General features: G+C 54.2%; 1 protein-coding gene across 1 annotated transcript; it reads right to left on the bottom strand.

The window, feature by feature from the left end:
- Positions 1-19885: 19885 nt before the first annotated feature.
- On the bottom strand, positions 19886-49360 carry PRKCD (protein kinase C delta). Its single transcript, XM_049640704.1, has 19 exons — positions 49137-49360; positions 45292-45405; positions 33108-33241; positions 31800-31999; positions 30423-30483; positions 30089-30251; positions 29967-29998; positions 28558-28643; positions 28137-28266; positions 27352-27452; positions 26596-26683; positions 26279-26376; positions 25934-26107; positions 25653-25744; positions 24985-25047; positions 23836-23974; positions 23484-23672; positions 22753-22881; positions 19886-20346 (listed from the first exon to the last, which is right to left on the bottom strand). Exons 3-19 carry the CDS (start codon positions 33220-33222, stop codon positions 20188-20190), a joined length of 2019 nt encoding a protein of 672 aa, XP_049496661.1. The 5' UTR covers positions 33223-33241; positions 45292-45405; positions 49137-49360; the 3' UTR covers positions 19886-20187.
- Between the last annotated feature and the right edge of the window lie 14427 nt (positions 49361-63787).

Below are 63787 nucleotides of genomic sequence, written 5' to 3'. Positions count from 1 at the left end.
GGAGCTTCTGTTTTCACGCTTAATGGGCTCCGCAGACCTGTGTGCCAGGCCTGCCCCACTGCTGGTTCTCTCATCCTGTGACCAGAGGATTAGTTCTCCCCCTACCAGCCTGAGCTCAGCTGGGGGGCGAGGGGGGAGCAGGCACTACAGAAGGCCCACATGTGGGGGCCGTGGGAAGCAGTCTAGACCTCTCTTACTGCATGGGAAAGGGAGGTGGGGGGAGGATAACTGTCAGCCACAGCACTGGGTCCTGACACAAGTGTGATTGCCCCTTTTTGTATAATCCAAGATAAAAACAGCAAAACCATAGAACAAAAACCAAGGTCTGCAGGCAGCAGCCCCAAGACTGAGAGCTGCGGTAGGTGTGCCACCTGGTGGCCATGCCTGGTACCGCGATGCCTTAGAAGCAAGAGGAAATCCAGACAGAGCTGGAGGTGGGTGTGCCATCTCGTGGCCATGCCTGGTACTACCTGGCCATGCCAGGACAGACTCCTGCCTGGTACCAATGAAAGGCCCTCCCGGCCCAGCTGGCAAAGAGGGGAAGCTGGAGATCACATTTCTTCACACCACACAGTCATGCACGTGACAAGGCTACGGGGGGTGTATGGGGTCATTTAGTCACCAAGCTGCTCAAAGGAGGCTGCAACTTGTGAGCCTGACAAAGGGGCAGGCAGGGAGGCGGCAGCCTCAGAAATCTCCGCAGACCAAAACCCTCTGGTGTAAGAGACCTGTATTCTGTTCCCACCTGCACCACTCTCCACTCTGCCACTGGGGGATCATCTCCCCAAGCCTCAGTTTCCTCATCTGTGAAATGGGAATAACGGCAGCACCTCCTAATAAGGCTGTTGTGAGGACGCAGTAAGGGATGCAGGAGTACCATTAGCACTGTGCCAGGGAGCTGAAGACAGCTGCAATTCAGAGCGAGTCCCAGGCAAGGGCACCAGCTCTACCGGTAGAGTGGGCACTGGGTTGTGTGTGACCACAGACGCGTATTCAGGACACACAGCGTTCCACCTGCTGCAGCCCAGGCTGGTTTCCAACACCTGTTAGTTTTTCGCGGCACTGTATGGATATACCATATTTTATGTATCCACTCATCAGTTAATGGATACTTGAGTTGTCTGTATATATTCAGGATACAAGTCCCTTATTAGATTTATGATCTGCAAATATTTTACCCTATTCTGTGGGTCTGTCATTTTAAAAATCCTTTTTCTTTTGAATTATAGATTCACAAGAAGTTACAAAGAAAAGCATAGCGGTCTCTTGACCCGTCGCCCAGCTTCCTCCCAATGATGGCATCTTACGTATTAGCACATTACCAAACCAGATAATGGACACTTTCACAATGTCTCAAGTGACCACAGACTTACTCGGATTTTACCAGTGTTCATGTCTTTCTCATTCATAGGACCTAAGGGTTTTCCCTTTTTTTTTTTTTTTCTGTGAGGAGGATGGGGAGGCAGGACTGTGAGATACGTCACCTGCAGTTAGGGGGTGGGGGGGGCCAAATGATCCTTCCCTCAGTGAAGTTCCTCTGCTTCCGAGGGGCTGAGAGCCACACAGATGCCTCTTGCTGCAGAGCTGGGGTCATAACTGTGCTGCCCAATCCCACCAAAGATTTCCTCCCAGATGGTGTGTTGGAGGTAGGGACCTGGGTCCCCCTCACAAGGAAAGCCACCACCTCAAACAGTCTATCCCTGCTTCCCGGGCTCCAGGATCCGGGGCTTGGGAGGATATTACTTTTACAACTAAAGCGTTTTGGAGGCACATTCCAGTCACCCTCCCCCCCCCCCCCCCCCCCCCCGCACCCCTGTTTCCCCCCCCCCCCCCCCCCCCCCCCCCCCCCCCCCCCGAATATGGCCCACCTGGGCCTTCCCTATGCTCTCTCTGTCCCCCTCTGGGAAGGGGAAGAGGTAACAAGACATCAAGGGGACACCAGGCAAATGCCCTGGGCAGGGTTCCAGAAATCACTGACCCTCGGGGATCTGGGTGTTAGGGATATGTGGATTTGAAGTATGGATCACAGACAGTACGTAAGTGCAGAAAGTGGGAAGAGGAGGGGACAACCATAGGGCTCCTTCCCCTGCCCCAAGTGGCAGCTCAGTGGGGCCCCCCAGCAGGGATACTGCTCCCACTGTCCACTCCAGAGAAAGGGGGTCACCCAGACATGGCCCCTAGTGCAAGAGGAAGAAAGTTTCCCCTGAAGTGGATGCCACAAAGAGGCCCAGGTTGGGAACACAGGGTCTGTGTTCCACCTGTTTGGTGCTGACGTACTTGAGGCCAGGTGCACCTGTGGGAAGAACGAGCCTTTGGTCCAGCTGGCAAGGCAGGAAAAGGCTGGGAACTTTCCAGGGCTGTCCTCAGGGTTGGGGGTCCTGCTGCTGCCCCTATGACCTGGGCCTGACACTGGGACTATCCTGCTCCCAGCCCCTTTGGGAACTGGGAAGGACAATGTGAGGGGCAGGGAGGGGCCCAGGAGCTGCGGAAGCCTCTATGTTAGTCGGCTCAAGCCACCATAATAAAATCCCACAGGCGAGGTGGCTTCAACAACAGAAACTAAGTTGTCACTGTTCTGGAGGCTGGGAGGTCCCAGATTGAGGTACCAGCCAGCTTCTGGTGAGAGCCCATGTCCTGGCTGGTAGATGTGGCCTGCCCTCCACAGACGTGTGGACACAGCGTGCGATCTGGGGTCTCTTCTCATAAGGGCACCAGTCCCACTGGGTCAGGGCCCCCCTGCTCATGACCTCATTTAACCTTTAGGTGCCTCCTTAGAGGCTCCATCCCCAGATGCAGTCACATTGGGGTTAGGGCTTCAACCTATGAAGTTAGGAGGGACATAGTTCAGTATGTAAGAGCCTCCAAATCCACCAAGTTCACAGCTTGCCTCCTGCTTCTGCCTGAGTCTCCATCACTCACCAAAGGGGAGTTTACTGGTACACAACTTACACACGGCCCGTCTTGATGCTCCTGTTGGTGACTTCAGATCTGAGCATTCAGTAAATAACGCTTGTCACATATGTTCTCGGAGGGGTGGGGTAGAGGGCAGCTGACCAGGGTTTTAACAGAAACTTCCTGTCCATGTGCCACACCCTGAATTCAGGGGGTTTCCACCTCTCCTCCTCCATGCTCAAAAGACAAGGAACCACTACCCAATTCAGAACCGGATGAGAAGCTTTCTCTCTACAAGAGAGTATTTGGAGCCAAGCCTGGGTCCACCAGGGTAGAAGTGGGGGGGAATCGCACGTTAGCTGATCTCAGGGACACGGTTTCAGCCGCTAGCCAGTCTGGCCGTCAGCAGAGGTCAGGGTTGCATATCCTGGAAAGAGGAGACTGGACCGCCACCATGAGGAACGGACTCATGGACCAGAGACCCCGGGCTGCCGCAGTGCCTCCTGGCAGTCAAACAGCACCGAAACTGCAAGATTCATGCTGGCACAAAGAGGAAGCTTTCAGGCAGCTCCCACGAGACTGCACAGGGCTCTTCCCCACTAACGCCCCAGGTCCTATTGATTTTACTGCCTACACGACCCCCAATGTGCCACTTCCTGCCCCATTCATCCTAGTCCAGACCTCCATCACCTCTCCCTGCTCAGGTGACAATCAATGGCCTCCAGCCACCTCTTGACCTCTTTCCATCCCCTCAGCTCATTCTCAGTGTGGCAGCCCAAGGAACCTTCTAGAACCTGGTACAAATACTCTCCTGTTCAACAGCCCCCTTCCCATGACTCCCACCAGATGAAGCCCAGACACTGGCCAAGGCCCTGAGTGGCCTTCTGCCCCCACTCGGCTTCCCCTCAAACTGTCTCCCCCTCACTGTCCAGGCCCCAGTGCAGGCCCAGTTCCAGCTTCTCTCGGTTCTCTCCCACTTCCTCTTCTGCCTCCTACCCCTCCCCAGTCTGGGCTGGTGCCTAAACACTTAGGGCTGGGGAAAACACAAGTCAGTCTGGCCCAGGAAGAGAACAGGGACCAAACAGGAAGAAGCGAGAGATTGGTGGGGGTGGAGGGTACAATCAAAAGAGGCTTCTGGGAGGAGGTGGCATCCAGGAAACAGACTGGATTCTGACAGAGTGGGCTGTGTGTGCATCGGGGGTGGGCGAGGGCCTTCCAGGAGGAAGGCACAGGCTATCTGGGCAACAGCAAACATCTAGCTTGACTGGAGGCCTCGCGGAAGGGGTGGAATGATATGGCCTTGAATACTTCTGATTTTACTTTTGCAGGAAGAGGAACTTCTTTCTTTCCTTCTCCAGTGTTTTACTGAATGCTTTCCATTGCCCAGGTTCTGTGCAAAGAGGAATCCAAAGGTGAGCCAGCCCCAGTCCACGGCCTCCAGGCCTGTGACTTCCCAAAGCTGGTTAATGAAGAGATAGGAGATTTCCTTCCGCAAGTACCAGGTCCTAGGCCCCAGGCAATGCCTTCCTGTGGCTTTCCTTAGCAAAGAATGCAGACTACAAGGCTCAAAAAGGGGTTTGCTAAACCAAGAGAAAATAAACGCAGAGAGTACTTGAAGTCTGAAATTAAATCAAATTCAAACTAGTCAGACTTTCCAGAGGTTCCTAAACTTCCCAAACCAAAATATCATCGGACTCTCTGTTCATATCGCCCACACGCTTGGGAAGTCTGTGCACAAGCCGGAAGTGCGGTGGTGATCTCCAAGGCCACTCACCCTCTCACCAGCCTCTGGAGATAGTTAATCTAGACATCGTGGGGGCAAAAACTATCTTCCCCACTCCACTGCCTCACTGTCTGTGCTCACGTCCATCCTCTCTCTCTCCTCCCAACTCAAACACAGTAGGATAACAGAAGGTGGGGGAGGGCAGGATGAAGCAGAAGGAGAAACTTTAATATTTTAACCCAAAATTTAATATTTAAAAATTTTTTTTAATATTTATTTTTGAGACTGACAGAGAGCCTGAGTGTGAACAGAGGAGGGGCAGAGAAAGAGGGAGACACAGAACCTGAAGCAGGCTCCAGGCTCTGTGCTGACAGCTCAACATGGGTCTCAAACTCACGAACCATGAGATCATGACCTGAGCCAAACCAAAAGTCAGATGCTTAACCAACTGAGCCACCAAGTACCCTTGATTTGCCTGGACTCTGTTTTGGTTTTGTTTTGTTTTGTTTTTGGCTTTAGCAAGGTCTGTATTTTCTTTCTTTCTTTTTTTTTTTTTAATATGAAATTATTGTCAAATTGGTTTCCGTGCCTGGACTCTTAAGTACAGTCAGAATCCACTTTCTTGTTTTTTTTTTTTAATATTTATTTTTGAGACAGAGAGAGAGAAACGGGGGAGAGGGGCAGAGAGAGAGAGACACAGAATCCGAAGCAGGCTCCAGGCTCTGAGCTGCCAGCACAGAGCCCAACGTGGGGCTCGAACTCACAAACCGTGAGATCATGACCTGAGCTGAAGTCGAATGTTTAACCGACTGAGCCACGCAGGTGCCCCAGAAATTTAATATTTTAGTAAGTTGTCAACCAATGACAAATAATAAGTTGCAGGCTTTCTGAACTAAATATTTCTAAATCCTCATGCTTTAGAGGGTAACCTAGAAAATGGCCTTCCTGAGATCTCTGGCTAGGAGAAATCTCTTCCTCTCTTCTCTGTATTTCTTCCTTTCATAAGGGAATTCGATTTATTACCTTCTATCAAGGCAATGTGTTCTGAGTTGTGAAATCCTTAAAACCTGGGTAATTTCTTGGTTCATCTTTATTTTCTCCACATAGCCAGGGACAATGCTTTTGCACAGGGCAGATGTCACATGAATGGCTGTCCAACAAAGTGGGTAATTAAGAGTAGCAAAATAGTGCATCAGCCTGAGAAAACTTTGTGATGGTGGTTGGAAGAGTTCCATGTGCAGACACATTGCCGAAGTTTTCCTGCATTTCGTCACCATAGAAACACAGGAGCGCGTCCACTCCTATAGCGGGAATGACTTTTACTTTTATAAAGGAATGTTAAATCATGTGACCTCTGGGATGGCTTTGCCTGCCTTTGCACCTCCAGATGACAGTTCGCCGAAGCTTCATTACTATGCCAGCCACCCACACAGTCACTGTCGCTGGTGTTCTTTGTTCCTCAGTGTGGATCTATATTTCCATCTGGAATACTTTTTCTTCTGCTTGAAAGTCTTCCTTTAACATTTTCTATACATGTTGGAGATTAATTACTTTGGCTTTGGCTATCTGAAAAACTTTTTTTTTTTTTTAAGTAAACTCTGCTCCCCAATGTGGGGCTTGAACTCACAACCCCCGGATCAAGAGTCACATGCTCTGAGTGAGCCGACCAGGTACCCCTGAAGACTCTTTATGACACCCTTGCAGGCCATAGAATTTCAGGTTGACACGGTTTCCCCCCCGCCTTTGATATTTTAAAGATTTGTCCTCATTGTCACCTCATTCACATGGTTTCCAAAGAGAATCCTTGTGTTTTTTGGTTCCTCTGTAACATGATGTTTTTCTCTGGCTACTTCAAAGATCTTTTTACCACTGGTTTTTATCAATTATTTATGTAATTCATTGTGACGTGTTTTGGTGTTGTTTTCCTTCTGCCTAGTGTGTTTGGGGTCCATTGAACTTCTTGGCTCTGTGGGTTTATAGTTTTCATCAAATTTGGAAATTTTCTGCCATCATTTCTTCCAGTATTTTTTTCTTTTGCACCATTATCCCCTCCTCCTCCTGAGATTTCCCTTATGTGTAGATTAGATTGCTTAAAATTGTACCACAATTCAGTGGTGCTCTGTTTTTGTTTTTTTTTTTTAATTATTTTTTTCCTCTGGGCTTCATTTTTGGATACTTTCTAGTCCTGTGTCTTCAAGTTTACTAACTGCTTTATCTGCAATGTCTAATCTGCTGTTAATCCCAACCAGCATGTTTTTCGTCTCTAGAAGTAGGATTTGGGTTTTTCTATCCTCCATATCTCTGAGGGTTTTTTTATTTTTGTTTTTGTTTAATGGGCTATAATCTTTTAGCAAACCTGAGTGGGAGGTGCAGAGATTTCCCATATACCCCCCCATCTCCACATATGCGCAGCCTCCCTCCCTATCAACATCCCCACCAGGGTGGTGCATTTGATACAGTTGATGAACTTACACTGACACATCATTATCACCCCAAATCCACAGTTTACATTAGGGTTCACTCTTCAGGTTATATTTTCTGTGGGTTTTGCACAAACATATAATGGCATGTGTCCACCGTGATAGTAACATACAGAATAATATCACTGTCCTAAAAACCCTATGTGCTCCTGCCTAGTCATCCTCTACATAACTTTTTAAATACATGGAATACAGTTATAATAACTTTAATGTCTTTGTCTGATTATTCTAACATTGTGTTGGTTCTGGGTCAGTTTTTTTTTTTAATGTTTATTTTTGAGAGATAGAGCGTGAGTGGGGAACAGGGAGAGAGGCAGACACAGAAATCCGAAGCAGGCTCTAGGCTCTGAGCTGTCAGTACAGAGCCCAATGTGGGGCTCAAACCCACAAATTGTGAGATCATGACCTGAGCTGAAGTCAGACACTTGACCAACTGACCTGCCCAGGCGCCCCTGGGTCCTTTAAGTTTATTTACTTAGTTTGAGAGAGATCGTGCAAGCAGGGATGGGGTGCAGAGAGAGGGAGAAAAAGAATCATAAATAAGGTCCACATCATCAGCGCAAAGCCCGACATGGGGCTCAAACTCACAAACTGTGAGATCATGACCTGAGCTGAAATCAGGAGTCAGACGCTTAACTAAGCCACTGAGGCACCCCGGCTTTGGGTCAGTTTTAATTGATTGATATTTCTACTATTTCTTTTCATGTCTGGTTATTTCTGATTGGGTATCAGACATTGTGAATTTTACCTTACTGAGAACTGGATATTTTCTGAATTCTCATAAAAATTATCAGGCTTTTTTCTAGGATGTACTTTCTTGGTATTTTATACAGTAACCCCTAAATCATGAGCTTCTGCAGTCTGGCTTCTGGGAACAGATCCTGTTCCCACCCCTATGTGGGTTCTGAGGATTGTTCCCTCTGATCCACACAGAGGGCTCTTTCCCCAGCCTTGGGTCTTTTCCTTGCACATACGTACCAATGGGCACTCAGCTGAGTGCTCAGAGAGGATCCTGGGCATCTCTCCAGCCTGCTTTCTCTCTCTCTCATCTCCAGTAGGCTACACTGAATTCTAGCCACCTTGGCTTCCCTGAACTTCTAGCTGCTTCTCCTCGACTTGAGGAGCCCACTGGGCACCACCTGTGTTTCCCTCCCTGTCCTCGGCCTGGAGACCGTCTCCAGGCAGTAAAGCCAAGGCAATCGGAGGGCTCACCTCCTTTGTCCCCATCTCTCAAGAAGCACTGCCCTTCATTGCCTGATGTCCAGCATCTTGAGAACTGTTGTTTCATTGATTTTTTTTTTTTTTAGTTTTTTTTGAGTCAGGAAGGTAAATACAGTCCCTTTTACTCCATCTTGGCTGAAAGCAGGATTCTACATCCTTTATTTAGATAAATAAATTGTGTGATGGAATATCCATGCATGGAAAGCAATGCTTTAACCAGTCACAGAAGACTACATATTGCATGATTCTATTTATATGAAATGTCCTGAAAGGCAAGTCTATAGTCAGAAAGTCAATTAGTGGTTGTCTAGGGTTGGATAGGGGAGAATTGGGGGGTGGCGGCTAAAGGGTGTGGGGTTCCTTTCTAGGTGATGAAGCTGTCCTCACATTGATGGTGGCCATAGTTCCACAACTCCACGAACACACTGAAAGCCACTGAACTTTGCGCTTTAAATGGGTGAATTGTATGGCATGAGAATTTCAAAGTTCTCACAAACAGAAAAGAATGGCACGTGAGCTGCAACACTTAGCAAAAATCAATTTTGAAAGCATGCCCGGGGGATATCCAGGGGCAGCAGGGTCCTCAGGACACAGATACTGTTTGTATGAAGCTTAAACACAGGCAAAACAACTCCCTAGACTATGTTCAGGGACGCCTATAGGCCTGTGGTGCAGAGAAATGCTCCACATACTAAAAGTGGCTTCTGGCCCCTCTGGAAGAATAGAGAAAATGACAGGGGTGTGTGCTGGGGAGGGAGGTACAAAGGGGGCAGTTTTACCTCCAATGTTTTATTTCTTAGTCTGGGGCAAAATCCTTCTCTATCCTTTCCTATATGCCTTAGAGTTAAAAAAAAGTAATAATAATGTTTATTTTTGAGAGACAGAGACAGAGAGACCGAGTACAAGCAGGGGAGGGACAGAGAGAGAGGGACACAGAATTTGAAGCAGGCTCCAGGCTCTGAGCTGTCAGCCCAGAGCCCGACACAGCTCAAACCCACGAACCATGAGATCATGACCTGAGCCGAAGTCAGAGTTGGAAGTTCAACCAATTGAGCACCCCTGAGAGTTTTCTTAATAGGATCACTTGTAGGACCAATCACTCTGCACTCCCACCCAAGTCAGGCACCCTGCTTCCTCGTGTAGTCCAAGCCCCTTGCCTGGGTCTGACTTCCCATCTCATGCAGGTGCAGAGAGAGCACCAGAGAGTTTAAGAACCCAACCTTTTCTACTTGAAGCTTATTTTCTCTCCCCCAGAGTAATGCAGCTTTGCCATCACCCTTGCACATGCCGTGTTTCCCAACCTTCTGAAAGCCCAGGAAAAAGCCTCCCAGCTCCTAAAGACAGCTGCCAGTGGAACCACGTGAGGTGCTCCTCTGTACCTCCCCCCAGGGCTCTGCCCTCTCCTGCCACCACCCCCCACCGCCTCCAAGAAATGCCAAGCTCCTAGTAACCCCCACCTTCAGGCCGCATGTCCAGCAGGTACTGGTTGAAAGACTTCACTGAAGCCCTCCTCTCACCTCCAGCTGGTGTCCCTCCCTGAGAGCTCCATTTCTAGCCAGCCTCATGCAGGCTCGGGGCTGAATCAGGCCTAGCCCCTAGGTGCCAGGTGGGGAGAGGGGAGCCCAACCACAGATAGGCAGGGCTGGGAGCAGGACTGCCACTCAGGGGACCACTTATCCCTGGGGGACCTGTATATAAAGGGCTCTGCCCAGCTCCCAGGCCTCTGCACTCACCCCTGCCTGAGGCTGCTTCTCTGCCCCCAGCCTCTCACCTGCTCATTCTTTAAAAAAAAATTTTTTTTAACGTTTATTTATTTTTGAGACAGAGAGAGACAGAGCATGAACGGGGGAGGGTCAGAGAGAGGGAGACACAGAATCCGAAACAGGCTCCAGGCTCTGAGCTGTCAGCACAGAGCCCAACGCGGGGCTCGAACTCACGGACCGTGAGATCGTGACCTCAGCCGAAGTCGGACGCTCAACCAACTGAGCCACCCAGGCGCCCCTGCTCATTCTTTTTAACTTAAAAAAAATTTTTTTTTATTGTTTATTACTTTTGAGAGAGAGAGAGACAGACAGACTGAGAGCAAGCAGGGAAGGGGCAGAGAGAGAGGGAGACACAGAATCCGAAGCAGGCTCCAGGCTCTGAGCTCTCAGGACAGAGCCTGACGCGGGGCTCGAATTCACAGACCGTGAGATCATGACCTAAGCTGTAGTCGGCTGCCCAACCGACTGAGTCACCCAGGCGCCCCTAACTTTTAAAAACTGAAATGTCACCTCCATAAAGAAAAGCACATAGAACAGATACACAGTGTAACAAATCGTTAAAAAAAAAAGAGATACCTGTGTAACCAGCAGTCAGGTCAAGAGACAGAATGCCTGGCAGTTCTTTAAAAAACACCTTTAAAACTCACGATACATTCTGAACGTAAAGATAGGCACAGAGATTAAAACAGCAGCTACAGACCCTCCATGGAGTTCCATGAGCCTCTAAAGGTTTTCCTTACATGCTTCAGATTTGTCTTAAGAGGCAAAACATTACAGATGGAGGTTGAGCCCTTCAGGTACCCTCCAGACCCCATGCATCTCCCTCACCCCCAAGAGATGGCCAGTGTCCTGGCCCCACATTCCCACCCCTGGTCTGTGAATTTGAACTTCACACTGAACTGCAGTCTGAGCTCCACGCAGTACTATTTCATCACTTTGCACTTACCCTTCCGCAATGTGATCTGCCCTCAACTGTGGATTTGAGATTTTATCAGCGTCGAAGCCCTGAAGCCGGCAGCTTTCTCCCACAGAGAAAGCAGAGGAACCAGGATTCTGCCGCAGGAATCCACCTGCAGTTCTGGATCTAGTCTCCTGTTGAGGACATTCAGTTGTTTCCAACTTTGTATTTTACAAACAACGAGGCAACGAACATTCCTGCACCTGTGGCTCTCAATGTCCCCACCAAGACTTTCTCCAGCAGTGCAAACTCTGGGTCCTCAGCCTCCCCAAAGAGTACCAATTGCCTTCCAGGAGAAGGGGGCCAATTTACAGCCCACCCTTGCTAACAGGGACCCACTGCTTCGAACGTCAGCAATTAGCAGATGGTAGGGGTTGCAAGGACCTACTCATTCTTTAGATCTCCAGATTAGATGTCTCCTCTTCCAGAAGGCTTTTCTCAGTCCCTGCTGCTCTCCCAGGAAAAGCCAGCACATCCTCTCCGTACCCACAGTCCACCAGGCGCCTCACCCCATCCTCCTGCAATTGTCTGCTCATACACCTGCCTCCCCCAGGAGACCATGAGGCCTGTTCCTTGTTTGCACCGGTTTCCTCCCATCCTGCAGAGGCCCTGACAAACAGTCAGTGCATATTAAATGCTCACAGAATGAATTGGCTTTCATCTGGGAGTCATGACCGGAAATGTACTAGAAAAGCCACCCGTGCAGGATCTGACCTTCATAGCTACTACTCAAGAAACATCAGTGCAACCTGCCTATCCCCGCAGCCCAGATGCTACCAGCAGGAGATGCATTTCGGGGCCTCGGTGTGGGGGGCAGGGGTGTTCTCCAGCTCTGCCTCTGCAACATGCTGGGGAGGCTCATGAGGCTTGAGGAGAGATTTCAGCGTGGGGTGTAAGACCCACACAGGAGGGGGCAGGGGTTCTTTCTGCCGCAGCCATAACTTTCAATAGAATTTCATGACAGTGGTAATTACTGCCTTTCATATCACTTGGTTTTAATTTGTGCCAAGAGTGGGGGTATTTGACATTCAATCTTTCTTTTTCATAACTTAAATCCACATGAGACCCACTCACTGTTCATATCAGCCTTAGTCCCTCATTTTCCTGCTGTCGTGCTGGCTCATGTCCCGAGCCCCCAGCGAGGGCAGCAGTGAAGGACGTTGCTGCCAGGTCTGGAATCCGCTCCCGACTCACAATCCACTGCTCTTCACTCCCGACCCAGGGAAACTACGTCCTTTCCCTTTCTACAGGTTTCCCGGATGCTACTAGTCTGGGCTTGTACTGACAGCCTTGTTATGAGGCAAGCATGCATGAAGTAAAACATTCACGGAGTTCATAAGAACAATAGTCTCAGATTCCCTGAGTGCTTACCGGGTGCCAAGCTGCAAGAAGGCTTCCATGCAGTAGCTTCACAACCTTATAAAGAAGGTGCTGTCGGGGTGCCTGCGTGGGTCCGTCGGTTAAGCGTCCGACTTCAGCCCAGGTCATGATCTCACCGTCTGTGGCTTCGAGCCCCACGTCGGGCTCTGTGCTGACAGCTCAGAGCCTGGAGCCTGCTTCGGATTCTGTGTCTCCGCCTCTCTCTGCTCCTCCACTGCTCATGCTCTCTGTCTCAAAAATAAATAAAAACATTTTAAAAAAGAAAAAAAAGAAGGTGCTGTTATCAACAAGCTACAGGTGAGGAAACTGAGGCTCAGAGAGGCCGAGTAACAGCTGGGGATGGGTCAGGCAGGTGTAGACCTCTATCTGGCTCCACACCTGCATCCTATGGGTTGGCCATAAGCACTGCCACCTTCTGGCACACATTAGGCTGAGTATGAATACGAGCCCGACAAAAACAGGGACGTTTGATATCCAGCTATTGACAAACCTGCATGAGGATTTAAAGACAATCTTATTTTCTTTTTTAAACATACATTGTTTTCAGGGCACCTGGGTGGCTCAGTCACTTAAGTGTCCGACTCTCAACTTTGGCTCAGGTCATGACCTCATGGTTTGTGAGATCAAGCCCTGCAGAGGGCTCTGTGCTGACAGGGCAGAGCCTGCTTGGGATTCTCTCTTCCTCCCTCTGCCCCTCCCCTGCTCAAAATAAACAAATAAACATTAAAGAAAAATAAAACCACTGGCACATTTAGAGGAATAGCTTTAAAAAATACATTGTTTTCAAACGGGGCACTCAAAAACATTTAAGCTTAACGAGATCCATTTTTAATTCAAAGCAAGCCTTTTATGAAATGCATTATTTTTAACTTATTTGATTCAAAGTATGCTTAATTGTTTCTGAACTCATGATTTAAAACCCAGAAAGTTGCTTCAGAGGACTTGCCAATATTATTGATGGCAGGTTTCTACTGGACTGTGACCAGCCGCAGTTGCCTTGCTCTTAAACGGGCTTTGGACCTCTGCCACCCACCAGATGGTGGACATCACCTTCTGAGGTCGCTGGGTTCTGGTCACCTGCCACTGCTAAGGCCACCAGGCAGGACTGGCAGCCTCCCCTGCTTGTCCCTACTTACCCTTGGCCCCTCCCCATCCCAGAGGAGGGGCAGGGGACAGAGAAGGAGGGGCAGGACAGTGCTGGGGGTATAGCAAGTGCTCAGTGGATGCTTCATGCTCACTCGTGTTCATTCATCAGCGTTTCCTGACTGCCCACTGTGTGCCAGGCTCGGTGTGAGCCTGCAGTGGACAGAAAGGAGGAGGCACGCTGCTGCCCTACGGGAAGGGGAAGGCTGGGGACACAAGTGGCTGTTCCCCCTGAGGGTCTGCCTTTGTCCCAGCTTCTGCCTCCCTGTGTGACCCAGCCCAGCCCCTTTCCTTTTTTTTTTTTTTTTGTTTTTTTTGTTTTTTTGTTTTTGAAATGTTTATTTTTGAGAGGCAGCGTGAGCAGGGGAGGGGCAGAGAGAGGGGGACAGAGGTTCTGCACTGGGCTCCATGCTGACAGTAGCGAGCCCCATGCAGGGCTCAAACTCACAAATCGCAAGATCATGACATGAGCCAAAGTCAGTGGCTCAACGGAACAAGCCACCCAGGTGCCCCGCCCCTTTCCTTCTTTAAGCTCAGTTTTCCATCGTGAATCCACAGAGATCCCCACTGAAGATTCACCCTCTCTGAGGGTCCTTTCAGCTCCATGGCAGCTTGCCCATGCCCCAACCTAGCTGCCCTCCATTGTCTCTGCCTGTCACCAGGCCCACCTTCCCTCTTCCTGGAGCCTTTGGGGACCAGGGCAAGGGACTCACGTGCTCTCCCTAATAGCTCCTGAGCAAGCCCTGGAGACTGTGGGAGATTTCTTGTCTCTGCAGAAAACATCACAACAGAGACCCCAGCCCAGAGCCCCAGGGCAAGTTGTCCTTGACCTCTCAGAGCCTCAGTTTGCTGATTTATAAAATGGGAAGACTACCAGTTTTCTTCTCATGGGACTGTTGTGAGGATTAATTGCCTTCGATGCTGTAGGGAAAGCATCAAGCACAGTGCTAGACCCTTCACTGGGACCCTTCACTCGTGTCCCCTTCACGAGGTTTTAAAAACACACACAGTAAGTGCTAGATCAGCCCTGTTGAGTGACAGCTCCAAAGGCTCCCTGTTGAGCTCCTGGCACAGAGCAGGCACCCATTCTGTGTCAGAATGCATGAATTTGGTAACAGAGCCCCAAACTGCCATGCCACCCACAGAAATCGTCCCTCCACCAACACAGGTGAAATCAGCAGAAAGCTAAACTCCCATCTCAGAAGAATAAAAAGGAAAAAAATCTTCCCCCAGAAGACTTGGAGCTTTGTATGGTGCTTAATGTGGGCTGAGCAGTAAATGGCAGGGCTTTCAGAGTATGTATTTCTCAGCAGGGAAAGAGAATAAATTGGGGGTCTTCTAAGGCCGCTGAAAAAGCCTGATCTGGGGACTGGTGTTAAAGTTTCAAAGGTTTATTTTTTATTTTTTTTTAATGTTTTTATTTATTTTTGAGACACAGAGAGAGCATGAGCAGGGGAGCGGCAGAGAGAGAGGGAGACACAGAATCTGAAGCAGGCTCCAAGCTCTGAGCTGTCAGCACAGAGCCCGACACGGGGCTTGAACTCATGGAGTGTGAGATCATGACATGAACTGAAGTCGGACGCTTAACCGACTGAGCCACCCAGGCTCAAAGTTTCAAAGTTTCAAAGGTTTAAATCACTGAGACTACAGAGGGTTGTATTCGAAGTTTCAAAGTTTCAAAGATTTAAATCACTGAGACTATAGAGGGTTGTATTCAATCACATGAAAGACCCAGGGAGTGCCCCAAACCTCACAGGTCTGGCCTCACCTGAGCCGTACTGACTTGGGCCTAGAATCCACCTTTGAGGGTCTTCCTTTGCCCCCCTTCCCCTTCTCTGCTACCAGGTTCCATTTTCCAGTTGCGTGCATCTCCCCTTCGCCAGAACCAAGGAGATAAGAAGGTGCCTGGGAAGGTAGTCAGGACTCAGAGGAACCAACAGGAGCTTTTCCAGCCTCTAACCACATACAGGGTAGTCTGAGGTCACCTGCTGGGCACAGTCAGGCCGCAAGAGGGAGCCAGAGGTCCCATCCAGCTTAGAGGGGCCAAAGAGAAGGCAGGTGCATGGTGGGCTCCAGAGTACAAACCCCCAGCCTGCTGGAATGAGGCCAAGAGCATCAGTGGGAGGTCCTGGACTCACTAGCCCCTCCCACCTTGGCAAACTCGACACACCTCTTTTCCTGCTATTAAAACTTGAGGAGAACAGGGAGCTCCCAGCTCATATCAGCTATGCACACTTTAATAAGGAATAAATTAAGGAAATGTGACTGTAATGTTGGGATGAATGCCAGAGAATGGGTTAGAGATATGGACTAGCCCCAGGATCCTCTTACAGGTCAGGACAGACGTCTAGATGTATAACCTTCGCATCCCTGAGTCTCTTAAAAATGGTCCTCCAGCATCTCCTTGCTGGAATATTTCCCCAGGGACTACTGACACGATGGGGATTAAGAACTCAACAGTATCTGGCACAAAGCGGGTCCTCCCTGGCCTGAGCCTGCAGCAAAGCCAGCCACCAGAGGGCGCTGTAGCACAGTCAGCTTCAGGCTTTCTGGCCACGGAGCTCCTGGACTCAGGGTCCCAGCGGTAAAGGCTGGTGACTTCACCTTCCAGGGTGTGGCCTGTTCAGAGCAGCGTTTCCTTTTTTTTTTTTTTTTTTTTTTTTTAATATATGAATTTTATTGTCAAATTGGTTTCCATACAACACCCAGTGCTCATCCCAAAAGGTGCCCTCCTCAATACCCATCACCCACCCTCCCCTCCCTCCCACCCCCCATCAGCCCTCAGTTTGTTCTCAGTTTTTAATAGTCTCTTATGCTTTGGTTCTCTCCCACTCTAACCTCTTTTTTTTTTTTTTCAGCGTTTCCTTTTTATTATTTTTTTTAATGTTTACTTATTTTTTGAGAGAGAGAGAGAGCCGGAGAGGGCAGAGAGGGGGGTGGGGGTGGGGAAACAGATGATCCGAAGTGGACTCTGAGCAGAAAGACTGGTGCAGGCCTGAACTCAAGAGCTGTGAGATCGAAGTCAGACTCTTAAACCAACTGAGCCACCCAGGTGCTCCAGAGCAGCGTTTCCTGACTTCCCTTGGATGACTGGGCAAAATGCAGATTCATGGCTCCCACCTAACTGGCTCCCAATCCTGATGCAGGTTGGACCCTCCAGGGACCTTTAAAAATGCTGATGCCTGGTCCTTCTCCAGAGATCACCATTTTTTATTAGACACAGGCACCCTGAGCATGGGGTTCCAACATGCTGTCAGCGCTGAGACCTGCTGCTTAGAACTTGGCATAGTGGCCATGTCTCATCAGTACATGCTGCACGCTGAATTTGAGAGCCTTAAAGGGACTTTGGTCTGGGCAGTCCATTCATTCATTCAGCCCTCTCTGTAGCCCCGCCCTGTGCTCCCAGAACCTATGGGTGCCTTCATAAGCTGGCACATAGAACTACTGGGTGGAGTCACTCTGAATCTTTCTAACTTGCTCATTTTGGTCTCCTGGCCTTGCACCACTTTTTATGTTAGGAAAGTATTCAACCAGCTCCCCAACTGCTGGGCTTTCTGCTTCCTTCCCAATTAATCCATGAGATGGCAGGCATCCTGGGCCAGCCTCCTGGGGCCTGTGGGTGAGGTTCCTCTGAGCAGCTCTGCCTGAGAAGGGGGATGGCTGGGACATGGGGCGGGGGCGTCTGAGGTTTTAATCGAAACTGCCAAGTTGCCCCCCACTGTCCAGTCAGAGGCCCAGGAATTCAAACTGCACGTGCAGCTGGTAGGTCCTCTGTCCTGATTGAGGGAATGGAATCACATGACTGCTGTTGACTAAGCCTATTTTTGTGTCCTGAGTCCGTGGGGAGCTCTTAGAGACCTCCTCCTCACCCACAAGCAGCAGCATGGTTGTCCCCACTTCACAGAAAAGGAGGTTGAAGCTCCAGGAGGTTGTCACTCCCTGAGGTCACCAACTAGGGACAAGCAGGAGTCGAACCCGGAGCCATCTGACAGCAGAGCCCATGCTCCTGCCCCCCAGGCCCTCCTGCATCCGTTACCATGCCTGCCCAGCACTGAGTTCGAGGCCTGGCACACATTTCGGGCAGGGCACAGCACTCCATCTGACCCCTGCAGGGGGTGAGGGGGCTGAGCTCACTGCTCCGTTTGCACACCTACTTGGTAGGTGGAGGGGAACAGCCTGCCTGCTTCTGGACCCCCAGGTTTCAGTGTAAATGTGGTTCTGGGCCCAGCCACAAGAGGCATTTCCTGAGGCTGCCGGGTCAGGCCTGGCACCTACCCAGCTCTGACAACAGGCCTGGAGCTGCACAGCCTCCCAGGGAGTTTGGCAGCACCCTGGCCATTGCTTCCCCTTCCCAGGCTGCTTGAGGTGGGCTCCACAGGCCCAGCCCCTGCCCTTTCCTGGGCTCTGCCTGGCCCCGTGGGGTACAAGCATCAGTCCTTAAGGGGCTCCCTAAAGCCAAGAGCTCCTCAAAGCGGCAAGATTGTCCCATTTTACAGATGAGGGAACTGAAGCTCAATGAAAAACCTCGTGGATGGCAGAGTGAAACTCAAACTCCAGGCTCCTGACTCTCAGCACCACGTTCTTCCCATCACCCTCTGCTGCCTCTGACTGATAAACCACTCATCCCCACTCCACACAGGAGGAAGCTGGGGCTCTCGGTGCAAGGCTCTGCCTTGGAGCTGCAGAACAATGGAGAGAGGCTTGGAGTTCAAACACCAACTGTACTTTCGTTCTAAACTCACTCTGCACAGCCCCACGGGGTCTCTCGGGGCCTTGTGTGTGTTGCAGCAGAGGTAGGGGTCAGGATCCCCCAGCACAGCCCATGCCACGCTGTCTCTTCCACCTGACCGTGAGTCCCACTTCAGGGCTTTTCACTGCTGTTCAGCAGAGGGGGGATTCAACAACTGCTTTCCAGAGAGTACGGCTGGTGGATGGAGAGGGGAGGGGGACTTTAGTCTCTCTGGGGAGAGTTTGCTGCCCCCATCCCCGCAGCCCCCTCCCCTGGCCAGCACCAGCCCCACCTCATCCCACCTCTCTCCAGCCTTGGAAACTTGTACCTCAGCCCAGAAAAATGAACTTGCTGGAAGTCAGCTGCCTGGCTGTCAGGGCCAACCAATCAGGCACTGGGGCATTTTGCCCACCTCCAGGGATGAAGGGCCAGGGGCTGGACCAGGGGGGCTGGAGGGCAGGCCCTGCCTCAGGCCTGTGGCCCAGAGAGGGGGGGTGGTAGAGAAGGGGGGAGGAGTAGGGGAAGAGGCTGAGAGGAAGAAATGGGAAGCCAGAGGGAGGGAAACACTGAGGTGGCGGTAAGGGAGATCTGCCCATGCTCAGGGGTCACTGGTCGCCACCTTTGTCTCTCGGAGCCAGTGTCCTCACTACACCGCAGGCACACTGGAGCATGGTGCTCAACCCCGATGCAGCTGCTCAGCATGTTCTCATCCTTCTTCTCCCATCCTGCTCCCCTCCCCTTCCCCAGGCAGGCAGGGACTCTTGAGAAGTAGATTCTAGAACTCTAACACAGACTTCTCTGTGGCAGGGACAGGGAAAAATAGCGATGAGATACAGAGTTCCATCTAGTTATCACCTCGCCTTGTCCCCATTTTACAGTTGAGGAAGCTGAGCTTTAAGATGATTAAGTGATAGGCCCATGTCTTTTGGCTACGCTGGGATTTGAATCTAGAGGGGCCTGAAGCCTCAGCCCTATTTCCTTCCTCTTCTCTGTCCTCTCCAGTCCGGGCCAGCCTCCAAGACTTTGCTCATGTCTCTCTGCTCTTCCAGACTGGCCCTCACTCTCCTAACACAGTCTGTGGTGGGTCCCACCTCCTCCCATCGCCCCACAGACACATTCAGGACTCCCTTTAGCCACCCAGAAAAAGGTTTCTGCTTTAGGCCCAGGGCCTTAGAGGCACAGGAAACCCATAAATACAAACACATTTGCATGAAAACCCAGGCGTCTGTGTTTGCAGCTAACAGCTCAGTTAGCTTCCGGGATAGAGCTTCCAGAAGTGGGAGCAGCAGCCACCAGCGTTCCTGGGACAAATGTGTCCCGACAGCCAGGTCAGTACCATTTGGTGTTTATTCAGACACACAGATAAAAGAACCTGGTGGTTCAAACAGCTTGTGCTCTTTTTTGTTTTTTGTGGTCACATATATGTATCTGTGTATATATGTGTATATATATACATATATATTTTAAAAAATCAATAGATCGCCAGTCCCTCATATGTTTCTTCTATACTGAGCAATATATACAGCCTATTATATATATATATGTGTGTGTGTGTGTGTGTATAATATATTTTTTCAATAGATAACTACATTCAAGTAATGAAACACAGGATTTACAATTTCCCTCTGATGGCAGAGGAAAAGCAAATTCACACATAGTTCACAGAAGTACCATAAGAGCCCAGCCAGACAGGAGCTGAGGCCCCTCCTGGAGGTAAGGGGGTGGCAGCAGCAGAAATCAGACAATCACACTGTTGCTCATTGTTGGGGGGGGGGGGTGCGGGCAGGTACCGATGAAGGGGGACGCCCAGTCTGCTCTGCCTCGGGCTGGATGGGCAGGCCGTGCTGGCTGACGCAGGCTCCCCAGCTGGGGAGGGTTGGGGGGCATGTCTGGAAGTCTCACTTTTCCAGGAGTCTCTCAAATTTGGGGTTCACGAAGGAGAAGCCAGCAAATGCAGTTTGATCCATGGAGTCGATGAGGTTCTTGTCGGTGTAGGAGAGGCGTGCCTTCTCGTTCAGGAACTCCTGGTCAAAGTTGCTGTAGTCTCCAGGGGACTTCTGTGGGCAGAATGCAGGGGCAAGTGAGTGGGACCCAAAGGGTGGCCCTCCAAAGGTTCCTGAGTTCCCAAGACTGCGTCCCAAACACCTCAGAATCCCCATAGTGCTGGGCCAGACCAGAGCTGGCCTTTTTTTTTCTTTAATGTTTATTTTACTTGTTTTTTTTTTTAATGTTTATTTATTTTTGAGAGAGACAGAACATGAGTAGGGGAGGGGCAGAGAGACAGGGAGACACAGAATCCAAAGCAGGCTCCAGGCTCTGAGCTGTCAGCACAGAGCCCAATGCAGGGCTCAAACTTGTGAACTGTGAGATCATGACCTAAGCTGAAGTCAGATGCTTAACTAAGTCACCCAGGTGCCCTGAGCCAGCCTTATTAAGAACAGAAAAGGGAGTCTCTCCCAAGAGCCTGAGAGGATCCCAGCTGGATAGTGGGTGCTATCTCACCAGGGGGGATAAAAGAAGCCATCAAGGAACTCTGGGCCTGGATAAGGAGAGGTGGGCATCATCCTGAACAGGGTTCTAGCAAACCACAGCCCGTGAGCGAACCCCACCCACCAAAAGCTTTAAGAATGGCTTCAAAAAAAAAAAAAGAATGGCTTTCACATTTTTAATGTTTAGGGAAAAAAAATCAAAAGGAGATTAATATTTCATGATATGTAAAATTTAAATGAAATCCAAATTTCAGTGCCTGTAAATAAAGTTTTATTAGTATAAGACTATACCCATTCGTTGATAAATCTTCTATGGCTGCTTTGAGACTGGCCTGCAAAGCCTGAAATATTTAGCACCAGCCTGTTCCAGGAAAAGTTTGCCAACTCTGCTTCTGGCGATACAATGGAATGATACTAGATCTCAGGCTGGTGGCCTTCAGGCCAAACTGAGCAGGTAGGTACAATCATTTTGACTGGTACTGGGTTTTTAATGGGATTTGAGTCAATTATTTTATTTTTTATTTTTAAAAGAATTATATATATATATATATAATGCTTATTTATTTTTGAGAGAGAGAGACAGAGCATGAGCGGGAGAGGAGCAAACACAAAATCCAAAGCAGACTCCAGGCTCCGAACTGTTAGCACAGAGCCCGATGCGGGGCTCAAACCCACGAACTGTGAGATCATGACCTGAACTAAAGTTGGACGCTTAACAGACTGAGCCACCCAGGCGCCCCTAGCCAATTATTTTAAAATTGGACAATTTGACATAAAAACCCAGATTTCTGGCTTTTGAAAACTGGCAGAGCAAACAGCCTTGGCCCCATTTCCCGGGAGGTCCACTCTTGGTACTGAAGCCCCTCGGACAGCTCGCCAGAGGCCCCATGATTTCCCACTGACGGCCCTGCTGACCTACACACCTGCCCTGTGTTTTCTAGTGCAGAGAAATAAATCGGCCCCTCTTTCTAGCAAAAGCGAGAGACCGAAAGCAGGCTGTGTGGCCTTCCTACAGCTGGCCTGGCCTGGTGATACGGTGCCCAGCCCAGGGGCCCCCGAGTTTGAGACCCCTGGAGCAAGGGCGATGCTCTCTGGTGACAAAACACAAATGTGGGGCACATTACACAGGCTGCCTGCCTGGGGGCAGTGTGTCCTGACAGAGACAAAGGAAGCGAGAGGGAAGAGCTATGGTCAGAGAAGGGCTACAGAGTCTAACTTCTTACCTAAGAATTCTGGCCCCAACCTGCCTCTGCTCTCCTGCTGGCTCCTAGGTGGCCTCTGTAGATTCTGGGCTTTTGTGTGAACATTCCTCCTCTGTCTGGAATGCCTCGCAGCTGCCCTCTGCCTGGCCTAGTCTCCCCACCCTGCCCATACCCCACTTCTTCTCAGACCCACTCTGTTCTCTACATCTGGGCTCCTGCTGACAGACCCTCCCACCCCCGCCCAGTGACAACTGGTCATATGTGGCCTTGTGACAGCTCTCGTGCTGTTGTTTCCTATCACAAATGATCATCAGTGTGCAAGTGATAATCTCCCCCAGGGGCTGGAGTTTCTCTGGCTCTGGGCCTGGGAGCGCAGCTCAGCACGGTACCCATCAGGCACTCAACAGGCAGCCAGCAGGCTCCCAGCATTTCCAGTATTTCTTGGAAGACAGATGGGAGGGAGGGAGCGAGGTCTTAACTCTGATTCCCACAGCCTAGTCGCCTGCATACAGGGGGCCCTAAAGAATGTCTGGATCTGCAGTTCCCACTGTTTCTTGACTGACTGAGTGAGGGAGAGAGAGGGTAAGAACACAAGGGTAGAGGCTGTGACCGAATGTGCACGTGAGGCCGGGAAAGCAGGTTTGCTGGCAGAATGGAGAGGAGGAAGGCATGTAAATGAAGCAAGAGAGAAGCAGAGCAAAGGAGATGCCCAAGAGGAAGGCAGCGGAGGGCAACATCCAGTAGGGGCCCCCATGGGAGTGGGATCACGTACCACTTTGGGCTTGAAGGGCGGTTCCACGGCTCGTTTCTCCAGAAGAGTCCAGTTGATGGTCTTGAAGAAGGGGTGGATTTTGATGTTCCCTGTCACTCCCAGCCTCTTGGTTGTATCCCTTTCAAGCAGCTGCAACCCAGTAGGGGCCCTGGTTAGCACCTGAGGGCTGCAGGGAGGCCAGAGCCTCCACAAACCCCCCGAGCAGGCCCAGGGGTGCCCAGGCGGGTCTAGTCCAACCCAGCAGCACAACCCAGGGCCCCTGGAGCCAAGAGGGTCCTCTCTGGCCCCGCTGCACCGCTGGGCCCCTCAGAGATGACAGTCCATGGAGTAGGGCTGCCAGGACTTCCTGCTGGTGGGACCGTGCTTAAAAGCAGTAGAGTTCATTGGGTGTTTATTGTCTGCCTGGCATAGACCTGAGCACCACACGTTTATGGTTTTTTTCCCAAAAACTCTGTGAGGCAGTTTCCCCTGTAGCCTCCATTTTGCAGACAAGGAGACAGACTCAGCTGAGCTTCAGCTTATGACCCTAAGCTCATAATCACCATACCAGGCTGACTCGGCGCAGTGGACTCAGGAGCTCCGGGAACACGGAGAGCGAGCGATACCCCCCAGTGTGTTAGGACCAGAGCATCAGTGAGGCTACCATTCCAGAGATGAGGGGCTTCTGGCCATCCCACGATCTGAATGTGTACTGACCCCTGCCCCAGCCAACCCAGCCCGGGGCCTCCCACCTTCTCCAGGATATCCTTGGACTCCTTGGTGATCCAGCGGGGATAATGTGGTGTGTCCACACGGATGGACTCAAACAGTTCGTCCTCATCGTCACCATGGAAGGGGGACTGACCAATGAGCATCTCATAGAGAAGGACTCCAAAGGACCACCAATCCACGGAGAATGAGTACTTCAGGCCCTGCAGAATCTGGGGCAGGAGAAGGGGTGCAGGAGCTGAGAGGTGCCCCAGGGCATGCGCAGCACCCACCAGGCCTCTTCACCCTCCTAGCTGTGGCTCGGACATCACAGTCCCCACCCCCACTGAGACAAGGTATCTCACTGGGCTGGTGGCTAGGACGGTGCCCACTCACCTCGGGGGCGATATAGTCAGGGGTGCCACAGAAGGTGCTGGCCTGTTTCTCCCCGAAGATGTTCTCCTTGCACATCCCAAAGTCGGCGATCTTGATGTGGCCATCCTGGTCCAGCATCACGTTGTCCAGCTTGAGGTCCCTGAGAGGATGGTGTGGGAAAGGGAGTCATCAGGGACCAATCCCCCTCCTCTCCCCTCAGCCCCCATGGCCCCATTTCCAACCCTGTAAGCCTAGGAATCTCCCCAAGGGGACAAGGGAATGACAAAGAGGCAAGGATGCAGAAGGAGAAAGACGTGCTAAAAACGGGTGTTCCCTGCAAAACACCTGCTGGTGTGCTACATGCTGGATATACACCATCCTACTTCCTAAAGCCCGAATCGAGGCTCAGAGCGGTGATGTCACTTGCCCAGGGTCACCTAGCTGGTCAGCGGTGGAGGCGGCCCCGAGCTCAGTTTGGTCTGACTCCATGAGGGCAGGGACCACATCTGCTCTACACAGTCTGTGGTTGGAGGAGGTAATTTACGCACACGGTAACAAGTACCAGAGAAGGGCAAACAGCACAAAGTCCATTTTCCCTAACCTCGATACCCAGAGCAATCCCAGGCAGGGACAAGCACATCACCATGTGCCGCTCGCCCCCACCTTCTAAATCCTGAATCCTAATATTCAAGGCACACTGTCCCACGGATTAGTAACCCACCTGGCAACGTAGCTTAGCCCCGTCCCACATCAGTGCACAGAGTTCAGTCAGCCTTTCTGATGGGTCCTTACTAATCCACTGCAGGACGGGACTGTCATTTATTAGGTGAGAATTGATGGAACCAGTCCCTACTGATGGAAGCTTAGACTGCTCAGATGGGGCCTCGGAGCAAGATCGATTGCTCCAAGGAAGGGAGACACTACCAGGCAGTGCGTACTCCCACCAGTGGAACCAAGTATGGGCAATGAGTCCCCAGTGCCTGGAGCTGGGCCAGCCTCAGCAGAGGGGCCACAGGAATCCCAGCAATGGAGTAGGAGGTTTAGGCAAATACCCAACTAACAACGGACTCTAAGCAGAGATAGGGCCATGGCTGGGCTGGGCCTCACTCAGAGCATTGTGGGGTGGAGCTTTCCCTCCTGAAAGGCTCCCAACCACTCCCCTCCTCATACCTGTAAATAATCCCTTTGTTGTGTAGAAACTGTAGTCCACAGACGATCTCGGCTGCATAAAACCTGGATGACAGAGAGAGACGAAGTGTTCTGGGATTTCCGTGACCAACCCCTGCTTCTTCCTGGGCCCTCACCCCTATCCCCAGGGTCAGGAAATGCTGCAAAAAACCCCATGGGCCACCTGGGTCTGATTAAGCACATCTTGTATCAGGCAAGAGGGGGAGGGGGCCTGGCAACCAAAAAGAAAATTATTAAGGAAAAGCTCCAAATGAGACAGTTCTGTCATGAGTGTATACATTTATATAGACATACACACACACACACACACACACACACACACACACACACACCACAGAGTTTGGGAAGGGGTACATATTAGTCTGGGGTCCTGTGTTGTACACCAGGGTCCTGTGTTGTACAGCATTACCATCTGCAAGGCTGCCCAAGCTGAGGCTCAAGGAGCAGGGGACAGGACCCCAGTACGCCTGTGCTGTGCTGTCAGCCAGAGCTCACTCACCACCCATGGCTTCCCATATGGTGGGGATAGCCCCAGGCACCCCAAATCTCTCCAAGCCCAGCTCTAGCCCAGGCTGGCTTCTCCAGGGACAGGGAAGAAGGAAAAGAGGGCAGACCAGCAGGGCTCCTCCCCCCACAGGTCCCTCACATACGTAGCACGGTAGAGCTCGAAGCGGCCTTTGTCCTGGATGTGGTACATCAGGTCCCCCCCGTTGAGGAACTCCATCACGAAGAACAAGTGGTCCTGGGGTGGAAAGAGCGGTGAGCAGAGGCACAGAAAAGGGCTGAAGCAACTCTACTGAGGGCTACCAAGGGCGGAAGGAATTAGGGGACAACTCTGCCCTGGAGGACACAAGCAGGGGAGACATGGCCCCGCTGGGAGGCCAAGGGGGGCTGTGGCTCCAGACACAATGACAGTGGGAGGGCTGGGTACCTTGGTCTGGAATGTACAGAAGAGGTGGGTGAGAAAGGGATTCTCCCAGGCGAGTGCCAGCACCCGCTTCTCCACCATGGTGCACTCCACATCATCATCGATCAGAACCACGTCCTTCTTGAGGGCCTTGACCGCAAAGAACTCCTTCCTGCCCTTCAGCTCTGCAAGCAGCACCTGATGGGTGGGCAGGATGTCGAGGGGGGGGAAGGCCAGGCCAAAAGCTAGGACACCACAACCGCACCCCATCAGGAAGAAGCCAGGTAGGGTGGGATGCAGGTGCCCCTGGGCTCCTGGGTTCCTGGGCCAAGGTCCATTGAGTTGCCCCAGGGCCAAACAGCCCCTTACCTTCCCAAAGCTGCCTTTGCCCAGGACCTTGTGGAAGGTGAAGTTCTCAATGTTGCACCTGGTGCTGCCCTCCCAGATCTTGCCGTAGGTCCCATTGTCTGCCCAAGAGATGGCACTTTAGACTCAGGTGTCTGTCTGCTGAGTCCCCTCCCCTGGGGCCAAGTGGTGGGGTGGGGTAAGGGGCCTCAAAGAGGAAGGGACTCCCTCTCCAGGGGTGGTATCTCCCTTCAGGTCTCAACAGTAGAGGGAGGTTGGGTCCCATCTTGGGTCCTAGTGGGGAGTGGGAACTTTCCGGGGGGAAATGGGCCCAGCTTCACCTGCGACAATTTCTCCAGAGATTTCTGGCTTCTTCTCAAAATTCTGGTAGATCCCAACGGGCTCTGTTTCTGACTTCCGGAAGGGTCTCTGGAGGAGAGGGTAGAGGTTAGGGAGACATCCAGTCAGTCATACCAGGATCAGAACTCTCAGCCAAGAAGGAGAACCCCAACCATCCATGACTCCACTCTCAAAACCAATGGGGGACAGCAGGGGCAAAGCCCAGGACTCCAGGGAGCGCGCGCGCGCGCACACACGCACGCACACACACACACACACACACCCTGTAGCACAGGGATAACTTGATGGCCTGGAAGGCACTGAATAGAAAGAAAATTTTGCACATTGAATCCTCCCACCACTTACTCAATGGATTATTTGTGTTGCCTTCACTGGTAATTGATTCTAGAATTTTACCTTAAAGTGTTATGGCATTTCTCAAGCTCCACCCACACCCAAACACACAACATACACAACACATAAAACATACACACAATAAGTGCTCTTAGTTCCAAGCATTCCAACCTTGTGGTCCTCCGGGCTCACCAAGTACACAACCACTTGAATAATTTCTTATATGAGAACAAGCCCACTGCCTTCTGCTAATTCTTGGACTACATCTTCCAGAAGTGGGGTCATGAATACAAATGCTGCCCACCCACTCCACACCCCAGGGTTCTCTAATAGTAGCATGAGCCCTGACGGCCCACCCCCAATCCTGCCACCTTGTGTCCAGGGTTCCCACCGTGTCTGCCTACCTGGCTCACTTGGTTCAACGCCTCAGCCAAGAGCTTCTGGTTAATGCCACAGAGGTTGGCCACCTTCTTCTGGCACTTATGGTGCACATTCATGCCACAGTCTGGGGTGAAGCAGACACAGGGCCATCAGGGCCCCCGCTCAGGCAGGGCCTGACAGGCTGCCGGCAGGCTCTGGGAGAACTGTCCCCGTCCCCCCAGGCTCAGCCAAGTGCAGAGAGGAGGGGAGGAGGGGAGGAGGGAGCAGGAGGAAGCAGGGCTTTGGTGGAGTCTGCTGGGTTTCTGGTCTTTAAAAAAAAATGCATCTGAAGCCATCGTGAGTGCTTTAAATCTTTCATTATTTAAAGAAGAAAAAGAAAAAAAAAAGGCACAAGATAGGAGACCTAACTCTAAACCCTTCAAAGAATGTCTAGGGCAACCTAGACAAGCCACTTTTCCTCTCAGGGGGCCCCCTGTTTCTGCCTCACTAAAGCCTGGGCCCAGGGAAGGGGTCTGTGAAACGTGTTTGCTCAACACCTTCCGCCTGCTTGTCCCTCAGTGATTCCCTGGGCCCTACTCTACTCTTACCCCTATCTTCCACTTGAGGACACTGAGCTCAGAGCAGTGGGGACTCCTGGTCACACAGCAGGTAAATGGGGAAGCCAGTGGGGAGGGGACATCATGGCCTTCCCCAGCAGCGGGGCAAAGGCAGCATTAGTTAGTGGGAGTTTAGGAGGTCTGGGTGGGTAGGCACCAGCTGGGAGTGCCCTCCTGCTCAGCCCTAGTCCCCGGAGCTGGGTGGCACGCACCTTCACATTTTAGTCCCTGCTTCACCAGCCCCCACAGCAAGCTGCCACAGTGGTCACAGAAGGTGGGGCTCATGTAGTTGTAAACCTTGAATCGGTGCGGCATGTCGATGTTGAAACGTTCTTTCTGGAACTGGGAAGGAGAGTGTCACAGGTTGAGGGTCACATGCCAGCTCTAGCTCCTTCCTCAACCCCTAGTTCTCCTCAACCCCGTGCATGGCAAGATGCTCAAAAGGGCTCCACTGGGCCATGGGGTAGGGGGGGCAAGGGGGAAGGTACAGGAACTGGGCAATCTGGAAGTCCAAGGAGGCAACCAAGAAAAATGGGGAGAAGGACAAGCTCCACAGGGAAGGGGTGGGGAGAACCCAAATCCCTCCCAGCTGGCCAAGCCCCCCCAGGTCCCCCGCCCTGGGCCCAGCCTCACTATGGTGTCCCGGCTGTTGGCTGCGGTGCCGGTGCACCGGCCGATGATCTTGTCGATGCATTTCTTGTGGATGGCAGCGTTGCATTCTTGAGGAGGCACAGGCCAGGAGGGGGATGGGAAGGCACCAGGAGGGGCAGAGCTGTCAGCTGGCGCCCACTGGCCCAGTCCAGCCCTCTATACAAAGCCACTGTTTTCCCTGATCGCCCACACCCTCACCCCACAGACGCCTGGGGCCCACAGCTTGCTTTTTCTCTCCTCCTGCCTGCCCTTGCAGGAGGGGCCTGGAAAGGGGAGGAGCAGGGAGGGCGGGCCAATTGGAGGATCTCAGAGATTAGGGAAGGTTCAAGGGGTCCTAGTGGGCAGTGGGGGCAGCAATGAGGGCACAGAGTATTGCAGTGAGAGGACTGCAGGCAGAGAGCCCCCTGTCTCTCTGCTATGCTTGGGACAGCAAACGGGTCCTAAGCTCTCTCCTGCACATGCACACACATGCGCACACACACCACCACCACCACCACCACCACCACCACCACCACCACAAAGACACCAGAATATACACACTGCTGCATAATGACAATACGCTCTCTATATAAAATGCTTACTATGTACTAGTCACCTAAACTGCAGCTTTATATATTTTATCCCATTTGATCTTCATAAAGGCTATTATCCCCATTTTACTGAGGCACAGAAAGGTTAAGTCACTCTAAGGCCCTACAAATAGGAAGTGGCAGAGTTAGGATTCAAACCCAGGCCATCTGGCTCCAGAGCTTGTGCTCAATTTTTTTTTTAATGTTTATTTATTTTTGAGATAGAGGCAGAGCATGAGTGGGGGAGGGGCAGAGAGAGAGGGAGACACAGAATCTGAAGCAGGCTCCAGGCTCTGAGCTGTCAGCACAGAGCCTAATGTGGGACTCGAACCCATGAACCATGAGATCATGACCTGAGCCGAAGTTGAACGATTAGCTGACTGAGCCATCCAGGTGCCCCCAGAGCTTGTGTTCAGAACCAGCACCACTGTGGAGGTATCTTATATGTGTGTACCCATATACACACATGTCTAAACAGAAGCACATGTGCAGCCAAGGGTATACTATAAAAGGTCTAATAGCCTCTGCAGGGGAAAAGAGCCGTGATAAGTAGCATTGGCTGATTTCTATGTAAATACTGCACCAAAGCCTAGGAAAAGACACAGAGAACTGGCTTTCATGAGCCAGAGCAAGCCCACTCATGCACCCACTGAGTGTGGTTCTCGTACATAGACAATGACGTGGAAAATCTCACATGCACGCATGCAAGCACACAGAGTCTAGACATGTGATCCCTGCACAGGGACATGGGCTTTCCTGAGAACGCACGCAGGTACTGGCAGACACACGTGTGCAAACAGACCGGGCAGTGGAGACACTTACGCCTGCATTTGTAGCCTTGCTTGTTGAGACCCCTGAAAGGCAAATCCCCAGGCAGGGTGAGTTCTGGGTGTGGGGCCCTCCCTCCCCAGACCCCACTCTCAGGAGGCACAGCCAGCCCTCACCAAACAAAGTCTTTGCATACAGAACAGAAGGTGGGCTGTCTGAAGAAGGTGGCAATAAACTCATGGTTCTTGATGTAGTGGATCTTGGCCTGCTTGATGGCTCCACGGCGGTTCATTGTTGGAAACTTGGCCTCGTCTTCACCCCGCATAGACTGTTTGCAATCTGGCGGCCGTGGAGTAGTGAAGTCAGCCCCAGCCCCGGAAAGGGTAACATTCCTGTAGTCCCTCCCAGGGTGGCCCTGGACAGACTGCCCACAGGGACTGCTTCCCTAAGGTTCTGTCCTGGCTCTGGCCTCTGAACCTACACCCCCAGCCCAGATAGGGAGGGTCTTACCTATGTCTTCCAGGAAATACTGCACAGACATCAACACCTTGGCCTGGGGTTGCAGGTCCAGCTGCAGGGGTGAGGGTAGGGAAGGGATGGGGGTGGGGGGTCAATGAGGGCGGGCTCCAGCCATGCTGGCCTCAGAACCCGCCCCCATGGTTGGTCCCCCAAGGCCAAGGGAGTCCTGCCAGCCTAGCCAGACACCTGTCTGCCCAGTGTGGGCACGGCCCCGCCCCTGAGCCCCGCCCCCACCCTCTACCCAGAGGTATTATTACATTTGGGGAAGTGAAAAGATCCAGCCCACACCCAGCCCGGCCACATGGCCCAGGAACAGAGTGGGAAGGGAAACTCCCCACCCCCACTCCTGGCTGCCCCCTTAACGAGGATCTTAGAATGCCCCCCCACACCCCCAAGTCCCTGCACACACAGAGACACAGACACATGCGTGTTGAGACACCCACACTGGTTCTCTATGTCCGAGTCTCTGCATGCCCAGCCTCCTCACATAGACTGGCTGCTTCTGGCAGGACCTTCACCTCTGCCAACACCCATGCCTGGTGACTGATATCGTTTCTTGGTGGAGTAGACAGACAGCACAGCAAGTATCTCTACCTGACCAGCCAAGTGTTCGTACAGCCCTAGGTCAACTTCTCTCCTGGCCCCTTCATACCTCACTGGAGGCTCACCAGAGTCCCTCACAGTCATAGTGTCTTTCCAGTGGGGACATCTTGGATGCAGGAGCCCACATGTAACCCCAGGGGGCAAGAGGTGCTCTGCCAGCGCTGACATCCGTGGCCATGAGGGCCACATGGCCATATGCGTGTGCAAAGTCCAGGTTTCAGCAGGTGAGTGATGGCCATAAGCCTTCCCTTTCTCCCACCTCCTCACCGTTGAGGAGACATATGTTCCCTAATGCCTGCCTGGGCCTGGAATATCTGTGAAGGCTCCAAACAGAACTTGGAACAATGGGGGCCTCTGAGAAGTGGGTGCGGTGCCTGGTGGTGGGGCCAGGACATACCCTTACATACATTCTGAAATGTTTTACCTTGTGCATATCGTGCTTTCACAAAATTAAAAGGGAAAAGAGTAGTCGCAATGGCAAGGATGGCTCCCTTGAGCACCTACTATGTGCCCAGCGCTACAATAAGCCCTTGGCATCCAGTGACTCATGTCACCTGAACAAATGACCCTGAGGTGGGGTCTTTTGCTAGCTTCTCCTTTTACAGATTCAGAACTGGGCTCAGAAGGTCTGGGATCTGGTAAATCACAGAGCCAGCACCGATCGCAGAGCTGCTCCAGTGGCCAGACAGGACCTGCACCCCTCAGCCAGGCTCACCCAGGGGCCCACACACGTGCGTGCACACGCTGCAGCCCTCACGTCCTCACCCAGAACTCGGCCTTGCCATTGTTCTTCTTGCAGCGCTCGGCCAGTACCGACACACCCACTGTCACCTCAGACATCGGCTCTTCGGCTGCCCGCATCAGCACGATCTGGATGACGCGGCCCTCGTAGATGTGGGCATCGAACGTCGACTTCCACTCGGGGTACATGGTGGGCTTCTTCTGCACCAGTGTCTTCCCGCGCTCTGCAACATGGCCAGGCAGGCAAGGTCCGGCTGGGGTCCCTCTGTCCCACCACCCCACCCCCAGACTTCCCATAGCCTTCAGTCAGAGAGAATCCTCCTGGCTCTCCCTCTGATATTTCCACTCCCCCGCCTTCACAACTGTGCTCTGCTCACCTCCCCAGCCTCATGTCATTCCTAACACACCCTAGAGCACACAGCTGCCTGCAGCTCCTCTAGGAAGCCCTGCTAGGTCCCATCCCAGCCCCTGCTCTTCCCTCTTCCTGTGACCCTCTTCCTCAGTCCCACTTAGCTGTCACCTCCCTTCATGCACTCAGTGAACACATGTGGAGGCCCGTCATGCCAGCCTTGGCATTTGGAGGTGAAGCACACGACAGAAAGAAAAGTGAAAAACAGTGCCTGTCTCCCTAGAGCCCGGTCCAGGGCAGAGACATGAGCCCATTAATTCCTCAAGTAAATGTTAAATCACAGCTGTGATGAGATTGAAGATGGCAAGGCCAGGGCTTTAGACCTGCTCTGGGTCATGGTCAGGTGGCATGCCCCAGCCTAAGGGTCAGGGAATGCCTCCTGGAAGAAGGGACAGCTCAGCTGGGACCTAAGGGATGAGCCAGGGGCTCAGCAAGTGAGGACAGAAGCAAGAAGGAATGGTGTGAGATGTTTGCCTCTTCCAGGAGGACCTTGCTGAGCCCAGCCTGGGACAGTGCCTCCTGTGGGCTTCCCTGTCACGGGACTCATTGTCTGGCTCCCACACCTGACTGTGAGCCCCATGAGGGCAGGGCTAAGTTAGCCCTGGAGCATGGCAGTGTCCTCAGTGCCCAGCACAGGGGCTGGCACAGATGAGCATGAGGAAATTGTTGGGTGAACCCACCAATGGGGGAGGAGCCAGAATCCCCCCTCCCCCCCACCTCCACCCCACGATCACCCTGGAGAAGGCTCTACACAGCCAGTGCTAGAGACCCTACGGGCACTCGGTGGTCTCCACGGTCCTACACCCACAGCTGGGCTGGGCCGGGAGGTGAGGATGAGGAAGAGAAGGATCCCTCGGAAGTTCTAGGGGAACAAGGCATGGGCCCTGCAGGGCCTCCCACCGAGCCTGGATTCTCAGTCCTACCTGTGCTAAGTGCCTCCTTCATCTTCACGGCACAGAAGGGCTGGCTGGCCTCATCCGCAGCCTGCAGGGAGCCGAGCTCATAGGAGGTGAAGGCGATACGCAGGAACGGTGCCATGCTGGGGCCTGCAGTACGGCTGTACGGACAGAATGGGTGAGGCTGGGCAGCAAGGGACAGTCCCAGGAGGCGCTGCTCGGGTGCCCCCGGGGGACTCTCTCCGCATTGAGTTTGGCCCATGAGTTAGTGCTTACAGGGCGCTAGTTCTAGTTGCCGTTGTCAAAACTGAGAAGTTTTCTGGAAGTCTGGATTTGTGGCATCCCTGGTAAAATGAAGATGTGACCTCAAGCACACTGGGCAACAGCTGGCTGGCACCCCTGCCAGTCTACTCCAGGCCAGGGGCCCCCTTTTTACTCCTTTCCAAAACCTACCGGGACCCTGGAGGCATTGAGTCTGTGACCACGAGTCATTTATTTGGGGACTCATTTAAGGCCCCCTGTAATACCCAATTCCTGTGCACATACTATGTGCTGAGCACTCGGTATATGCTGGGCTCCAGCACGTCAGTGCCAGCCAAGATGGGCAGGACGGTACCCCCGCCTCCCTGCACCCTGTTCCCTTGCAGATCTTCTTGGTTTTCGAAGTTTGTTTTTTATTCATAACTACCCAGGAGGACAAATAGGGCCAAGATGACCACCCCCACCGTTCAGATGGAAAAACGGAAACCCTGAGGCTGAGCCAGAAGCTAAAGCTGAGATTCCACTAATTAAGCACCCATTTCATTCAGGGACCAGGGCAGGGAAAGGCCCCGCCCTCACCCCTGACCTTTTGAACGCCAGCCCCTCTGGGTCAGGTGCCCCTCATCCTACAGAGGTTGCCTGCGCTTTCCAACTAATTTTTCCCAAATATAAAACTATTTTAATGTTGAACGTAACACTGAACTTGTTTTTTAAACCACACAGGTCACCCCCACATTTCGCCCTATTCCTTGCTCTTCCTCAAATCAAGGGTCACTAAAGGAGGTGACCCTGAGGGTCTTTTGGGTTGTTATTCCTGGAGGAGGGCCACATGTGCAAGCCCCTGGGTGTACCCTCATACACCTACGTGGACACTGGCTCTGGGCCCCACACACGAGGCTGCTCCATAAACATGGTTGAACGAACACTCACTCATGTACATGCACATACGTATGTACTCACTCCATATTGAATGTAAGCCAGCGTGGCGGCAATCTCAGACACGTGCCCCTAGACACCCCCCCCCACATACATGTGAATATGCCAGAGCTGCCCTGCCCCCGGGATAGCTCCCCCAGCTCCTCCACAAAGCAGCCAGAGCAGCAGCCGGGTCTGCCGAGAGCTCCCAGCCCAGATGAGCTCACAGGAAACACTGACCTCAGCCTGAAGCCCAGCCCAGGGGCCCCGCCGGTCTTCTGAGGCCAGCAGCCAGGGGAGAGGGGAGGCGCTCCAGGCGAGGCAGACCCCACCACGTCCCCTGCCCAGGCCTGGCTCCTACTCAGAAGGAGCCAGAATGGGTGTGTAAGCTCACATCTGAGCTCAGGTCCCAAAGCCTTCAGCGTAAGACCAGCCAAACCAGCCACTATGACCTCTTGGTAGGCAGGGAGGAGGAGCTGGCCGTGGGGGGCTGCTGGCTCCTCCCTGAACTCAAGCATGTGTGAGTGTGTGAGCTGGAGTGTCTGAAGGTGTGAGTGGGTGGCACAAAGTGGGCACTGAGCTAATGTGAATGGGAAAGAGAGCAGGCTGCATGGGCCAGGCTGGCTGTGTGTGTGTGTGTGTGTGTGTGTGTGTGTGTGTGTGTGAATCTGGGTGAATGTCCCAAACTGTCGGGCAAAAAGGACATCGTGCCCTTCGTGAGGCCACCCTGCTGGCCTGGGGACCCAAGGTGTGGAGCACCCAGCCGAGTTCTCCCTGGGGGGTCCAGATGATCAGCAGGGCCCCTGCACAGCACACGTTTGCCACAAGTTTGCATCCACAACTCCCAGGCCCGACCCCAGCAGACACGCTGGGCCGTGTGCTTCCCAACAGGATAACCCTGGGACCCAGGGTGGGGCACTGACGGGCTTTCTGAGTGTCTCAGAGGATGAGGGCTGAGTGGTCACACAGGCAGGGACAAAGGAGCAGTAGTCACGCTGCAGGGGCCTGGGTTCCTGCGAGAGAGGGGGTCAGGGTAGCCTTGGTGGCAAAATGATCTGGGCATTTGAGGCAAGCGGTCAAGATGCCTCCCCACCGCCTCCCCTTGGGGCCCAGTCCAGATGGTCCCAGCTCCATGACCTCACCCACCTCTGTCCATGGGGACCACCCCAGGGGGCTGCATGGAGGAGATGGAATCAGAGAAGCCCCAGGAATGTGAGGCAGAGCCCAGCCTCGCAGGCCGCCAATCAGGCCTGCGCTCCAGCACCCAATGATCACACTCAGAGCAGCTGCTGCTCAGTTAGAAGCCACTGGAGGGAAACCGTAACCACAGCAAGCCCCAGCCCTGGCCCCAAACCTGTACAGCCAGGCCGCAGTGCCATGAGGAGGGGGACCCATGGGGCTACTCAGCAGCAACCCCAGGGTTGGGTCACCCAAGCCCCAATTTCGTAGACTAACACTAGGGCATGGGCCCTCCACCCCACTGCATGGCCCAGACCCCAGGAGGGAGACAGACACCATGAACCAGGATCTTCTTCTATTACCACGTGACCCTGAGAGAGGTCTTGGGCCCTGCACAGTGAAGCCAGCACTGCCCATCTACCTTGCAGTCTGAACACTGGTGGGGAAACCAGGGACTGAAGTAACAGCACAAAAGCAAGGTGTGCCGATTATTTATAGCCCCCATGCAAATAGGCCCAGGCCCATAGGCCCCAAAGGAAGGCCACTGGCTCAGCCTCACTGCCGCTCTGCCAGGCCATGGAAGTGGCAAGGGCTGATCCCACACAGACCTCCATGGGGACCTGCCCCTCAGAGCTGGCTGAGGCCAGCCAGGCCTTTCCCAGCTAGCAGTGGGCTGTTAATCTCTACTCTCCAATTTCTTCAGCCCATAGCAGAGGCAGCCCTATGAAGTTGGGAGAGCACCGGACACAGAGTCAGAGGATCTGGGGGTGAATCTCAGCACCCTCACTTATAAGAAGGATCATCCTTCCCTAAGGCCAACACACACCAGATTAACCTTGTAATGGCATTAGCTCACTTCGTGTCCGTGCTGGTTCTGGAAGTGGGTATTTTACTGATGAAGAAACAGATTTGGAGAGGTTAAATGCCCTGCCCAAGGTCACACAGCCAGTAAGTGGTAGAAGGATTTGAATCCAGGTCTGCATCTTGCAGCCAATGTTCTTTCCCGTATACCATGTCAGGAAGAAGAGACAAAGGGAAAGAGGGAGCAAAGGTACAGACAGATAAATGTGCCAAGCACTACACACAGACACTGAGGACAGAGGAAACGAGGAGAGGGGTAAGGGCACCAGGAGAGTGGTGCCCTGTGCTTAATCAGAGTCTATCTGCCCAACCCCCTCTGGGCCGGTCCTAGACCTGACCTTGAGGACCTCTTCCTTTTCTGTATGAGGGTGGTACAGACCCCTGAATTCTACCTTCCCGCCCATCCCAGCCCCTTGGGCCAGCCTCTGGTGCTCAAAACCTGGGGAAGCCTAGGCCATACTAGATTCCAGTCCCAAGGCATGAGGGCCCACTGACTCGGCTCCCCACCCCACCCTAGACCAGCCACCCAGAGGTAAGGAAAGGTGGTGCTGGGCAGGACCAGAGCAGGCAGGTCACCTCCTCCAGGGCAATGTACTCCCAGGCCGTCCAGGGCAGTGGACAAGGCCAACCTTGAGGTGAGCAGAGTGACCACACTGGTGAGGACTCCTGGGGCACAGAGGACAAGTGTGCATGCTGCACATCCACGTGTACGCCCGTGAGTGTGTTCCAGCAATGGGGGTGATGTGGGAGACATGGCCTGAGGTGTGCCAACCGGAATAGAAGTGTACTTTCTAACTCTTCCACAGCAATCATGTGTAATTTGTTCAATAACAGTTTTGTTAAAGGTGAAAAATAAAACCCATTAAGTCAAAACATATCTAAGAGATGGACTTTTAGACACTGACCCGCCCATCTCCTCTTTGCAGGGAGGGGGAAACCAAGAATGAGGTCCTGCAATGAGAGTCTCCAGGTCCCCAGACCCGACCTGGCCCCTCTACTCCGGTCCTTCACTGGCACTGGATTCTGTCTCATAGGCCACAGGGACATGCCCACTGGACCGAGGAGCAAAATGGGGCCCCAAGAAGAGAGACTTGGCCAGGCTCTTGGGGACTGTGTGCAAACATAGATGGAGGCTCCCTCAGAAAATCTGCCAGAGAAATAAGAGGGGGCAGGCTGAGGTCAAGAAAGGCAAGCAAACAGAGCCGGGGCACCTGCTGGGGCAGAAGACGCCCTCCTCCCATGCAACCCTTTCCCACACATATCTGCCCAATCTTGGGGCCAGCCCCTGTCGCCTGCCCATGGAAGGCACCACCCGCTGCCAGTCAAGGCTGGGTGGAGGTGGCTGCAAAGTGGAGGCAGTGTCGGCCCAGGCTTTCCTCGGGATACAGACCCAGCCTGGGGAGTAGTTCAAGGTCTAGCCCACTTGGGCCTAAAAGGATGAATGAAGGAGGGAGGACACATGAGGCCCAGGGAGTGGGAGGGTAGGCCAGTGAAAGGCAGTGTGATCAGTAGTATGGAGCAGGGCTGACTCTGGCAGAGCAGCAACAGGGCAAGGCAGCCGGGCTTGGCAGGGAGGATGGCCTCCCCAGATGGCCTTCCCAGACGGAAGCAAGTCAGAGAGGCCACAGGGGTTTCACAACCCAGGAAATGGGCTCAGCAAGAAGAGCAGGAGGTGGGGGAGGGGAAGGGCTAGGCAAGGTCCCCTCTAAGGCCCTTCCACCAGGGCCTATGCCCCAGCCTCCATATGACCAGCTTTGTCTTGGAGGAGGACCAGCTATGGTCTCAGATCATGGGCAAGTCCCAGAGCAAGTCCAGACACTTGCTCCCAACCCTCAACCCCCACACGTGCTCCTTCTTGCCCCGCCCCTCACAGACCAACCACTGCAGTGGACTCTCCTCCCTTTCCCCAGCGACCCCTACCAGTCACCACCAACCCATGAAACCTCCTGGGCTCCCACTGCCCTTGGAGAAACCCCAGACCTCAGCTTGGCCCTGGCTTGCTTCACCTCAGGTCTCACCTCTGGCTACTCTGTGAACTCCTGTCTCGCTTTTAAGCCCCCTCTTTAACATATGCTATTCCCTCAGCCAGAATGTCCTGAATTCCTACATATCCTTGCAGACAGTTCTAAAGGCCAACCCTGGGGAATCAGGAAGCCAGCTTCTCCCCTGCCTCATGTACTCACTACAGGTACCCTGTGCAGTTGTCTGAGAAGTGCATGCTGAGGACCTGGGTCTGTTCTCTGGGCACTGTCTCAATCCCTGTCTTGGGCTTCTCAGCTCTGGCCACACATATGAATGTCCTGGGGACATTCAAAAATCATTCTGCCAGGCTGACCCAGTCCACAGGGATCCAGTGGGAATCACAGGTGAGGCCTGAGCAGCATGAATGAAGCCTCTGCAATTGCAAAGGGGTGGTCATACCCTGAGAACCAATGAAAGATGTGGACCCTCTTCCCAGGAAAGTACGTACAGGTTGTGACATAATTCTGCACACGATGGGGTGGGGGCTCTAAGTCCCAAAGGCCCAGTCCAGCCCTCCTCAGGCCCAGCCAGCAGGCACCACAGTGACAAGACATACTGGGCCATGGAACTCACAGCTAGGAAGGTAGGGGACAGTCACATAAATATATAATTACAGAGGAGGATATGACCGCTGCTCAGGTAGTGAGTGGAAGGGAGCGAGAGGGGCTGGGGTAGAATGGGGACCAGGCTTCAATCTGAGAGATGTGCAGGGGTGCAGCTGGCCCAGCCAGTCAGAGGATCTAGAAGGGTCTGAGAGGCAAGACTTGGGACCCTGGCTGTCACTGGCTCACACTCACTCCTGCCAGCACATGGTAAGGGGAGGGGTGAGGATAGGACCTTCTTGGGGGCATAGTCCATGCCAGGCCCAGGCCTTGAGTCACTCAGCTAGTCCTAGGATTGGGGAAGCCCTGGACTCAGTCAGAGGGAGAGTTCCAGGTACCCCCTGAGGGAGAAACAAAGGCCCCTTCACGGCAGGACTGAGGACAAGGGGGCCTCTGTGAAGAGCTGGGGTGGGGGGTACATGAGGGTCTTTCCCAGAATAACCGCACATGTGTGCACACACGGGCACACCCACCAACCCAAACACACAGTTACACATGGGGAACCCTGCTTGCAGTTAGACACACACACAGATGGTTGTAACCACAGGCACATACACACTCCTAGGATGACTCAGTGACACACACTGAGAAACACCACCCCCCACAACCGCTGTCACCTGTTGACAGACATCGATACCCTCATGCACTCATAAGCACAGAGAGATCTGTGTGCACACACGGTATCACCAGCACAATGGACAGAGATATTCCAGGCAGACACAGGGATAAACACACAAGTCTGGAAGCACCCACACACGTCTGGCTAGGGTCTGGCACCAGGAATGTCCAAATGTAGCCTTTTCGACCACAGCCCCTGGGGCACAACGGCTAAGGAGGGAAACAGCAGCTGGGTGTCAGGCAGGCTGGGCCTCTCCACGGAAGGAGGCAGAGAAAGTCCCTCCTGGCCCAGAGCAAAGTCCAAAGTGCACAGAGGAAGAAGTGGGCCAGTCGCATACATCACTGGGCAGGCCTCCCCGCCCACCCGTCTGAGGGGATAGCGGAGGCTGAGGACGAGACCGGGGGTCACAGGTGGCAGTCCGAGGCCTGGCACACGGAAGGAGGGGAAGGTTCACACCTGTCAGGTGGGGTGGCCACGCCAGGTACCTCACACATGACCTCCAGTGAGCTCAGACTCACTGAGCAGAACTCAACAAAAAGAGAGCAATTCACCCAAAGCCACAAAGCCAATGGGGCAGCCTTGTGGGGAGGCAGAGAGGGACCCTCCAGTTCTAACTCTGGAACTGGCCACCTGGCCTCCTGTGGGGTGAGGGCATGTCCGTGTGCCTGGGGGTGGGAATGGTTCCTCCTCCAGCCTCCAAAGAGGTGGACCCCGAGTCTACTTCCTCCACCTTGTCCCTCTGCACCCCCAGAGGCCTCCTTCCAGATTCCCATGGTTCTCCCCATAGTTGACATTAATCTCTGTGTTTGGGAGAAGGTGAAATGGGCGCCTAAGGCTTTTGCCACCCATCACCACAAGGGGAGCAGGGCTCGGATGACGCCTCCCCATCTGGGGATCGGGAGAAGCCGGGAGAGAGGCAGGGCCATGGCGTGCCATCCCATGGCGGGCAGTGAACACAGGAACTTAGGAGTGGGGGCCTGGGTGTGAGTTGGACAGGTCTAGTTCAGACCTGATCTGTTCCTTGGTGCCCTGTGAGCCTGGTAAAGGTGCCCTGGCATCCTCGTCTGTAAAAGGGAATGATCTTGCCCTGCCTAGGAGGCTGTGCTGAGTGCAAGACCTGGCACCATCATCCTTATCACCACCTCCACCCTCACACCTGTCCTCTCCACACCTGCCCCGCTGCCCATTTCCAGCCGTCCTGTCACCAGGATCAGTGGTAAAGGGGCTCTCTCAAGCCTCCCACCCCTGTAATGCCCTGCTCTGGACTGCTGCTCTGGGAAAAGACCAGGCTTGGCAAAGGCAGCCTGAGACCTTTGGCAGACCCTGGGCTAGCTGCTCTCTCTCTCAGGGCCTCGGTCTCCCTGTACTGATGATTCAGACCCACAAGCTTTCTCCAGCCCTAGTACTAGAAGGCCCTGCAATCCTCCTGTCTCCCTCCACCCTGGTCCGGGGTCCCAGCCCCGGCAGCCCACACCAAGCAAGCATCTGATCTAGCCGCTCCACTGTGCCTGTTTACCCAACAAGCCAGTGACATGATCCAAAGCTTCCGGGGCTGTTGTGAAAACAGTGGCTCAGCCACCGCAAGCCTGCCCTCCTGGGCACCTTGGCAGGGACCTTTGAGGGACAGCCATCCCAACCCCATACCGAGGGCCTCTTGAACTTTCCCACCAAAGACCCGCCGAACCCCGTCCTCCCCAGCCCAGGCTTGCACGCTACCTCTTGACTCTCACGTCTCTGCTTTCAGCTCAGGTCCCACAAACTCCAGGCCTGCCTGTGGGCCCACCTGCCTCCCCAAGCTCACCATGCTCTAGAGACACTCAAATGCACTTGAGCCAGGCTTCCTCATGTCCTCCATGCAAGTGTCCCCTCATCTCCTAGCAGGGCCAGCACTGGCCCCATGACACCAGAGGAGGTGGGGGGTTCACCCTCCTCCCCACACAGCATCACCATCAGTTCTGTGCTGCATTCTACCCTGAAGTCATCTCTTCTGTCCACCGCTGTCCCCATCCTAGCACCCCATCACCTTCCCCAGGCTCTGCACCTGCTTGCTCTCCATCCTCTGCTCTGGCCCCACAGTCCTTCTGCCCCAGCAACTAAGGCAGATCTCGTCACTCCCTGCCCAAGTCCCTAATGGTTACCTTTTCCTTCCCAATAAGCCTAGGCGCCTCCCCCAGGCCTAACCCACCCTCCCTGACCTCCTCGGCCACTGCCTTCCCCTCACTCCTCTGCCCCAGGCCACGGTGACCCCTTTCAGTTCCCTGAACAGCCAAGTTCCTTCCCGCTTAGGAGTCTCCGCACTTGCTATTCTGTCTTCCTGCCCCTCCCCTGAAACACACACTGGCTCCTTATCATTCAGGTCTCAAATGGACAACTCCTTGACCTTCCCATTTCACAGATGAGGCAGCTGAGGCTCAAAGCAGTCTAGTCCCTGGCTCAAGACTACACAGCCAGTAAATATCACGTGAGAATTCGAACCCAGGTCTGTCTGGTGCTTGCAGAGGTCTTGCTCCTAAACCTTCAGGATATGCCCTCACTCAAAACTCCTAGCCCAGGCCCCTGCCAATCTCCAGCCCTCCAGTCTTCTGGCCCCCACCTACAATACCACTATCATTACCACACCAACACCCGAGGCCCCCAGCCTCTGGGCCCTGGAGAGCAAAGGGCTTCCCCTCCCTGTCCCTAGCACAGGCATGTCCCTGTCACCAGCTGCCACGTGTCAAGGATGTATGTATGGACATGTGTGTAGGGGGGGTTTCTATCCCCAGATGTCTACCCCCTTCCCAGTCCACAGGCTGACTCCAGGGGTCCAAAGGGCAGGCAGTCTGGCAGGAGGGCTCACCATCCACCCCCCATCACCAGCGTCAGTTTCTCCAGGCCCAACGTCCCGCAGGGGACCAGAGTCAGGGAAGGGGCCCAGGGGAGGCTGAGGGGGCAGCAGGCAGCTGCCTTTCTCTTCCCTGCATCCATTTGTCATGAGATCTATTTTCCTCCCTTTGAAAGGGAGTGAGGGGGCTGGGCTGCTGAGTGGGCACAGCTGCTCTGCCCTGCAGCTCCTCTCCTCAGAGGACATGGAACGTACCCTCCCCACCCTGCAGCATTGCCACTGGGAGGCAGAACAGAGCCTGAGACCTGGCTTCTCAGCCGCGTTGTGCAGCCACCTGGCCCTGTGACACTGGGCCAGTGCCCAGGCCTTCAGACAATAATAACCCCACCATCAGTACCACTTGCTGTTTTGGGGGATTGTTACCACAAACTGAGTGCTAAGTGCTTTACATAACTCCAGTTTCTACCCCTTAAACACTAATAAAGTGCCAGGCAAGTTGCTAGCTACTTTGCATACATTATCTGTAGCTTCCGGCACAACCGCAGGAAGATGGATGCTATCATTGTCTCATCTGTCAGAGAAGAAAGATGAGGCACCAGGCATCAAAGCCACTTGTCCAAGTTCATTCGTACAGCTTGGAGCCGGCTAATCCCTGAGACGTAACCCAGCCGACGCCAGTTCACGCGACGCAGCTCTGCCTGCCAGAGTTAGCGCTCTGAGCCTCTGAGCTCAGAGGAAAGGAGGAGCTGGGGTGATGGGGGTTGCAGGGAACTTCATAGCCTCAGCTCCCCGAGCCCTCTCCTCGGGCCTCTGTCAAGGCCTGGTCAGCCCTGGCAGTGGGAAGCCTGGTCAGTCAGTCTAACCCACTGGTCAGGCACTGCTCCCCTCACAGGCAAGGCCGGGGCGGGGCAGGCCACAGCCGGACGGCTGGTCAGTCCCACTCTGAAACCACTTCCTGGGCAGCCCAAGGGAAGTGAGCCTCCGGAAACACCTCGGATGGACAGATCTCTCCCTGGGCCCAGGCCTTGGAAAGTGTACAGATCGCCCTGGGAGAAGTACCCTGCTTGCCTCCCAGTCGCCAGAGCCCAGCAACTCCGCTGTGGGCACTGACACTGCAGGGACAGAGGAACTGATTGGACCCCCACCCACCTTCGAGCACCTTAGCCCCATGACCACAGGCAGCCCACTTCCTCCTCTGCGGCAGCAGCCACAAACGGTGCCAGCACAGCTGAAGTCGTCCCCCATCATCCCTCCCCCACCCCCTACAGAGTCCTGGTCAGCCGGGGGGGGGGGGGGGGGTCTGGCCCAGGTGAGCAGGATGGCTGGTGAATGCCTGGGCAGGCAGAGCCCACCTCCTGGTGTGGCCCAGCCCCCTGGAGCACCTGTGGTCACAACCACACCTCAAACCTCACCCTCAGTGCCAGACGCAAGCTGGGTTGTGACCCTGACCAAGGACCCCATTTCCTGACCCAGGATGGGCAGTGTGGTATGTGTGGGCAGGCTTCTGAATGCAAGGGTGACTGGCCGAGCACCCGAGTGCGTGTTTGAGCATGCCTGTGGATGTGTGTGCGCATGTGTAGTGCGTGTGTGGGCACTTGAGGGTGTGCAGGCCTGGGCGCAGAGGGCAGCTCAGTTTCTATATCCCTGTGTGAGCATACCTGTGTCTGCGCCAGCTGGGAGGTGAGGTTTGAGCTTTGAAAGTGGGCTGGCTCCAAGACTAATTGGTTGAATTTCTTAGGGAATGGGGCTCAGTGCTGGGAGTCGGTGGGTCCCTGACCTCAGGTAGCAGAGGCCTCCAGCCCGCCAAGGACACGTCACCTCCTCCCCTCACCAGGTTTGATGGTAAGTTGAATAAACAGCAGACCCAATGATGACCCTCCCCTTGTTTAGCCCCCACTCCCATCCCAGGAGCCAGGGCCCTGCCCTCCTGCCCTCCTTCCCCTCCAAGTTAAGCTCTGAGAGCCCAGCCCCCACTGATCTATTCACCACCATCCCCCACCCCTGCTGCCCCCCGAAAATCTGTAGATACCAGTAGAGGCGGGAGTAGGGCAGTAGGGGCAGGAGCAGGGGTTGATCAGGGAGGTCTCCCTGAGGAAAGACCACCTTTGCCACCCCTCCCCACTGTCACTCCCTAGGTTCCAAGTGCCCTCAGCAACCCCCCCCCCCCCAATCACACCCCAGAATCTTATCCACTGAACTTTGGACATTCGATAGGTAACTCTCAGGGTTGTTTTCATTATAATGAGGGCAGAAGGAAGGAGGTCTGGCCCCAAAAGAAGGAATCTTTAGCTTTATAAGGAGCCTGAGAGAGTGCAGCCTTCCCCAGTATTACTTAGAGACTGCCTAACTCATCCAGAATCTGGAGGCTGGGGAGGAGAATTGTGTATCTCTCCTTCACCCCAGAGAGGATGGGCAAATGAGGGAACTGGGATGTGGAAAAGAACTCAGGAGAGACCTCATTCCATTCTCAGTTTGGTGTCCAACCCACTGTGGGGCCCAGGGCAAGCCTCAGTTTCCCTGTGAGATGATGAGAACAGCCTGAGGCAGAGACAAGAGGCCATAGAAAAGCTGATACATCCACCCTGAACCCTTGGCACATACCCCGCCTTCTTTCTAACTGACTAGCAAAATGTCACCCCTCCTCACCCCAGATGGCCGGTGGGCCCCAGGCCTCTGAGCTCCAAGGCCACAGTCTTCCCTGGGCCAAAAGCCAGAGTCAGGCAGGGAGCCCTCATAGGCAAGGCCAACTGCTGCCCGCTTTGGGCACCCAGGCCCCTCACTCAACCCAGGGACTCTGTGTGACCCTTCCCCTACCCGACCCAGCCCCAGCCCCAGTCCCAGCCCCAGCAGACAGGGAGGAGCCCAAAGAGGAAGGCCACCCCGGCACACTGTCCATATGTCCATCTGTCTAGGAGGATCCAGTCTTACCTGGGGCTCCTGGCTCCCCCTTGCCCTCAGTCCTGGCTCCCGCTGCGGCCACCGCCACACTACCACCACCAGAAGTAGGTCCGCTGCCCTCACCTGGGCCAGTTCCAGGCCGACCTGCAGGAACAAGAGGCAACAGCTGAGCTGGGAGGCACTGCCAAACAGGCTTTCCCCATCAGTCAGCCCCAGAACAGCCAACGCAGGCCCGGCTCAGCCCCATCTGGCTCTGAGACCTCAGCCTCTTTGGACTCAGTTTTCTCTTCTGTGAAGTGGAGTGTTGGGCCCAATTTCTCCAGGGCACCGGCCCCATGTCCTCTCCACGCTAGGGGTTGGATCGCTTTGTCTCAGCCCTCAGAGCATTTCCAGACTACAGACGCAGCAAGAAAGCTCCCACTGTCCGCCCAAGGTTGTCCTGATCTTCCTGTCTGCAAGAGGTTGCCCTATGACTTAGGAGACCTAGTGGCAATTGGGGAAGCCACTGCTCTGTGGCCTGGGGTAATTTCCCTGAGCCTCAGTTTATCTTATCTTTAAAATGAGGAGACTACATCTCTCCAGGCGGTTCTGAGGCCCCAGTGATGCGGCATGATATAGCTCCTGTGCTAGACTCACCTTGGGAGTACCAAATGAATAGTGACATTTTTTAAAAAATGTTTATTTATTTATTTTGAAGGAGGGGGCAGAGAGAGAGGGAGAGAGAATCTTAAGCAGGCTCCACGCTGAGCACGGAGCCTTAGGAGGGGCTCGATTCTGAACAAGGAGATCACGACCTGAACTGATATCAGAAGTTGGATGCTCAACCAACTGAGCCACCCAGGTACCTCGTGACACTTTTTTATTCTTTGTTTTACACCTTTTAGCTCAGGTGATTCTCACATTAATATTGTGCCCATTATACAGCTGAAAAAAGCCGAGGCCCAGAGAGATCCTAGAAGGAAGGAATGGCAAAGGCAGCAAGCTGTCCCAGGTCTCCTAGCTGAAAGGCCTGGGCCTCGGGGCACCTGGGTGGCTCAGTTGGTTGAACGTCCGACTTTGGCTCAGGTCATGATCTCGCAGTCTGTGAGTTCGAGCCCCATGTCGGGCTCTGTGCTGAGGGCCAGAGCCTGGAGCCTGCTTCGGATTCTGTGTCTCCCTCTCTCTGACCCTCCCCCGTTCATGCTCTCTCTCTCTCTCTCTCTCTCTCTCTCTGTGAAAAATAAATAAACTTAAAAAAAAAAATTGAAAGGCCTGGGCCTCCACGAAAGATTCCTCTCCCCAAGATGTGAGCTCCTCCTCCCACTGAAGACCCCCATCACCGCTCCCTAGGGACTGAGGCATCCTCAGGCTTGTCTGTACTTTATTTCTAATTTTAATTTAAACTCCAATTAGCTGTGGCAGCTAAATGGTGTCAGCATCCTGCAGTCAAGCTCCAAATCACCCCCCCGAGCCCCTTCTTCCCCATCAGTGTTGCTGAGACTGGGCAGGTGTCAAGTGGGCTGAATAAGGCTGCTGGGGTCTCTGCCAGCCCTCAGCCCTTCTGAAAGCAGTCTGGTAAAGGGCACAGGAGGGGGCACCAGACACATCACAGAAAAGACACTGGGTGGGGGACTATCTGGGCTTTTATTAGCCCAGCTCTCAGGAAAATGGAGACCATAGAGTAGGCAGGGGAGAGTGGTCTCCAAATAAGACTTAGCATGTGCTGAGCTCTGACAAGCAAGCCTGTGTTAGAGGACTGTTGCCACAGGACCTCAAGTCCTCACAGCAACTTTCTCCGTTCTGCAGATAAGGGGACTCAGCCTTAGAGAGGCCTAGCCCCAGTCTTGCGCCCGTAAGAGGCACAGTGAGTATTTGAGCCCTAGGTCTTGGTCACAGCACTGCAAACCCAAAGACTTGCCCTCGGGTATCCTTCAACTTGGGGGGCAGAGGAAGGCAAGAGATAGAGGCCTTCCCCAACTCCCCAGGAACCAGGGCTGGCCTTGAGGTGCCCCGTGCACATCCACACCCTCACAGCCTCCCACATGCTCACACACACTGGGGCTCTCACCTTCCCGCCCAGCACTGTCACCTCGGGGCACAGGCACCACACTCTCAGTTCCCTACAATCATAGGGACTCCCTAGCACACAGACTGGCAGTTTCATACAGTCAGACTGTGAGTCTCCCACCAGTCACACACTCACCAGTCTCTCCCAGCCACAGTTCTGAACACACCAGATCCCTTATACCAGCTTATAGCTAGGTATAGCTGTCCAAACACCTCTACATCACACACACACACACACACACACACACACACACACACACAGGACTGCCCTCTACCGGCCTGTCCACCGCACCCCAACTCAGTCCACAGCAGGAACAAGGAAACTCAAGGGACCAGTCCCCTCCCTTGGTGACCAGGTCAGCCTGGTCACAGAGGCTCAGTAGCAGAGGGAGAGGAAGAATGAGTGTTACACACGTACCCACACTCAGACACACACATGAGCCGGGTGGGGTAACACTCTAACACAAGGCTCCCAAAACTAACAGTTCAAATGTATTTGGCCAGTGGGTCACCATGGCACGCCCAGAGTACAACATAGGACTGTCCAGGCACACAAGGGACACATAGGTACACAAAGACACACACACACCCCAACACATTGACGGGAGTCTGGTGATAAAGAACACACCAAGACATAGTGCACACAGAGTTGCGAAGGGCACACAGAGCCTCAGGACACGCAGACATACACACATGTACATAGGGAAGGCACACAGGTGGGAAAAGACCACAGAGGCAAGTTCCAGACACAGTGACAAAGAACACACAGGCAGACACAGACACACAATGTACCTACATGTCCAGATACAGGCAACTCATTACAAGGAGTCAAGTCCAACCGTACAGCGTAGGGACCAGAGGAGAAGGGGATGCTTGCCCTTAAGCACAGCAAATCCTTCTGACCAGGTGTGAGTGGGGGGCTCAGTGGGGCTCTCCCTTCTCACGGGAGGAAATGAGAGTCAGAGAAGTAGGACAGTTCTGACGGTGCCCACCTCCAGCCTCTTCACCCCGAATCTCCTCCACTCTCTCCCCTCACCTGGCCGGGACCCACGGGGGGAGGGGTGGCGTCTGAATTGAGGAGGGGCTAGGACCGACGGGACCTGCAAGGGGCCTCTAGGCGAGGGGGCTCAGAGGGGCGGAGGGGTGGGGCGGTAAGGGGGATGGTGGAGACTGGAGCCACGCCCAGCCGGAGACAGATGGAGAAAGACCGAGAGAGACACCCAGACGGAAAGGAGAGAGCGAGCGAGAAGGAGGCGCCGCTCCGGCTGGGCCGGGCAGGGACCCAGGGGCGGGCGGCGAGGCAAGGCGGGCGGCCTGGCTTCTGCTCCGCGGTAGAAAAGGAGAGGCGGCGGGACCGGCAGGGGGCGACGAGCGTGGGTTGGGGGCGCGGCTCTGGGAGGACAGAATCCAGGGGCGGCGGGAGGTGCGGTGGGGGTGGGGCACGCGGAGGTCTAAGGACAGACAGATCAAGATTAGGAAGACGCGGACGCGGGAACACATGAGGGGGTGGGGACAGATGGACCGACCGAGGGCCCCAGGGAATCGACGGGGACGGGCGGACGCTCGGAAGGTCTAGGGACATACTGGCGGGTAGAGGGGCCGGGAGCAGACCAACGAGAGGGCCTCGGCCCGTACCGCTGAACGGAGGGACAGACCGACGGACCGGGGACGGAGGCACCGGCGGGTCTCGGAGCGCGGCGGGGACTTTCGCTGGCCGCGGCTCAGTTTCACAGTTTTGGAAACGAGAACCGGATTGGAGAGGGGGAAGGGAGGGGCGGCGCGCCCTAAGGGTAGCCCGGCTCCCTCGTCCGGTCCCGGCCCTCACTCACCTCCCGCGCACCTCCAGGCGCCAGGGGTCTCGACGTCTGGGGTCCAGCTCCCTGCTCCGTTCCGGGGCGCGCGCGAGGACGGGGGGTCGATGCGGGCCCGACCGGGACGGGCCCGGAGGCCGCTGAGTCCCGTCCGGGCCTCAGCGCTGCGTGCGGATGCCGAGGGTCGCTCCGGGGATCCCGGTGCCGCAGCCTCCCTCTCTCGAGCCGCTGCACACGGAAGTGCAAGGGGGCGGGGCGGCGCGACCTCACCCAGGTGCCTGCCACGGCCCCGCCCCCGCTCAGGGCCCGCCTTCACAAGGGCCAGCCCCCTAAGGCCCCGCCCCCGCCGCGGAGAGGAGGGGGTCCCGGCCTCCTCCTCCCGGTGCCGGTCACTCTCGGCCGGTCCCGGCGCACCTCGGCCCCTGCCAACCCTTGGCGCGCGCACCAGCCCTCAGAAGGGGCGCCACTTTACAGAGGAGGACGCTGAGGCCCGCGGGAGGAGGACGCTCTCCCAACCCCCCCACCCCATTCTCCACCCCTCTCACACCGTAGCCTGGGAGGTGCCGGCGGGGCTTCCCCAGCTCCCAGCGCCCACGCCCGGGACTCCCCACCGGCCAGCTGGCCCGCCGCGCCCGGTCTCTCTCTCTCTCTCTCTCTCTCTCTCTCTCTCTCTCTCTCTCTCTCTCTTCCTCCCCCCACCCTTTTTGTTGGTGGGAGTGCAGACGCGGCTGGGCCCGGTGCCTGCTGCCAGGCCGGCTCGTCCCGTCCCTGGCCCTGAGAGTGGCTGAGAAAGCTCCAGGGTAGGAGGCTCTAGCTGGTCCATCACTGCTGGTCGAGAGATTCCAGGAGCAGCCCCTATCCTGACCCCTCAGCTTTCTGCTCTCCTGTCCCCACTGTCCATAGCTCCCCACCGCCCCTAATAGGCACCTGAGCTTCCTTCCACACTTGAAACTTGGTTGTCAGGCATTACTCATTCATTCACTGGGTACCCTCTGGGCCTAAAGTCTGGGGATGGTGAGGGACCCAAGGAGTCCATTCCCTTGCCTTCAAAACTCAGAAAGGAAAGAGCTGATGACTCCATACTCCAAAGAAATGTCATTTTCCAGAGGCAAAGAAGAGGGTTCCAGGTCCCAGACCTTCCAGGGGAACACCTAGACAGCTCTTCCCTGCTGAAGCCTAATGATTGGAAATGAGGGGCAATTCCTGAGGAGGCCTGAGTTGATCCAAGGGGTTCATGTCAGAGACTTTGGTTTTCTCAAGGAGCAGGTGGTGGGAGCTGTTACACTGGAGTGGCCTCCTGGGAGAATGGATAGGGACAGAGGCTGCCACATTGTGCAGGTTGGAGGACCCTGGGTTGTGAAAGATGTATGGGGAGAACAGGACAGACCAGGTGGGTCTTGGGGCTGTGGTTAGATTGGGAGGAGGAGGTGTTTAGTGAGACCTCCAGGGATGGAGAGCCCTGGCAGAGATGTGGATCCCAAAACTCTGTTTTAACGGGGGTGGGTTTAGACTGGAAAGAGAAAAACTACAATCACTCTTTTTACCACAGAGCAAACAGGGACACAGGTATCCTATACCTGGAAGGGAGGGCCTATTTTGAGAACTGGTTTATGTCCATGTTTGTAGTCCTATTGCCCCATTGGGGTAGGCTTTTTCCACCAAGCTGGACCCCTCTGACCACACTGGATATCATTTGGAAAATAAACCTTATGCCTTACCCCTCACAACAGGACCTTTGAACATTCTATTCTCTGGGCCCCGAATGCCATTTCCCACCCCCCCCCCCATGTCTCTACCTGTCTTGGTTGTGTCCACTCACATGACACTCCTCCCTGATGCCCAGCTGTGAATCCATGGTACTTCCCTGAGCTAAGGGAACGTATTCATTAGTGTGTTTTGTGTCCTCATTCTCTCACCCCCACCCCACCCCATGGCTTCCCTGGAGCTGGGCTGGAGGGAAGGTGAGCTTCAGGTGACTTTTGTCGACCCGGGATCAAGTTTCCTTTCTGGCTCCTCCCTCCAGGTCTACCTCGGCTAAGTATTCTCTCCCTCAGCATCAACAATAGGTCCACCCTGTACCAAGGACTGCTGGAGAGAGGGCAAAGGAGGGTTGACCCTCAGGGATCTCCAGATCCAGCCACAGGAACTTTGCTCCCACACCCTGAGGTTCACCTTAGAAAATGGAAAGGAAGAATAATGGCTATCACTAATGGAGCTTTCCCAGTGCCAGACCCCGTGCCCAGTATTGGATATGTTCAATTCAATCAGTTCTCAGACCCTATAAGGTAAGGGTTACTGTTAGTGTCACTTTGAATGAAGAGCAAACTGAGTCTCAAAGAGAAGCAAGGCCACTTGGCCAGGGGTACAGAGCTAGTGAATGGTAGAAGCAGGATTCGAACCAAAGTCTGCCTAGCTCCAAAGCCCATGTTTTATGTCCGGAGTTCTCAATCTCAGCACTATTGCCCTTTGGGCCAGATAATTCTTTGTTATGAGGACTGTCCCGTGCCTTGCAGGATGTTTAGCAGCATGCCTGCCCTCTACCCACTAGATGCCAATAGCACTCCTCTCCCTCAAGTTGTGACAGATAAAAATGTCTCCAGACACTGCCAAATGTCCCTGGGGCAGGGAGAGGGGCAGGGGAGCAGGCAAAATCACACATTGTTGAGAACCAGGGCTTTAGAGCAGGGCTGGTATTGTGGGAGCAAGATTGAAATTAGACACCAGGAAGTACTTTCTGGGCCCTGAGGATTATGCAGACACGTGGGCTCAGGGGCTGTGAGCACACACTGGCCTCAGCCAATCTTTCTCTTCTGGAGACTTCAAGGGGAAGTGTGATAACCCAAAAGCGGCAGAGAGGCTAAGGCTGTGCAGGCCACACTGTGACAAGGGCAGAGGAAGGATGCAGAGACATTCTCTCTCCCAGAGAGAATAAGCTTGGGTGGGGTCCAGGGAGTCCAGACCAAAGACAGCTGGAGCCACTGTGCATGGTGGAACTGTTCCTGGGTGCCACACTGGGTGGGCCAGGGCAGGGTCCATGAGAGCTTGCCTCTGTGCCCTCATAACCTGCCTGCTCCAGGCCTTCAAAGGGCCTACTGAGGCCTGGAAGCTAGCCTTGGCTGTATCACATGCTAACTGTATGACCTGAGGCAGGCTACCACACCTCTCTGATCCTGAGTCCTCACCTGAAAAAGGGGCTGATGACAGACTCATGTCAGGGGCTGAGTAAGGGTTAGGTGAGATGATGTGCGGGAAACCTCAGCCAGGGTGGACACCTGGTGAGGGCTCAGCTCACACTGGCCAGGGGCACAGGTATCATCACTTTGCTGAGTCACAGGCTGTCAGCCTTGGAAGAGCCCTTGATGGCCTCTCATGACATAGGGTGTAAATCCCCAAGCAGGGCTGGGCCCATGGCAGCCACCAGGAAGTGGTACTTTCTCTTCTTCCTCCTCCGGGTTTGCAGCCAAGGAAACAGGCCCATCACAGATAGTGGTGGACAGCATCCAGTCTCCTACCCCCAGCATCCACCCAGGGCTAGTTCTCTGTGGATTCCCTAGAGGGTTTGTCCAGAGGAGGGCTAGCATGACCAGTGCAGCCCCTACCCCACCCATAGACCATGAACCCTGGGGGCCCCCAGGCCCCTCTGCAGGGAATCCAGGACTCAGCCAAGCAACCTAGAAAAGGCCTAAACCTTCTTCTGTCCCTGGGGCCCACCTACCTGAGGGCAGAATGGGGTCTCCCCCACCCTTGATCCCTGCCAAGAGTTGGTCCTTGTCCTGGCCTCTCTGCCTCTCGCTCTCTGTTTCTGCTTCTCCGTATCATCATCCCCATCCCTGAAGCTTTGGCTGCCAGCACCATCCTCATCACACCCAGAGTGCTGGCCTGGCCAAGGTAGAGTCACTCATGTTTCTGGAGCAGGAGGCCCGGGCCAGCAAGGGTGTTGCACCTGGGTGATTTCTGGGGATGGCAGAGCAGTTGGGGGATGAAGGTTGGAAGGGCACATGGGACATGGTCCAACCTGTGGCTAAATCTCAGGCCACCAAGATGGTCATGAGCAGGGATTTCAGCCTCAGGCACTGGGTAAGAGGCAAGCAAGGGCAGTGGGTTTGGGAGCAGCGCCACATGGTAGTAGAGTGCCAAGCCAAGTCCTAGAGGGGTCAGGTTCACATCCTCCTCACACCCTGGACCTGTGACTTAATTGTGCCTCAGCTTCCTCATCTGTGGAATGGAGATGATAAAGGTAATACTGGCCTGGTGGGTGGTTGGGAGGATGGGGGAGACCAGGCTCACCGGCCACTAGGCATGAGACTCAGTCTGTGTTGGTGTTAACTAGCAAATAAAGAGTTGATGAGGCCCAGCTAATAGTCCCCAAGTTCTGTAGTCAGTATATTTGTGTTCAGGTGAAACTTGGGAAATACTTGGGAGTAGGCAAGGGGCAGGTGTTTTCTGAGAGCACGGGACACAGGGTTTTTTCTGGAGCTATTACCGGTATGCAGCACCTGGCCTGCCCCAGTCCCACGTTGACCAGGGCACAGCTCCTGCCTGCCTGAGTCCCCACTTCTGGCCCCACACCCAAAGGGGTGTGGAGGGGGGCTGGATAGACGTCGGTGCTGTCAGAGGCAGAAACAGAAGGAAGGCTTTTTCTTGACACAGAGACCCAAAGGAGCCTTCTCCACCACCTCCACCTCTCCCATCCCGCACACGCAACAGCACCCTCTGCTCTGCTCTGCTGGGTCTCACACTAGGCTCTGACACCTGGGAGTCTGAGCAGCCCAGTCACCCACAGGGCTTGCCAGCTCCCTGGCCTGGCCATGCCTCAGTTTCACTCCACACACCCCCCCACACCCCCACCCCCCAGCACGGGTAGCTCACTGAGCCCTTTAGCCCGTGGGGAACTGGAGGCAAGCCCAGCGCGGGAAGGCAGCCCTCTATGTAGGGAGGGTAGAGAAGAACCGCAGGCACACTGGCGTCCCCCGTGCGGCACAAACATCCCATCCCCACCCCGACAGCCACACGCGCCCCCGCAGGCACGTCTCCGCGCTCGGGTACCCACTGGCCGGGGACCCGGCCCCGCCCCGCCCCAGGGAAGCCTTTCCGAGGCCGGCCGGAGGCCCCGCCCATCCCTGTGACGTGGGCCTGGTATAAAAGAGACTGCTCTATTCCGGGTTGCGCAGCCACCTGGAGGTTGGACTGGCGCTGACACCTGGGCCCCGGCGCCGGGCGGCGCCTTCTTCTCCTAGCCCTTCCCCGCTGCCGGCTCAGTCCCGGAAAGTCGGGGAGACCTGAACACGCCCATTTCATGGATGGCGCAACAGAGGTCCTGGGAGTGAAGGTGGTCCAGCATCCTGCTAGCTAGCTGGGAACCTGTAAGAAGATCGGAGGACAGGGGTGGATGGGGGATGAGAGATAGGGAGAGAGTCACAGAAACCTAGAAAAGTAATGTTACACATTAGCGGTTGCTGATGAAAAACAGAGCAAACAAGGAAAATAAAGACTAGCTTTCAGAGGAAAGTAGAAATCTCCCATAATTCCTCCAATAACTTAATCTCCCCTGACAGACCTACCCTCCACGCTGTGATTGCATCTTAGAAATTGTTCTGTTGGAGGCCAAAATCAGGGCAGGCTTTCGAGAGGAGATGACAGAGCACTATGGGGCTCAGGACCCCTTAATAATTTTGCCCCGAGATCAGGACTGGGGGATCCTAGGTTCCTGACCCAGATGTCACCCAGAGTTTGCCAACAGCTTTCAGCAGGACTGTGAGCAGGGCCTGAAAAGAAGTGGTTGGGCCAGTTGGACCAGCAGAGCCTAAACAAAGTGCCCACACACTCCCATAGCCAGCACCCTCCATCCCAGGTCCTCAAGCGGTATAAGAGGCCCTGGGGCACCAGGACACCCTAGCCAACCCACTCACCTGCCCCTCCCCCCCCCACCCTCCCACGGTTCATCAAAACCCCTGCCTCTGCTCAAGCTGTGCTTTGCCACTGGAATGTCATCCTGTCAAGTTCTTAACCATCTAACCAGGCCCCCTACAAAAAAAGTCCTCCTCCAGGGAGCCTCCCAGATGCCTGCCCCTAACCAAGGAGGTCCTCTGCTTTCTATGAGCTCTCCCCTCAACTCTACTCACCCCACCCACCCCGTCCAGGGTCTCTCCTGAGGCACCAACCACATGGGGCAGAGGCTCCAGAGTAGGAAGAACTAACATGCAGCTCCACACTAACTGGCTGTGTGACCTTGAGTAGCCCCCTTGGGGCTCCCTTACCCCTTAGGGCTGCTCTGAGGATGGATTGAAATGTTGAGAGCAGGGGTGCCTAGGTGGCTCAGTTGATTAAGCATCGACTTTGGCTCAGGTCATGATCTCAGATTTCGTGAGTTTGAGCCCTGCTGTGGGCTTTGTGCTGACAGCTCAGAGCCTAGAGCTTTCTTCGGATTCTATGTCTCCCTCTCTCAATGCCCCCACCCCTCTCGTGCTCTCTGTCTCTCTCTCAAAAATAAACTTAAAAAAACGTTTTTTTAATTAAAAAAAGAAAGAAATGTTAGGAGCAGAAGACCCAGCCTGTGCCCAGGACTAGAAACAGACTGCTACTGGGCTATCCAAGCCCATCTCCCCAGACTGTGAGCTCCCTTGGCCGAGACATACTTCTGCCTGCAGTGGGCAGAGACAGAAGTTAACCTCCTGGGGGATTAGAGTCTCACCCTCAGACTACTGCCCACCCCCACCGCCTTCACACGCCTGAGCTCTGCCTCTGCCCACAGGCTTCTGTGGGCACAGGCTGTGGCCACCTTGGCCACAGCAGCTAGGCAGGCAGCCAGGCTGCTGGGCAGGCCTGGGCAGCAGGAATGGTGAGCCCTTAGGGCAAGAAACACAGCCAGTTCCCAGGCCAGCCCCTTGGGGCCTGTGAACAACTGGGCCCTCATCCCAGGGCAGTGGAGGAAGGGGAGGAAGAAGGCTGAAATTTCTGGATAGAGGATTGCATTTGGGTCAAGGCTGGGGTACAGAATCTAAGCCCTCAGGCAGATTTCATGTGGGGACATTTACACCCCCACTCTAGGACAGTGGGGGGAGGACTCAGGCCAGCTGAGTATAGCTGCAGCAGGCTTCCCCAAGGTGGGCACTGGAACGGAGGCCTCAGCTCCAGGTACCAGGCCCAGAATCACAGGAGCTGCCAGGTGTGGGGGAGATCTAGGATCATGCTTGGGGACCTTGCAAAGAAGATGAACTAGACTTTCAACTTGGCCTCAGGTTTCACAACCTGGAAGCCTGAGAAGTTCATGCTGATGTCTGCTCTAGTTCCATCATGTTACAAAGCAGCCATGCTGGTGTGTCCTCTGGGGTGGGAAGGTAGCTCCCCTGGGCCTGTGAGTGTGCCCGCACCACTCCTTTCCAGGGCAAGCCAGGAGGGAAGATAAAGCAGGAATTGGGGAAATTGTGAGGGGGTTTGAATGCTGGGCTTTAGGGGCTGCAGTGGAGTGTTCTGTGGCACCTGACTTTGGGTTCTTGTGTGTGTACCTGAGGTCTGATGGTGTATATGTGGGTGGGTGGGGGTGGGGTGGTTGGAAGGGGTGTGTGTGGCAGAAATGCCCAGTTTTTCCTCCTGTTCCTCAAACCCCCTCCTTCCATACCTCCTTCCTTATGAAGCCACTGGAATCTAGAGAGGAAGGCCCCAAGGAAGCTTCCACACTTTCTCTCAGGCTTTCAAGAAGGCAGGTGGTTGGGGGTGCTGTGTGTGTGTGTGTGTGTGTGTGTGTGTGTGTGCGCCTGGCACAGCCATGTTACAAAGTAAAAAAATCAATAACATAAACTTTTCTTCCCTGAGGCAGAAAGTTTGTTCCAAAAGATGGGGAGGGAAGAAAGGATTCCCAGAGGCTGGGATGGATTGAAGTGAGCCTGCTCTAGGCAGCCTTTTGGCCTTCTCCCATGCACAGTTTCCCCCACACACAGTGGTTGCCACCCCAGCCCTGCCCCAGGTCACTGTGGAAACTGCTACAGGTGTTTGTCCCCTCAGCACCTCAGTCTCCCATTCTGACTTCTCACATTCATCTGTCTCCACTGTCGCCATCCTGGCCAGGGCCACTGGTGTCTCTTGCCTGGCCATCTGCAGTGTTGTCTACTCAGGACCCCACCGCCCCACCCCCACAATTTTTTCTCCTCACAGCATCCACACAATCCTCCTAACATGTCAAGAAGTATGCACTCCCCATCCTGAAGGATCTCTCAGGACAAAGGACAAAGTCCACACATGACCACCAGGCCCAGCATGGCTTAGCCCCTGAACTCCAGTGAGAGGAAGTTCTTTCAGTTCCCACCGGACAACACCCTGCAATTTCTCACCTCGGGCATTTGCCTGTACAATTCCCTTTGCTTGGTGCTCCAGGCCCAGCTACCTCCTCCTCCATCTTCAGGCAGGTCCTCCTCCAGGAAGCTTTCCCTAACCACTTGTACCCAGTTAGGCAGACCTCAGCCATCAAGGCACAGTGTGCCTTCTATCCCTGGAGAACACCACCACCCAGGATTTCTTCTTCACTCATCCCTGTCCAGCTGCCAAGCCTGAGCCTCCTCCCTCAGGTCTCCGAGGAAGAGAGAATAGAGTACAGGGAGAAGTAAGGGCAGGGGACAACCAGGGGGTCTCAGGATGACTCCCGGAGCCCTGTCCCACCTGCTCTATAGAGCCTCAGCTGATTGCTCCTATCCCAATTATCTCCTGAGTCTGCTTTCACCAGAGCCACCAGGTCTTGGGTTACCTGGACCTCAGCATCCTCCCCCACTGATCGTAGTCCCCTAGCTGAGTCCCAGCTCAGAGGGAACCCTAGTAGCTGAGGGCAGGCCTGGCATCCTGTGTCTTGTCTGATGGGAGGTAGGCACAAGGTAAACTTCTGGAGGACTAACCAGGGGTGGACCTGGAGCACAGCTGAGGCTAACGTGGGCCCCCAGCGGACACACGTGGGGAGATGCCTGGGCAAGCACCACAAGGCTGGGGGCTTGGCCTGCCATGCCTCTGACTCTGGCTAGCTGCAGGATCCCGGCAGGCCCCTGCCCCTCCAGGCCTTGATGGCTCCAGCTGTATGAGGGAGCGACAGCATGGTTCATATCAGTTTGCCACTAGGATGATACTGGGTCCTGCCAGGGGCTGAGCAGTTCAAAACAGCCTCTTGTTTAATGCTCAGGGCAACCTGCAAAGTCAGGGTAGCCCCAGTTTATAGGTGAGGAAACGGAGACTCAGATAGGTGAGGCTACTGCCCGAGGCCACTTGGCAAGTCAGGTGGCAGGGCCAGGTCCCCAGATCTGTGTGAGGCTACAGCTTCCAGGCTTTCAGGAGGAAGAGCTGGTGGCTTTAGAGGCAGGGGCCCCTGGTGGTTAAGCCTGAGACCCAGGCAGCCAGACTTCTCCGCGGTTCAACCTTCTCTGGCTGGGTGACCTTGGGCAGGTAGTTCAGCTTCTCTGAAACACTACGGAATGACCATGAGAGACCTAGTTCTCTGTGACCACAAGGATTAACTGACCAAGTGAGGGAAGGGGGAGGAGGATTCCTGCCTTCCCCATCTCATCTCTCCCTCCTTCCCAGGTATGCATGAGGGTCTGCCTAGGGCACAGATGGGAGTACAGTTTGGAGGGGTGTAGGAATCATGTCCTGCAGTTCTGCCCAGCCACACTCTTCTCTTTACCCCTTGGCTGAGAGGCTCCCCCACCTCCACCGAGAGCCCACTAATTGCTGTCTAATTGCCTACACCTGGGTAGAGCAGGCATGCTGATCCCATCCCACAGGTGAGGAAACCGAGGCTCGGGTGAATCCTTGCCCTAGGCCACACAAGTTACTGGAGGAGACTGAGACAGGAGCCCAGGGCCTGGTTTGTCCACCTGTCCTGCAGAGGGTCTCTGGTCCCTTCTCTACACAAAGGATGGATGCTGAGGTGGGGGGCAGGCTCTGCCACCCAGCAGTTGGTTCTGACAGGGGCATGGCCAGGACAACTTCTCAGGAAATGGAAAGGGGGCAGATATTTACAAGACTGGGCTGGGCCCAGATTGACTTAGAAGTATCCCCACCAGAGGAGGGCATGGGGTCTAGCATGATTTGGGAGGCCAGGCACCTGTTTTCCTCTGGCTGGCAGGGATGAGGGGCTGGAGTATCCCTGCTGCCAAATGCATGGGTGACTACCCTCCAGAAACCCCTATTCCCTTTTACATGCCTATGAGATTCCCAGCTCACAAGGCAGCCCAGTCCCTGAGCCCGAGCCTCCTGAGATCAGGAACAAGAGTTAGCAAAAGGGCCTATCCTTACAGCTATTATGTTGGACGGCAGTGGCTAAACATAGGGGGCCCTGGTAGGAGGTCAGGAGCCCCTTTGGGATGATGGAGGCTGGCCTTCTTGCAGGGAGCTCAGCCCCTGAGCTGTGTGACCTTGGGCAAGGCACCTTGCTTCAACTCCCTTATCTATAAATGGGGCCCTTTGTACCCCTCAGAGCTCAGGGAGTGTGGACCAGACAAGGGTCTGGCACAGTGCCTGGATCAGATGCATTCTCCATAGATCACTGAGACTTCTGCTATATGACTTAATTTTGTTATTATCGGGGTGTATAGGGGGATGGGCAGGGAAGCTTCCATAGCCTGAAGCCTCTGCATTAAATGTAAGGTTCTTAGAAACTTAATGCAAGCCATTTCATCCAACTCTGATTTAACACTGTGTCATGGGAGACCAAGCTTCCAACAAGCAAAGTGACTTTCCCAGGTTACCAGCAACAGACTCCAACAGAGCTGAGAATAGAACATAATTCATTGTTCTTTCCTTCCTGCCATCATTTCACAGGAACCTACTGTGTGATAGGTTTTGTACAGGGGTGCTGAGGAAGCAGGGAAGGCTCTACTGCAAAGGTGCCCCTGGCCCAGGCCAGGAGGACAAGGGAAGTGGGGGTGAGAAGACAGAGAAGGCACCCCAGGCAGAAGGAGGAGCTGGAGCAAAGACTCAGAGCTAATGAACTCACTACATCTAAGCCCAGTTCCAGTAAACAGTGAGGTGGGCCTTTGGGGCTTGTGCAAGGTAACCCAAGGGTCAGTTGTGGGGCGCGGGGGTGGGACGGTGGTTACATTCTCAGTGCCTTGGGTGCCATGCGAAGGCCTAAGCCTGCAGGTGGGCCTGTGCTGAAGACAATGGGGAATGAAGGCTTGGGGAAGGGGTTTCCCAGACAGGAATGAAGGGAGAAGATCAGGAGACTAGAGCTTTCTTTCTTTTTTTTTTTTTTTTTAAATTTTTTTTTTAACGTTTATTTATTTTTGAGACAGAGAGAGACAGAGCATGAACGGGGGAGGGGCAGAGAGAGAGGGAGACACAGAATCGGAAGCAGGCTCCAGGCTCTGAGCCATCAGCCCAGAGCCCGACGCGGGGCTCGAACTCCTGGATCGTGAGATCGTGACCTGAGCCGAAGTCGGACACTCAACCGACTGAGCCACCCAGGCGCCCCAGGAGACTAGAGCTTTCTAGGTAGAGGACACAACGAAAGCAAAAGCCTAGAAGCAGGAATGGCTGCAAAAAGCACCTTTAAGTGAATGGATAAATGAAGGCATGGCCTTTATTATTCATATTCATGCTGCCAGGCGTTCTTGGGGCCCAAGGAGCAGGGACTGGAGTGCCCTGCCCCATGCTCTTAATGGCCCTGGCCCAGTCGGGGTGGGGAGACAGAATTCTACTTGCTCAAGTTCCCAGCTTCCCTCCCCCAAGGCAGTGCCTGAGGCTGATGACAGCCTGCTCCTTGAGCATAAGGTTTGGCTACCTGAGAAGGCACCAGTGGGTGTGAATCCAAGGAACCTTCACCAGTCTTTGCCCTTCTGACCTTTGAGCTCGGTGGCTCAGCCCTCACCAAGGGCTACTGGGAATCTGACCAGCAGCTCAATGGTAAGGGTATGAGTGTGTGGAGGGGGCTCCTGGGCCACCTCAAACACACTTCTTTCCTTCACCGTTGATCCTGGAACTTTTGTCCTTGGGTCTCGTACTCCCTGGTGCCACGGTTCTGTCATGTGACCATCTTGGGCCTATATGCCTGCAGGGTCACTCCCTTGAGGGCCATGTCCTCTTCTCCTGGTCACTCCCTATGCCACCACCCATGTGACACCACCCTGTGAGAGCCAAATACAGTGTGGACACATAGTAAAGACTGGCTTTCCTGTAGTGGCATCCCCGTGCCCAGAGACACGGCCCAGAAGCGTTTGTCCACCACGCATTTCTTGACTTCCCCAGCTCAGGGTCTGCCCTTGAGGCACCCTTACTCCTAGCCACCCCAGTGGGAGTCATGCCAGCATCTTCCCGCATAAGACCAAGGCCTGGGTGGCTAAGGGGAGGAGGAGGTGGGGGAGACCAAAGGGAAGGGGACGAAGATGGAGAGTCCACTGTGGGTCCCTGGCTCCCTAGGCTGCTCCATACTATGTCTTCACACTGTGTCTAAAAGTGCCCTGGGTGCTCCCCATCAGCTTTCCCAGCTGCTCCAGGCTCCTCAGAGCAGAGGTGGTTCTGGGGAGACGTGGGCTCCCAAAACCTTTGCACCCTGCAGAGGTCAACCTTTTTGGAAGGGCCTTCTCCCCAAAGAACTCAACCTTTATCCGTACTAGGCAATGGCCAGCTGGTAAGGGCTGCCCAAGAGCACTGTCTGGACATCATAATAAAACTTGACAATAGCTGCTCCTGCTCAGTGCCCCAGAGCTCCTGCGCTGACCCTGCTACTAACCTTGTTAGTGCCGAAAGAGAATTGTAAGTGGCCTGGGATGGCCGACTATGCACCGCACAGAACTCGGCCAGCTCAGGGGCCACGGACTACAGGGAGCCCCTGCCTGCCCCATCTTTCTCTGTCCTAGGCCTTCAGGTTCAGAGCATCCCAGATCCCCAGCACCAGGACCTGCCACCATCCTGCGCGTCTACCAGTCTTGGAAGTGGTCCCCTGGGAGTCTGGGTAGAATCTGGACTCTGCAGATGGTGTGGAAAACATTAACTTGGTCTCAGATTAGAATAATAATTATAATAATTACAGCCCCCACCTATCAAGTGCTCACAACCTACCAGGCCCTGAGATAACACTTGATGTTCTTTAACTGACAAGCCTCCCACAAAGCCTTTATGATGTGAGTGGGTACCATCAGGAACCCCATTTCACAGGAGGGAATACTGAAGGCCAGGGAGGCTGAATGACATGCTCAAGACACAGCAAAACTGAGCCTCACACCCCACCGTTCTGCATTCCAGGCCAGAGTTCATAGTCATTAGGCCAGGCTTCCCCTAAAGCCACAGGAGCAAGGGTGTGACAGTTGGTACCTGGCCCGGGTGGAGCCAGACAAGAGACAGGTGTGGAGGCATTGGCAGCTGGCAGGGGAAGGACAGAGCTCCTCTTCCAGAGGCTTCTTCCCCAACTGTGAATGTCTGTGCAGATCCTGCCTGCATGGCCTCACAGGGTAAATGCCCAAGGGGCAGTGGGAGTTGGGGGAACAAGGGTAGCACATATGGTCTGGCAGCCTCACAGTTGGCCCTCTCGACCCTGCCACCCCTCCCCGGGGGCCCGCCCAGACTTTCTCAGCCCAGAGGGGACATCCTGCCCATCCCTGCCTGCTCTGATCCTACTAGATTCTTCCCCCACAACTTGGAAAACTGTGTGAAGGCAGGGGCTCACGCAGAGCCCCACCTGACCCTGTGTGCCCCTCAAACAAGCTGGGCCCAGTGGGGACACCCGGGTCTAACAGGCATGGAAAGCTTGGGCCTGCCCCCTGCAACACAAGGCCCCGACACCTGGGCCTTTGTCTGGATTATCTCTGGAATTTGCCTTGAAAAACTCTTGGTTCCTGCTTACTGGTGAGGGCAGAGCCAGGCCTGCCCTTGTCCCTGGACTCAGGGTCTCAGTCACATTGCCAGGAAATCCTTATGAGCATCTGACTTCTCACTTGCTCTCTGTTATTCTTTCCCATTCTCTTCTCCCTATTCCCTTCCTGGCTCTTACAGATACACTGGTAAAGAGGCCATGTGTTCGTATTTCCATCTCCACAAAGGGTAATGACTTCTGCACTGACCTTGTTAGCAATCAACAAGGAACCCACCACCCTTTATTTTGTCCTCTTCTGTTCAGAGAGCTGAGAAGTCAAATGAGGGAGCAAATTCTGAGGTGGGTTAGTGTGCCCCACTCTGCTTATGGCAGGTATTGGTAATTGATCACAGCACTTCTTGCTGAGCCTGGAGAGATACAGCTCAAACTCCTTCATGTATATATATACGTGAGTGTATATACATATATATACATATATATGTATATATATATAATATGCAATATTATATATTATTATATGCATTATTTTATATATATATATATAATTTTTTTTAATGTTTACTTATTTTTGAGAGGGAGACAGAATGCAAGCAGGGCATGGGGAGAGACAGAGGGAGACACACAATCTGAAGCAGGCTCCAGGCTCTGTACTGTCAGCACAGAGCCTGACATAGGGCTCGAACCCACAAACCACGAGATCATGTCCTGAGCTGAAGTTGTACTCTTAACTGACTGAGCCACCCAGGTGCCCCTAGAATCCTTCTTAACAACAGCTTCAGGGAGCCATCAGCAACCAGCCAGAATTGACATACAAGTAGAAACCCATCTACCCACCCTTCTGCCACCCACTTTCTGCTGAGGATTGAGGCCAGGGTCAGGCCAG

The sequence above is a fragment of the Panthera uncia genome, chromosome A2 (genome assembly GCF_023721935.1).
Source record: "Panthera uncia isolate 11264 chromosome A2, Puncia_PCG_1.0, whole genome shotgun sequence".
Classification (NCBI taxonomy): domain Eukaryota; kingdom Metazoa; phylum Chordata; class Mammalia; order Carnivora; family Felidae; genus Panthera; species Panthera uncia.
This window is presented reverse-complemented; position numbering and strand designations above follow the sequence as displayed.

Coding starts and splice junctions, on each gene's coding strand:
- PRKCD (XM_049640704.1), bottom strand. CDS start 33,222: ATGGCACCGTTCCTGCGTATCGCCTTCACCTCCTATGAGCTCGGCTCC. Junction 28,644..29,966: donor GCAAGGCTACAAATGCAGGC/GTAAGTGTCTCC, acceptor TGCCTCCTCAAG/AATGCAACGCTGCCATCCAC. Junction 23,975..24,984: donor AACAAAGGGATTATTTACAG/GTATGAGGAGGG, acceptor CCATCCTCTCAG/GGACCTCAAGCTGGACAACG.